The sequence below is a fragment of the Triticum urartu genome, chromosome 3A (assembly GCF_056163025.1).
Source record: "Triticum urartu cultivar PI428250 chromosome 3A, HENAU_Tu73, whole genome shotgun sequence".
Lineage (NCBI taxonomy): Eukaryota > Viridiplantae > Streptophyta > Magnoliopsida > Poales > Poaceae > Triticum > Triticum urartu.
Genome location: NC_141875.1, coordinates 237,891,546 through 237,963,634, shown reverse-complemented (window position 1 = coordinate 237,963,634; position 72,089 = coordinate 237,891,546). Strand labels below are relative to the sequence as shown.

The 72,089-nt window shown below is 46.6% G+C and overlaps 1 long non-coding RNA gene across 6 annotated transcripts; it reads right to left on the bottom strand.

Annotated features, from left to right (window-relative positions):
• Window positions 1–36,210: 36,210 nt before the first annotated feature.
• On the bottom strand, window positions 36,211–43,268 carry LOC125543697 (uncharacterized). 6 transcript variants are annotated; one of them, XR_015618639.1, is made up of 12 exons: window positions 42,605–43,260; window positions 42,474–42,528; window positions 41,979–42,100; window positions 41,053–41,217; window positions 39,891–39,947; window positions 39,681–39,782; window positions 39,357–39,558; window positions 38,883–38,931; window positions 38,115–38,343; window positions 37,872–37,984; window positions 37,002–37,082; window positions 36,211–36,669 (listed from the first exon to the last, which is right to left on the bottom strand). It is a non-coding gene; the product is annotated as an uncharacterized LOC125543697 (long non-coding RNA). The 6 variants fall into 6 exon arrangements; XR_015618642.1 differs by having other exon boundaries at window positions 37,002–37,119; window positions 39,891–41,217; window positions 42,605–43,268; XR_015618641.1 differs by having other exon boundaries at window positions 39,457–39,558; window positions 39,891–41,217; window positions 42,605–43,267.
• Between the last annotated feature and the right edge of the window lie 28,821 nt (window positions 43,269–72,089).

Sequence of the window (72,089 nt, the reverse complement as noted above, 5' to 3'; positions counted from 1 at the left end):
ATGATGTCTCTTACCGATTTACCACTATCGTTTTGGGCTTATACATTAGAGACAGCAGCATTCACGTTAAATAGGGCAACGTCTAAATCCGTTGAGACGGCACCGTATGAACTGTGGTTTGGCAAGAATCCAAAGTTGTCGTTTCTTAAAGTTTGGGATTGTGACACTTATGTCAAAAGGCTTCGGCCTGATAAGCTCAAACCCAAATCAGAGAAGTGCGTCTTCATAGGATACCCTAAGGAAACAATAGGGTACACCTTCTACCACATATCTGAAGGAAAGATTTTTGTTGCCAAGAATGGAACCTTTCTAGAGAAGGAGTTTCTCTCGGTAGAAGTGAGTGGGAGGAAAGTAGAACCTAATGAGGTAATTGTACATTCTCTCAAATTTTTAAGTAGCACATCAGAGAAATCCGTTCTCATGATGCCTATACAAACTAGAGAGGAAGTTAATGATGATGATCATGAAACTTCAGATCAAGTTACTACTGGACCTCGTAGGTCGAGCAAAGCATGTTCCGCACCAGAGTGGTATGGTAATCCTATTTTGGAAGTTATGTTACTAGACAATGGCAAACCTACGAACTATGAAGAAGCTATGATGAGCCTATATTCTGATAAATGGCTTGAGGCCATGAAATCTGAGATAGGATCCATGTATGAGAACAAAGTATGGACTTTGGTGGACTTTCCCGATGATCGGTGAGCCATAGAGAATGAATGGGTCTTCAAGAAGAAGACCGACGCTGATGGTAATGTTACTGTCTACAAAACTCAACTTATCGCGAAAGGTTTTTGACAAGTTCAAGGAGTTGACTGCGATGAGACTTTCTCACCCGTAGCGATGGTTAAGTCTGTCCGAATCATGTTAGCAATTGCCGGATTTTATGAAATCTGACAAATGGACGTCAAAAACTGTATCCCTTAATGAATTTTTTTAAAGAAGATTTGTATATGATGCAACCGGAAGTTTTTGTCGATCCTAAAGGTGCTAACAAAGTGTGCAAGCTCCAGCAATCCTTCTATGGACTGGTGCAAGCATCTCAGAGTTGGAATATATGCTTTGATAAGGTGATCAAAGCATATGGTTTTATACAGACTTACGGTGAAGGCTGTATTTACAAGAAAGTGAGTGGTAGCTCCGTAGAATTTCTGATAGTATATGTGGATGACATATTATTTATTAGAAATGATATAGAATTTCTGGATAGCATAAAAGGATACATGAATAAGAATTTTTCATTGAAAGACCTCAGTGAAGCTACTTACATATTGGGCATCAAGATCTATAGGGATAGATCGAGACGCTTAATAGGACTTTCACAAAGTATATACCTTAGCAAAATTTTGAAGAAGTTCAAAATAGATCAGTCAAAGAAAGGGTTCTTGTCTGTGTTGCAAGGTGTGAAGTTGAGTAAGACTCAAAACCCGACCACGAGAGAAGATAAAAAGAGAATGAAAGTCATTCCCTATGCCTCAGCCATAGGTTCTATAAATTATGCCATGTTGTGTGATACGTCTCCATCATATATATAATTTTTGATTATTTCATGCCAATATTATACAACTTTCACATACTTTTGGCAACATTTTATGATATTTATTGGACTAACCTATTGATCCAGTGCCCAGTGTCAGTTCATGTTTTTGCATGTTTTTTGTTTCGCAGAAAATCCATATCAAATAAAGTCCAAACACAATAAACATTTATGGAGAATTATTTTGGAATATATGTGATTTTTGGGAGGTGGGATCAACGCAAACGGAGGCCCATAGTGACCACAAGACACAAGGGCGCGCCCCAGGCCCCTTGCGCGTGGTGGTGGGTTGTGCCCTCCTCGAACGTCGGTTGGAGCTCTACTTCGGGTGCAAGGAAGCTTATATCTGGAAAAGAATCATGTTAAAATTTCAGCGCAATCGGTGTTATGGATCTCCGAGAATATAAGAAACGATTTTCGGCTAGATTTGGAAAACGCGAAACAGAAGGGAACAGAGAGACAGATCCAATCTTGGAGGGGCTCCCACCCCTCGGCCGCCATGGAGGCCATGGACCAGAGGGGGAACTATCCTCCATCTAGGGGGAGGCCAAGGAAGAAGAAGAAGGAGGGGGCTCTCTCCCCCTCTCTTCCGGTGGCGCCGGAGTGCCGTCGGGGCAAGGATCGAGATGATGATCTACATCAACAATCTTGCTACCGTCAACACCAACTCTCTCCCCCTCTATGCAGTGGTGTAACACCTCTTCTCCCCGTTGTAATCTCTACTTAAACATGGTGCTCAACTCCATGTATTATTTCCCAATGATCTATGGCTATCCTATGATGTTTGAGTAAATATGTTTTGTCCTGTGGGTTAATCGTGATCTTGGTTGGTATAATTGTATATTTTATTTATGGTGCTATCCTATGGTGACCTCTGTCTAGCGCAAAAGTGGGGGATTCTTACTGTAGGGTGTTGCAATATGTCCATGGTTCCCTTATGGTGTGTTGAGAGAGTTACAGAAGCTTAAACCCGAGTAAGTGGGGTATGGCGTATTGGAGTAAAGAGGACTTGATACTTAATGCTATGGCTGGGTTTCATGACCTTAATGATCTTTAGTAGTTGCGGATGCTTGCTAGAGTTCCAATCATAAGTGCATATGATCCAAGTAGAGAAAGTATGTTAGCTAATGCCTCTCCCTCATATAGAATTGCAAGAATGATTACCGGTACTTGTTATCGATTGCCTGGGGACAAATGACTTTCTTGTTGACAAAAGCTATCCACTTTTATTACCTTGAAATGTATTCCTAGTTTTATTCTCGCAAAGTACTCGTAGTTTTATTCTTGCAAAATAGTTTCATACTTGTTTTAGGTAAAGCAAACATCAAGTGTGCGTAGAGTTGTATCGGTGGTCGATACAACTTGAGGGAATATTTGTTCTACATTTAGCTCCTCGTTGGGTTCAACACTCTTATTTATCGAAGAAGGCTACAAACGATTCCCTATACTTGTGGGTTATCAAAACCTTTTTCTAGCGCCGTTGCCGAGGAGCAATAGCGTGGGGTGAATATTCTCGTGTGTGCTTTAGTTATGGATATGGAAAATGAAACACCAAAAAAATTAGTTGTACTTGCTACTCATTGAGATGGGGAACCTCCTAAAACCCTCGATGCTCGTTATGTGAAAAATATGAATCACTACTTTGATAATGCTGATAAAACCCCATTTAACTTGATAATGGGAGTAACGTTGGATCAACATGAATACTTTAGGGATTATCGCTTGACTCAAAAAGGGAAACTATTATGGGATCAAATTGATATGTTGCATTGGTATTCTTGGAATTTATGCCAAAGATATGATTATACTTGTTGCTCTAGGATGAAGGCTCCACACCTTCCCTTTTCATGAAAATTTAATGATAATGAAACATTGGCTTCTTATGCCAATGGTAGATATGATTATTATGATGTGGAACGAATAGAAGAAATTGTTTCTTTTAATGGTGCTTATGAAATTGAATCTTTGTTTTTAAAGTATGAAGCTTTTGATGATGATGTTTATAGACCTGAAAATTTTGCCATCCTTAAACATTGCTATGATAATTATAAATATAATTCCGATATTGATGAATTTATTGAGAAAATTCCCGCTGTCTGAGAAGATACTAATATTTTGCAGGAGTCTATGGAAGAAGAAATTGATGAAATTGTGAGCTCATTGGATGAAAAAGATGACGAGGAGAGCGAAGAAAAAAAGGAGGAAGAGTGGATTAGCTACCCGTGCCCACCTTATAATGAGAGTAACTCTCCAACTCATACATTGTTTAATTTTCCTTCATGCTTACCGAAGTATGAATGCTATGATAATTGCTATGATCCCATTGATTCATTTGAAATATTCCTTTTTGATGAACTTGATGCTTGCTATGCTTGTGGCCAAAATGCCAATATGAATTATACTTATGGAGATGAACTTGCTATAGTTCCTTATATTTAGAATGAAATTGTTGCTATTGCACCCACACATGATAGTCCTATTATCTTTTTGAATTCTCCAAGCTACACTATATCGGAGAAGTTTCCACTTATTAAGGATTACATTGATGGGTTGCCTTTTACCGTTGCACATGATAATTTTGATGAATGTAATATGCATGTGCTTGCTGCTCCTACTTGCAATTATTATGGGAGAGGAACTACATCTCCGCCTCTCTATGTTTCCAACTTGAAAGAATTGCAAGAAACTTCTTATGCTATGTATTGGCCTTTACTTGATGTGCATGAATTGATCTTGTATGACATGCCGATGCATAGGAGGAGAGTTAAACTTCGTCGTTGCATGATATATGTTGCTTTGTGCTCATTACTAAATGCCAAATCATTGTTAATTAAAATTGGCATTGATATACCTTGGGATCCGGGTGGATTCATTATGTGAGCACTTTATGCCTAGCTTAGTGGCTTTAAAGAAAGCGCTGCCAGGGAGACAACCCAGAAGTTTTAGAGAGTCATTTATTTCTGTTGAGTGCTTTTACAGTTTAAAAACAAAAAATATAGAGGGGAAACTAAAAACTTTTTCAAAAAGAGAAGCAATTGAAAGGTGATGTATTGGAGAAGTGAGGGTCGACCTTGAACACTTGTGTTCATGCTCGTGGTAACAATGTAGAACTTTACATGAAATTTCTCGCAAAAATAATTACCCCCTTGTACAAATCCTTTGTATTGTAAAATTATTGTGCCAACATTTGCCTTTAGGATGATTAGATTGCTTGTTGGTATGTGCGCTGCAGAAATAGAATCTTTGGCTATAGTGCGTGAATTTTCATTTTTTTACTGGAACGCCCAAAGTTTCTGAAACTTTTTGCACAGTATTTCTATACAAATTTTTTATTTTGTCCTAATTTTTCAGAATTTTTGGAGTACCAAAAGTATGGTATATGTTCAGATTGCTATAGACTGTCCTATTTAAGACAGATTCTGTTTTTGATGCATTCTTTGCTTGTTTTGATGAAACTATCGATTCTATCGGTGGTAGCTACAATGCAAAAATAAAATATGAATTGGTTTGCAACAATACTTAGAGTAGTTATTTGCTTTATTATACTAACGGATCTTATCGAGCTTTCTGTTGAGTTTTGTGTGGATGAAGTGATCAAAGATCGAGGAGGTCTTGATATGAGGAGAAGGAGGAGAGGCAAGAGCTCAAGCTTGGGGATTCTCGAGGCACCCCAAGTAAATATTCAAGGAGACTCAAGAATCTAAGCTTGGGGATGTCCCGGAAGGCATCCCATCTTTCTTCAACAAGTATAGGTATGTTTTCGTTCTCGTTTCGTTCATGTGATATGTGTGAATCTTGGAGCGTCTTTTGTGTTTATTTTTCATTTTTCTTTTATGCACCATGCTGGTATGAGATAGTCCATGGTTGATTTATAGAATGCTCATTGCATTTCACTTATATGTTTTGAGTGTGGCTTTATAGAATGCTTCATGTGCTTCACTTATATCATTTGAAGTTTGGATTGCCTGTTTCTCTTCACATGGAAAACCGTTATTTGTAGAATGCTCTTTTGCTTCACTTATATTTTTTAGAGCATGATCTTTTGTAGAAATAATTAAACTCTCATGCTTCACTTATATATATTTAGAGAGTTAATAGGAATTGGTCAATTGCACGGTTAGTCATAAAATCCTACATAAAACTTATGGATCACTGAATATGATATGTTTGATTCCTTGCAATAATTTTGCGATATAAAGATGGAATATGTGGGAGGTACTAGTAAACGGTTGTGGTTAGTAAGAATGTTGGTGTTAAGGTTTTTGATTCCCGAAGCATGCACGTATAGTCTCTCGTTATGCTATGAAGTTGGAGCATGATTTATTATTTATTGTCTTACTTATGAGTGGCGCTCGGGGACGAGCGATGGTCTTTTCCTACCAATCTATCCCCCTAGGGGCATGCATAGTAGTACTTTGCTTCGAGGGATAATAAACTTTTGCAATAAGTATATGAGTTATTTATGACTAATGTGAGTCCATGGATTATACACACTCTTACCTTTCCGCAATTTGCTAGCCTCTATGGTGCCCTGCATTGCCCTTTCTCACCTCGAGAGTCGGTGCAAACTTCGCTGGTGCATCCAAACCCCGTGATATGATACGCTATATCAGACATAAGCCTTATTATATCTTCCACAAAACATCCACTATACCTACCTATTATGGCCTTTCCATAGCCATTCCGATATATATTGCCATGCAACTTCCACCGCCTCTGTTTTGATGACTTGAGCATTCATTGTCATATTGCTTTGCATGATCGTAAGATAGCTAGCATAATATTTCCATGGCTTGTCCGTTTTTTGATATCGTTGTTATGCTAGATCATTGCACATCCTGGTACACTGTCAGAGGCATTCATATAGAGTCATATTTTGTTATAGGTATTGAGTTGTAATTTTTATTTCTTTTGAGTTATAAGTAAATAGAAGTGTGTTGATCATCAATTTTCATTATTAGAGCGTTGCCCTAGTGAGGAAAATATGATGGAGACTATGACCCCCCCACAGGTCAGGATGAGACTCTGGACAATAAGAAAAAGAAGAGATAGAAAAAAAGAAATAAAAAAGGAAAAGAACAAGAGAGAAGGGGCATGCTAGTTCCACACTTTGCTTCAAAGTAGCACCATGTTTTTCATATCGAGAGTCTCCTATATTGTCACTTTCATATACTAGTGGGAATTTTTCATTATAGGATTAGATACACACACACACACACTTAGTTTTCATATTGAGCTTTCATACACTTATAGCTCTTAGTGCATTCATTTCATGGCAATCCCTACTCCTTGCATTGATATCAATTGATGGGCATCTTCATAGCCCGTTGGTTAGCCGCATCGATGTGAGACTTTCTTACTTTTTTGTGTTTTCCATATTTACCCCTATCATCATACTCTATTCCACCTATACTGCTATATCCATGGCCTGCGCTCATGTATTGTGTGAGGGATGAAAATGCTGAAACACATTAAAAAGTATGAACCAATTGCTTGGCTTGTCATCGGGGTTGTGCATGATAAATACTTTGTGTTAAGAAGACAGAGCATGACAAGACTATATGATTTTGTAGGGATAGCTTTCTTTAGCGTTGATATTTTGAAAGACATGATTGTTTGTTGGGATGCCTAAGTATTGATGTGTTTATGTCAAATTATAGACTATTGCTTTGAATCACTTATTTCTTAATATTCATGGCATGATTAGATATATGATCAGGATTATGCTAGGTAGCATTCCACATCAAAAATTATTATTTTTTGTCATTTACCTACTCGAGGACGAGAAGGAATTAAGCTTGGGGACGCTGATACGTCTCCGTCGTATCTATAATTTTTGATTGTTTCATGCCAATATTATACAAATTTCACATACTTTTGGAAACATTTTATATGATTTATTGGACTAAACTATATATCCAGTGCCCAATGCCAGTTCCTGTTGTTTGTTTCGCAGAGAATCCATATCAAACGAAGTCCAAACGCGATAAAAATTTATGGAGAATTATTTTGGAATATATGTGATTTTGGGGAGGTGGGATTGAGGGAGTCCTGGATTTGGGGGTCTCCGGACAGTCAGACTATATCCTTTGGCCGGACTATTGGACTATGAAGATACAAGATTGAAGACTTCGTCCCGTGTCTAGATGGGACTCTCCTTGGCGTGGAAGGCAAGCTTGGCAATACGGATATGTAGATCTCCTTCCTTGTAACCGACTCTGTATAACCCTAGCCCCCTCCAGTGTCTATATAAACCGGAGGGTTTAGTCCGTAGAAAAACAACAAGCATACCATAGGCTAGCTTCTAGGATTTAGCCTCTACGATATCGTGGTAGATCAACTCTTGTAATACTCATATCATCAAGATCAATCAAGCAGGAATTAGGGTATTACCTCCATCGAGAGGGCCCAAACCTGGGTAAACATCGTGTCCCCCGCCTCCTGTTACCATCCGACTTGGACGCACAGTTCGGGACCCCCTACCCAAGATCCGCCGATTTTGACACCGGCATTGGTGCTTTCATTGAGAGTTCCACCGTGCCGTCATCATAAGGCTTGATGGCTCCTTCGATCATCGGTAACGATGCGGTCCAGGGTGAGGTTTTCCTCCCCGGATAGATCTTCGTATTCGGCGGCTTCGCACTGCGGGCCAACTCGCTTGGACATCTGGAGCAGATCGAGAGGTACGCCCCTGGCCATCAGGTCAGGTTCGGAAACTTAAACTACACTTCCGACATCCACGGAAAATTGATCTTCGACGGATTCAAGCCCATGTCAGGTGCGCCGCACAATCACGGCGAGCATGACGTAACTCTGCCGTCGGACAATGTTCGGGAGATCACACCTGCAACTACTCCGGCCCTCAATCCGGAGCAAATTGCGCCATCCGAGGACAGGGGAATAGACCCCGCCATGGAGGCCGCACTCTTAGTGGCGATGGAGCCGGATACTGACTTCACCCCTCATCAGAGCCATGTTGTCGAACCACTGGATTCGTCTCCGGCCACGGGCTCCGAGCCGCCTGTGTCCGTGCCTATCGAATCTGATTGGGCGCCGATCATGGAGTTCACCTCCGCGGATATCTTTCAGCACTCACCTTTCGGTGACGTGCTACATTCATTAAGGTCTCTCTCCTTGTCAGGAGATCCATGGCCGAACTATGTCCGGCTAGAATAGGATGCGGACGACGAAGAAATTCGCTGCCCACCCACCATCCACTTAGTAGCCTCTGTCGACGATCTAACCGACATGCTCGATTTCGACTCCCAAGACATCGACGGCATGGATGACGATGCAGGAGAGGAACGGGAACCAGTGCCCACATGGCGCTAGACAGCCACCTCACCACATGACATATACATGGTGGATACACCAAAAGAAAACAATGACGAAGAACGGCAGGATGCAACGAAGAATAGCTTCCTCGAGAAGCAAGCAAAGCGTAGGCATAGGCGCCGCTCAAAATCCCGCCTCGGCAAAAACAGCGATAATAGCGCAAGAGAAAACAACACTCCAGTCGACTCTAGAGGAAACGACCACCACATTGACCCAGCGGCAGAGCACGATGAAACTGCAAACGGTGAACATAGTACGGATCCGATGTCTGAATACGGCGACGCCGAGGATAAACTTCATCAACCCCCTCTGGGGAGGAAAACAGTCCGGACGAAGATGCACACATCCTCCCGGAAAGGCACTTGGAACAAGAGAACCTCCGCAGAAGGCTTATTGCCACAGCGAGGAGTCTGAAGAAGCAGAAGCAAAGGCTTAAGGCCGAACAAAATACGCTCAACAGCAGGTGGAACAAAGTGCTCGACAACGAAGAAAAGTATGGTGGAAGTTACCACACAAAGAGCTACCCAAAGCGCAAGCTATTACCTGAATTCGACGATGAGGCTGTAGAGTCCACACAACCGAAAAGTAAAACGGCCAACCGACTGGATCAACTACCTTGTGGCCGCGATAGAGTGGCTAACAAGGCCGCACATAAGTCAACACACGATCTACGTGAGGACTTGCACCAAAAATCCAGTATGACCAGATCCATCTATGGATCTAGGAAGCGTGCTCCGGCACAAAATAATAACCGAATACTAAAACCGTCCGAACACCATGATACATCCAAATACAGGTGTGTCGCACACCCCCTATATTTCACCAATGAGGTGCTGGACCACGAATTTCCAGAAGGATTCAAACCAGTGAACATAGAGGCATACGACGGGACCACAGACCATGGGGTCTGGATTGAGGACTTTATCCTCCATATCCATATGGCTCGCGGAGACGATTTCCATGCCATCAAGTACCTGCCCCTCAAGCTTGAAGGACCAGCTCGGCACTGGCTGAAAAGCCTCCCCGAAAACTCAATTGGAAGTTGGGAGGAGCTCAAGGATGGCTTTCGGGATAATTTTCAAGGGACCTATGTCCGACCTCCGGATGCAGTCAATTTAAGTCATATAATTCAGCAACCTGGAGAGTCAGCCCGAAAGCTTTGGAACAGGTTTCTCACTAAGAAGAACCAAATCGTCGATTGCCCGGACGCCGAAGCTTTAGCAGCTTTCAAGCACAGCGTCCGAGACGAATGGCTCGCCAGACACCTCGGCCAAGAAAAACCAACAACAATGGCAGCCCTGACAAGCCTCATGACCCGCTTTTGCATGGGCGAAGATAGCTGGTTAGCCCGCAGTAGCACCAGCGACCCAAGCACATCCGAAGTCATGGATGGCAATGGAAAACCACGACGCAGTAAAAGCAAGCGTCGAAATAAAGAAGATAGCCCAGATAATACGGTGGTAAACGCCGGATTCAGGGGCTCTCGACCAGGTCAGCGGAAAAAGCCTTTCAAAGGCAGCAGAGATGGACCGTCTAGCCTAAACAAGATTCTAGACAAACTATGTCAGATTCATGGCACCCATGTTAAACCTACAAATCACACCCACAGAGAATGTTGGGTCTTCAAGCAGGCCGGTAAGCTAAACGCCGAACACAAGGGGAGGGAGACACCAAGCGAAGACAAGGACGAACCTTGCCAGGAAAGCACTGGAGGACAAAAAAATTCCCACTAGAGATTAAAACAGTAAACATGATCCACGTGACGAAGAGGATAAGCAAACATGCACTCCGAGACATACACGCCGTAGAGCCCATCACCCATAAGTTCAATACCTGGTTGGCCTGCCCGATCACTTTTGATCGCAGGGATCACCCGACAAGCATCCGGCATGAAGGATTGGCTGCCTTGGTGTTAGACCCAATAATAAACGGATACCATCTCACACGAGTCCTTATGGACGGCGGCAGTGGTTTAAATCTGATATATCAGGACACAGTCCGCAAAATGGGGATAGACCCGACAAAAATCAGCCATCGTAATACTACCTTCAAGGGAGTAATACCAGGCCCAGAGGCCCGCTCCACGGGCTCTCTAATACTAGAGGTTGTATTCGGTTCATCCGACAACTACCGAAGTGATAAGTTAGACTTCGACATTGCTCCATTCCGAAGCGGCTATCAAGCACTACTCGGAAGAACAGCTTTCGCTCGTTTTAATGCGGTACCACATTACGCTTCTCTTAAGCTTAAGATGCCTGGTCCACATGGCACCATCACAGTCAATGGAAATATTGAGCGTTCTCTATGCGTGGAAGAACGTGCGGCGGCTTTAACAGCCGAGCACTAAATGGCCTCACCAACCAGAATAAATGACAGGTCGTCAAGACCGCGGACACGGTTAGACGAGTCCGGTGCATCACTAGATATACCTAAGATTGGTTTCATGGTTAAACCCTCATAGACGGCACCAGGGGCTTCCCGTGTGTAATCAGGGCTAGTTCAGCTCAACTTGACTTATCTTGAATTTTAATGGTTTATCGAGAATAACCAATTCCTTTGGCACGACAACTTTCACCTAAGTTCTTCTCTTTTACATATGACAATCGTGCTACACCCATCCAGGACATAGTACAACGGAGACACAGGCACAGACGTGCAGCAGGGACCCTCTCAAAGGTTTCCTTTCAGATTAAGACCCTGCGTAAACCTTTTTTACTGTCTCTTGTTGTTCACATCCTCCGGATACTCAATACAACCGAGAAGGATGCTGGCGTTATTGGCATTTCGCCACGTCAGAATATTGCACGTACCTGGACACTTGGGGTTCATTATTAAGGGCATTGTTCAGCCCAGAATATATTATAAAGACCGAACACCTTAGGGAGTGTTCGGCGTCGCAAGTTTGGCCTTATATGCATCAGCTCCGAATCATGTCTTTGGTCAAATGTTGGGTTTGCCTGGCTCCCATGTTTTGCTACCTTACGTTCCGCTCTATCGGCAAAGGCGGCACCAGGAGAACTACTGTGATTGTGCCCTGGTTCATCCGGATGAGCACCTCAGTAGAGAAAGCCGAAAACTGATTGTCATGATAAAGCACGAGACTGGTCAACCACTCGACGACTTAGCGGAATCTTCAGGATTCCTCCGCATTAACGAAGAGTCGTTTCCCGGTCGTGTACGTACCCGCACCGTATTTGGACGAGCGTGGAGGTACTAGGGGCTATATAGTAGTCCCACCGTCAAGCTCCTATGGCTAAGTGAAAGTGTTAAAGCAATATAGTCCGATTGCCTCGTTCGCTGCGCCACTACCTTCTTAATGGACCAAGACATTGGATCAAGTGTGAATACACGTTTTTTGCGAACACCCCCGCAATATATGCATGGGGGCTGAAGCCGACGACCGCAAACTTTCAGGTTATATACATATATACATAAACGGCCGCACAGGAGGCATCATAATACTTTCAGGCAAAAGTATAAACACAGCCTTTATAATTCAATAGAACATTGTTTTTACAATGGGAATACATGTCACTAGAACATAATATTCTTCGAGCACTGAGCCTCTATTGAACGAGTGCCTTCAAGGACTTCTTCAAAGTAGTGCTCGGCAGATACTCGGCCTACGGCCGAACTCTGGGTTGCAATAGCGGTGGCCTCCATCTCTGCCCAGAATGTCTTGACACGGGCAAGTGCCATACACGCACCCTCTATGCATGCCGACCTCTTCATAGCGTCGATGTGCTGCACAGCACCAAGGAACTGTTGCACTAAACTAAAATAACTATTCGGCCTTGGCCCTTCCGGCCACAGATGATCCACAACAGACCTCATGGCAAGCCCGGACAACCTATGGAGCTCAGCCCACTCGGCCATTCGCTCATTCAACATCAGCGGACGCACTGGAACATGGAACTGTGACCAGAATAGCCTTTCCACTTCACGGTCTTTTTGATCCTTGAAGTACTCGGCCGCATCAGCAGCACTGGCTGCCAAATCCACGTACGTGTCTGCAGAACTCCATAGTTGAGCAAGAGGGGCATACTTCGGATCTTCGAACTTCGTCCGCAACAAAAAGGGCTTCCCAGCCGCGATATCTCCATCTTGACGCAGCTCCTCCTTCGCCGCTCTGATTTTAGAGCGGGCTTCCTTGGCTGCTACCATGGCCATCTCCAGGTCCGCCGCCTTCGCCCAACTTTCTTTTTCAAGAAGCTGGTAACGTTCGGCGGCATCTTTCAACTCAATGGCCATCTTGGCTATTTTTCCTTGCTTTGGCAATGCGCAGCCTGTTCGGCCCTCAGCTCTTCGACCGCCTTTAGAGCGATCGCATCACTATTCCTGGCTTGTTTCTTGGCTCAGGCAAGTTCCACCCGAAGGGTCTCCACAGCGGTAGCTCCATCTGCAGTCACAACATATTAAAGATACTAGCATCATGCTCCTCTTACTACGTGTTGATCACCAGAGAAATCACATACCCTATGCCTCGTCAAGTTGCCGCTTCAGCTCGGCAAACTCACCAGTCCGACTAGCCACCGGACCTTCAGCCACCTGCACATGAAGGCAGCCTGATTATTACCTGGGACTATGATCCTCTGTTTTCCACCATTCTCGACGGAAACCAGAGTCTCAGGGGCTACTATCTGCTTAGGGCGCGTGTGCGGTACTATCAAAAACATACACTATTTCACGTACCTCAAAGCCTTTCAGTAGACTCATAAAAGCTTCATGCAACCCGCTTTCGGCGGATGAAATCCTCTCAATCACCGTACCCATTAGTGTACGATGCACTTCTAAGATGGCCGCTTGCTCCAGAAGATCCTTCAGTGCGTCCGATCACACACCGGACGGTTCCGGACTCTTTCTGTTGCTCTCTTTAGGAGCCGAATACTGAGGACTTCGGGTGGCCGAAGGATTACCCTCTGGCCTTGGTGGATCAGGAGAAACCCTCTGCGACGACACTTCAGGGTCGCCCGCCTCATGAGGTGGTGTGGCATGGGGAGGTGTTTCACCCTCCATCATCTCCGGAAGAAGATCCCCCGAAGACGAACTCTGCCGAGAAGGGCTACGATCCGAACTACAAGATATATGCTTCGGTTATTGTCTTCAGAAGTAATGTAGGATATTTTTACTATTAAGTACTTTTTGTTTACTTATAGCTTGGTAGAGGACTGATCCCCTTGCGGGCACTGTGTGGCAAGAGTACTCTTCGAGGTAGGACCCTCTGGCGAAGATTTCTCCCCCCGTTTGGAAACCTTTGTTTCCGGGTCTTTAGAGGTGGTCCTCTTCCTTCCTTGGGGAGAGGGAATTTTAGACTCTTCTCCCTGGTTATCCACCTTCGCGGAGGCGCTAATTCCCCCGGTTTGGATGAATAATGAGTGAGGCCTGCTTTCAGCCTCTTTATTCCCCCCTTTATCTTCCCTTGAGGGCGCCTGATAAGGCGCCAGCTCAAGCATTCTGACCAGTACTGGATCTGCTGTGCCTTCGGGAAGGGGGGCCGAACACCTGATCATCATCGCCTTTGTTACGCAGTCCTGGTCAAAGAGCAACCTTTCAGAATGATGTTGTGATAAATAAAAAACAACGCGTTCGTCCACGGGATTACTTACTTGGGTATGTGGACGTTTGCAGCTCAGACCCGCATCCTTGGTGGTGTCCAGACACCTTATTTGTGGTCTGAAGAACAATTTGTACATCTCTTCGACCATCATGTCGAGGAAGTACTGAATAGTTCACGGTCCTTCCGGGTTGAACTCCCACATGCGGAGGGGTCGACATTTGCAAGGCGGGACTTGACGAACTAGCATGACTTGCATTACCGTGGCCAGGCTGACATCTCTCTCTAAGAGATCTCGGATGCGACTCTGCAATATCGGCACATCATTTACTGGCCCCCAATCTAGCCCCTTGTTGATCCATGACGTCAGTTGTGGTGGGGGGCCGAGCGAAAGGCTGGGGCGGCTACCCACTTGGTACTCCGGGGAGCTGTGATATAAAACCAATTCCGTTGCCATAAACTGGACACCTCTGGGAAGGAACCCTCTGGCCATGGAACATCAGCGCTTTTGCTTATTGCGGCACATCCGCACTCCGCGTGACGCCCCTCGGTCATCTTCGGCTTCACATTGAAAGTCTTGAGCCACAGGCCGAAGTGTGGGGTAATGCGGAGGAAGGCCTCACACACGACGATGAACGACGAGACGTGAAGGAGGGAATCTGGGGCCAGGTCATGGAAATCCATCCCATAATAGAACATGAGACCCCTAACAAAGGGATCCAGAGCGAGGCCTAGCCCTCGGAGGAAGTGAGAGATGAATACAATGCTCTCGCCGGGTTTGGGAGTGGGAATGACTTGCCCTCGAGTAGGCAGCCTGTGCGAGATTTCACTGGTCAAATACATGGCCTCTCTTAGCTTCTTGATGTCTACCTCTGTGACAGAGGAAGGCATCCACCGTCCTTGAAGGTTGGATCCGGACATGGTTGAAGGTCTGGAGTGCCTGGCCTGAGCCTTGGGTGTTGGAACTCGAAGCAGGGGAAGGATTCAATTGAGTACGAGAGGGAAAAAAAAGGACAAGCCTTGGCCTCTTTATAAAGAGGGTGAATATCAAGCATCCTCCTCGTGGCCATTTGGGACTTGCCTAAAATCGAGGAGTCATACCAACGGGCACGATTGGGTTACCCACGTCTATATTGATGAGAATCCCATAAGGGGGACACAATCTCTACTTCGACAAGACATGTCAAGAAAACCGCCTCGGGATATGTGCGGTGCTCGTTGAGAAAAATGGTTCGAATAATGACCGGGCCATGGCATGATGTCATGTTGCTAAACGTGTCAGCAGATTAGATTTGTGGAGATATTATTCTCTCTGCGGTGGTATGTGGAACTTGTTTTGCAGAGCCGGACACTATCCTTGTGTTCAAAATCTTCTATGGAGTATTCGGAGGAAGAACCCGCCTTGCAATGCCGAAGACAAATCTGCGCGCCGGACTCATCGTCATTGAAGCCTGGTTCAGGGGCTACTGAGGGAGTCCTGGATTAGGGGGTCTCCGGACAGCCGGACTATATCCTTTGTCCGGACTGTTGCACTATGAAGATACAATATTGAAGACTTCGTCCCGTGTCCGGATGGGACTCTCCTTGGCGTGGGAGGCAAGCTTGCCAATACGGATATGTAGATCTCCTTCCTTGTAACCGACTCTGTGTAACCCTAGACCCCTCCGGTGTCTATATAAACCGGAGGGTTTAGTCCGTAGAAAAACAACAATCATACCATAGGCTAGCTTCTAGGGTTTAGCCTCTATGATCTCGTGGTAGATCAACTCTTGTAATACTCATATCATCAAGATCAATCAAGCAGGAAGTAGGGTATTACCTCCATCGAGAGGGCCCGAACCTGGGTAAACATCGTGTCCCCCGCCTCCTGTTACCATCCGCCTTAGACGCACAGTTCGGGACCCCCTACCCGAGATCCGCCGGTTTTGACACCGACAGGGATCAACGCAGACGGAGGTCCATAGTAACCACAAGACACCAGGGCGCGCCCTAGGCCCCTGGCACGTGGTGGTGGGTTGTGCCCTCCTCGAATGTCAGTTGGAGCTCTACTTCGGGCGAAGGGAAGCTTATATCCAGAAAAGATCATGTTAAAATTTCAGTGCAATCAGAGTTACAGATCTCCGAGAATATAAGAAATGGTTTTCGGCCAGATCTGGAAAACGCGAAACAGAAGGGAACATAGACACAGATCCAATCTCGGAGGGGCTCCCGCCCCTCCGCCACCATGCAGGCCATGGACCAGAGGGGTAACTCTCCTCCCATCTAGGGGGAGGCTAAGGAAGAAGAAGGATGGGGCTCTACCCCCCTCTCTCTCTGTGGCGCCGGAGTGCCACCTAGGCAAGGATCGGGACGACAATCTGCATCAACAATCTTGCTACCGTCAACACCAACTCTCTCCCCCTCTATGCAGTGGTGTAACACCTCTTCTCCCTGCTGTAATCTCTACTTAAACATGGTGCTCAACTCCATATATTATTCCCCAATGATCTATGGTTATCCTATGATCTTTGAGTAGATCTGTTTTGTTCTGTGGGTTAATTGTGATCTTGGTTGGTATGGTTGTATATTTTATATATGGTGCTGTCTTACGGTGCCCTCCGTCCCGCATAAACGTGGTGGATCCTCGCTGTAGGGTGTTGCAATATGTCCATGGTTCACTTATGGTGGGTTGCGAGTGTGACAGAAGCTTAAACCTGAGTAAGTGGGATATGGCATATGGGAGTAAAGAGGACTTCATACTTAATGATGTGGTTGGGTTTCACAACCTTAATGACCTTTAGTAGTTGCGGATGCTTGCTAGAGTTCCAATCATAAGTGCATATGATCCAAGTAGAGAAAGTATGTTAGCTCATGCCTCTCCTTCATATAGAATTTCAAGAACGATTACCAGTACTTGTTATCAATTGCCTAGGGACAAATGAATTTCTTGTTGACAAAAGCTATCCACTTTTATTACCTTGCAATTTATTCGTAGTTTTATTCTCGCAAAGTACTCATAGTTTTATTCTTGCAAAATAGTTTCATACTTATTTTAGGTAAAGCAAACGTCAAGTGTGTGTAGAGTTGTATCGGTGGTCGATAGAACTTGAGGGAATATATGTTCTACCTTTAGCTCCTCATTGGGTTCGACACTCTTATTTATCGAAGAAGGCTACAAACGATCCCAGAGCGATGTGAACTAGATTGTTGACTCTAGTAAACTCTTTCGTTATTGGTCACATGGCGATGTGAACTATGGGTGTTAATCACATGACGATGTGAACTAGATTATTGACTGTAGTGCAAGTGGGAGACTGTAACATCCCAAATTTTCAATTTGGAATGTTATACAATAGATCATCATTGCATATCATATTTTATTTTGCATTTTGGTTGATCCTAGAAATTCTATGCAACTCAAGGACCCTCTGAGAGAGTTGGGGATTTCGTTATTTTCATATTTGAGCTTTCTCAAATTTTGAAAATAGGATCATTTGATTTTATTTATTTTATATTCAGTTATTTCTATTATCAAAATATGAGAGAGGGAATAAAATGACTTTCCCAAAATAAAGAAATATTGAGGATTTAATAAAAAAATCAAATAAGATTTTATTTTGGATTTATTTGCTATTTTATTTGAATTTAGGAAAAATGTGCATTTTTCAAAATTGCATTTAGGCCCCAAATAAATGTTCATCCTGTGCGGCTTGATTTTAGAAGCCGGGTAAAATTGATTTCGAGATTTTTGGAGTCAGTTTAGTATTCCTTTTGTTTTTTTTTTGAGTGTAATTTTTAAAAAAATCCGAACCGACCTTGGGTCGTGTCCGGCCAGGACTCCGCCTGGCCTGGGGGCTTTATATAGCGCGACCACGGGTCGCCCCAGCCCAAGTCGCGCCGCGCCGCCTGCCCAAACCCTAGCCGCGCCGCGCCCCAGCCGCCGCCGCCGCCGCCAGAGCCGCCGCCCCGCCGCCGGTTTTTTTAGAAAACCGTTGGTTTTCACTGGTTTTTTCGGTTTTTTAGATTCGACTTTTTAGATAGATCGGTTTTTTTCCTCGATTTCGTTTAATTAGCGATCGTTCGCTCGTTCGTTCGTTTTAACGAACGTGTTCATAGTTTAGATCCAGATAACGAACGTTCGTTCGTTAATCTGTTCGTCGTTTTTCTTTTTCTTGGATTAAATCCACGATTTTTCTGATCGCGATTTCTGTTCCGATTTTCGTTCTAGTATAACTTTTCGCTCGTTTATCGGAATCAGGCGATTCAAGCGCCTGGAGTTTCGTCTCGAAACCCTCTTTACTTTTAACCAACTTGTCATGGAATTAACACGTCAGATGTCCTTAGTGTGAGGACTTAGTCGCGAGGCCAACGCATCTATGTCGTAGCTTGAGAGGGGTTGAGCAGAATCGAGAGACGCAACACAAGACAAGGGTTTAGACAGCTTCGGGCTCCGGGAAACATCATCTGGTAACAACCCTACATGTTGTTTGAGGCTAGATCTCATTATCATCACAAGGGAGTCGCCATAAACCGGCTCTCCTCTAGTTGTGTCTAGCCCTAGAGATTGTTTCTTGCTCGTCCCCCTTTGAGGAGCCCTGCCCCTCCTTATATATGTTGAAGGGGCGGGTTACATGTGGAGTCCAACTCAGACTTTAACTTAAACTATTTTGACTTCCCTTCCTGGGATTCTTAACGTCTGCCGGTTTAACATTCTACTGGTTTAACACCAGCCGGTTTACCGTCTGTCTTAGCCATTTGTCTTAACTCTCTGTCTTAACTCTCCACCGGTTTACCAAGTCCCAGCCGGTTTACAACTCCAGCCGGGTCATACCGCGGGGTATATCCCCGACATTAGCCCCCAGTTTAATTTGGATTTATCCATGTTAAACTAATCTTGATTATCCTTAAGTCCTTGTCACTTCCTTTTTCTATAAAATCCGAGTCAATAGACCAGCTTCATAATCAATTTGCCGACATCGGTTTGTCATAGTGAAATATTGTGAAGAATAACTCCTTTGACTTCAGCTCCCAATGCTTAACAAAAATATTGGCCTTTGAAATACTCATTTGATCTTCAGCCGGTTTAAGAATGTAGAACTTGCCGGTTTGAGAATGTAGAACTGTGTCGGTTTAAGACTTGAACTTGCTGGTTTATCATTGCCGGTTTACAAATATTGATGGCACCAGGTCATAATTGTAGTTAACATGAAGCTTGAAAATATACCTGTTATACGCCTATCACTTGTAGCCCCCAAGTCTTAAGAAGGTAGCATAGCAACAGCTTAAGACTTGCTTCAATATGAATATCATAATCTTGAAGAAATCCAGGTTGTTCATCAATCACTAGCCAGAATTGCATATTCTACATATGTAGCCCCCAAGTGTCGGGTTGTCATGCTTGCAGCAACCTGGGACTTGAAATTGCCTTATTCTCATAAAAACTTCAACCAGTGTAGCCCCCAAGGGCCGGGTCATTATGCAATAATGAGCAGGGACTTTGTAAATATAATCTTGTAAACTTTGATCATCAACGTGTAGGCCCCAAGGGTCGGCTCAGTAAGATAATATTGAGTTGGGACTTTGATATATTCTTCAATGAAAATAACATCATATGATGTAACCCCCATCATGGGGCTTGAATTCACGTCCACAAGGTTAAGAGCCTTGTGCTTTACCAACTGAGCAGTGGACCCTTCAATGTAATGGATAAAAAGCTTTGTACCTTAAATTGTTGACAGAGGCAATTGGTAGCCCCCAAGGGCCGGGTCATTACCATGTGATGAGTCGGGTCTTCAATAAGGTGAGCAAAAAATGACTTTGCATTAGCCCCCAAGTGTCATGGTGCATGCTTGCAGCGACATGAGACTTGTGTATGTCGTGGTTCTAACTCTGACAGTGATGTAGGGGGGTACGTATGGAGAGGCTAGATCTCAGCTATTGGGAAGTTGTAAACACACCAAGATGTACGAGTTCAGGCCCTTCGCGGAGGAAGTAACAGCCCTACGTCTTGGTGCCCGGAGGCGGTCGATTGGATTACTGGCGTGTGAATAACAGGGGTGCGAACCCTTCATATTGAGGAGGGGGGCGGCTTATATAGAGTTCGCCGGCCCCCTCCTGCCCTCAGTAATGCAGGGTTTAAGGTACATTTAAGGTTGGGCGTTACTGGTAACGCTCCTAATAAAGTGCTATAATGACCATAAAGACTACTTAACAGCTGACCGTTTGCCTGCGGAGTGACTTTAGGTCTCCTGGCAGTCGAGTGGTTGGCTTCATGGTCGAGTGATAGCTTCTTGGTCGAGTGTCTTGAATCCGTCGAGTGGGATACCTTCAAGTCGATTGAAAGGTGACTTTTTCTAGGGACGTCCTTGGGTAGGGCTCTTTGGACAGGCCCGTGCCCCTACCCTAGGTGCGTAGCTTCATCATTAGCCCCTGAATGGATCGAGGTTTTGAGTGGGGACAGAGTTGGAGAACTTTCCGATGGGCCCTTTGGGATACGTGAGTGCTTCGTTTTGGGTCAATCGTCACGGATGACGTTGCCAACCTTTTTCAGTCGCCTTGATCCATTCCAGGCCTTTCATCGAGTGAATTTCTTTGCTTGTGACGTACTGAGTGCCGGCATGATCGGGGTCTTCTGTTTTGACAAGTTGTTCTGTGGCCCGCGGATGTCGCAGGATTCGAATTTTGGGAAGCGCGCGGGGCGGGAGCGGCCGCAGTAATCGGAAGCGATAAAGCGGAAGCTCCTCGATCCCCGCGTCGCCTTTTTCGCCACATATTGCGCGCGCGTCTGTTGCGGGATTTGACTGGATAGCCTGGGCCTACCAGTCAGCCACTCGGAAGCGGTCCCTTATAAATCGCCGGCTCGGGGTTTCCAAGCAGTGCGCTCTCTTCTCCTCCTTTCTTCCGCCTCTCTCGCTTCGCAAGTCCTTCCGCCACCTCCGTTCCCGCCCCAGCGCAGCAGGCCCGTGCGAGACCTCACCGGCGACGATGACGAAGAGCAAGACCTCCGCTCTGGAGCGCGCGAAGAAGGCGGCGGCGGCGGGGAAAGGGAAGAGGTCAGCTCGGGGCGGATCCTCCTCTAGGACCGCTCTGCCCAAAGGTTGGATTCAGGGCGACTGGATGCCGTCGGTGCTCCGTCAAGAGGATCTCGACGACATGGTCGAGGGGGGAGTCATCCCCCACCAAGCCGCGCATCTTCCGGGGGGAGAGATCGAACCCCAACCCCGTGACGGTGAGTGCATGCTCCTGGCCACCCACATCGACCGAGGGTTTTCTCTGCCGCCCCATACCTTTTTCCGGAGTTTCCTGAATTTCTTCGGAGCGCAGCTCCATCACTTCACTCCCAACTCCATCGTATACCTTGCCGCTTTCATTTCCATGTGCGAGGCCTTCTTGGGTTGCCGCCCCCACTGGGGACTCTTCAAGCACATCTTTACCTGTCGCTCTCAGTCGGTCAAGAAGGCCAAGTCGAGTGATGAGAGGATGCAGGTGATCCAATTGTGCGGGGGCTTGGCGATCCAGACGAGGGGGAAGAGTTGTTTCCCTTCCATCACTTTCCCGGAGTCAGTCCGCGGTTGGCAGGCAACCTGGTTCTGCTGTCAAGACCAGGCGACCCCAGGGCAGTCGACTGGACTTCCTCCATTCTCTCTCGACCGAGCTGAAAAGCCTGCTTCTCTGAAAGTGTCACCGGAGGAAAGGGCCTAGGTCAAAGTGTTGGCGGGTCGAGTGGTTGAGCTCGTCCGTGAGGGTGTGACTGGTATGGACCTGCTGGAGGTCTTCCTCCAGAGGCGTATTCAACCGCTCCAGGCCCATGACCACCCGATGTGGCTGTACGCGAGCCTTGACGACACCACTTGGGTCCACCCAGAGGAGGTCACCGACGAGATGCTGGAGGGGTGGCTGTCGAGCATTACGGGGAACAAAGACAACCCCCGAGGAGCCAGGAGGGTGGTTCCACTCGACAATTCGTATGAGGTGGACCAGGTATGTCTTTATGCTCCCGACTGAAATCTTGTTTTCTGCATTGGTCTTCTTTGAATTGGTCGATTGACTTTCGTCTTTTCTGTTGTTTTCCAGGCGACCACCGAGATGTACTCGACGCCCAACGGGGCTCAGGGGCCAACTGAGGAAGGGGAGGCGAGCGGAGGTGAGAGCAGGGACGACCAAGGCGAATGGGAGTCCGACGGTGAAGGAGAGGGAGACGACAATGTCTACTCCAGCGAAGAGGAGGAGGAGGAGGAGGTCGAACCCCCTCGCCCAGAGGGGCGGTCCAAGCACACACACGACCCAGCGCGGGAACGTGGCAAGGCAACTGCTTCTGTTGGGCAGTCGTCGAAACGCCCTTGGACCTCTTCTCCTACGCCGACTGGGAAGGTCCCCAAGCTCCCACGCACGACGCTGCCCAAGCCGCCCAAGGCTCTACCCAAGATGAAGATAGCTGTCCCTACCATTTCTAGGTAATAATAAGACTTGTTTTCCTTCGTCGACCATGGACAGATCCTTGGTCGATTCATTGAGCCAACCGACTGACTTTTGAGTTTTGCAGTGCTGCTACTTCTGAAGTCTCCGCCAAGGGTGACGACCAAGAGATGGAGGATGCTGTTACCTCCAACCCTAGTACGGTTACTGACGTTCTGTCTTGAGTCGACTGATCATTTATTGCAGTGCTGGTCGATTGAATGTTTCCTTTGTAGCCCCTCCTCATGTTGTCGACCTCCCAGATGACGATGGTCCGTTGAGGGTGAGGAGGCATAAGAAGGCGCCGGCTGACCAGGCCCTCCACTCCGCTCCGGCGTCCGAGGCCGTAGCTCGGGATGGTGGTGACACCGCTCGGGCTTCTGTGACCTTCGTCGTTCCTCTGGCGAGTGCGCGGCCCTCATCGTCGACTGCGGATCCGTCTTCGCTTTTTGCCGCATACCCCGTCCCTGAGGACCAAGCGGCTGCTACCAAGGAGGCTATACGCCAGGCGGGGATCATGATGGAGCAAGTGAAGATGGCTCGGGAGGCCAGCCAAGCAGCCTATGACGCGAGTTCGGCTCTTCAGAGCAACGTCCAGGTCAGTCGACTTCAACACTTGTTCTGTTATGATATGTTGTTTGAAGAGTCTCTTTTCCGAAGATCTTTTGTATCTATATCTGTACACCCACCGGGTGTGTCTGCCTATCCTTGGACGAGTGGGGGCATGCTGAGTGCACCCACTGGGTGTAGTCCCCGAGACTACGGTGGACTGCTGGCAGTCGACTGTAGTCTTTACATTGTGTTGCTGTAGCTGTATTTCTTCACTCAGTTTGGTCGGGCCAGGTCGAGTGGAACTTTTTCTCTCTTTTTTTTGGTCGAACCAGTGGGGGCACGCTGAGTGCACCCACTGGGTGTAGTCCCCGAGACTACTGTCGAATGTTTTTTGATTCGGCTATGGTCTTAGAAACGTCATCATTGTCTCTTAGTTACTCGGAAGCAACTTATCTTGGACGTCTGTCGACTGATTTTTTCTTTTTGCAGAAATCTTGCAAACTTGTAGCTCGCTATACTGAGTTGGAGAATCAGCAGATCTAGCTCAACCTTAGCTTGAAGCTTGCTCAGGAGAACTTGAAGAAGGCGCAAGAAGAAGCAAAAGGTATGGCTGGTGAGGTTCTCCATTCTTAACGGGTGACTTTTCTTTCTTGTCCATCCTTGATGTTGGTTCCACTCGACGCACCGCAGATAAACTGGAGGAAGCTCTGAAGAAGAAGGACCAAGATCTTGCAGAGGCACAGAAGGAGGCCTCGAGCAAAACGAAGCTCGCAGAAGAGAAACTGGCTTCGGTCGGAGCTCTTGAACAGGAGAACTCCAGACTGAAGACTGCTCTCGAGGCAGCTAATCGAGACGCCAGTCGACTGAAGAAAGAGAAGATGGTGCTGCATGACAAGGCGGGTGAGCTGTCGGGGAAGGTCAAAGATGTGGAGGCTTATCTTGGTGGACTCGCCAAGAAGCTGTTTGTCTTGCTTGAAGGTAATTATTCCAACCCGGCTGTCTTGTAGTTGTCGAGCCTGCGTACGGCCACCGTCTTACCCTTGAATCGTGTTTGCAGAATTCTGCCAGAACTTTGAAGAGGAGACCAGTCGAGTGGAACCAGGCTTGGACCCTGTTAACTCTCTCGTGAAGGACGAGGCTGCAATGAACGTGCTCCGTCTGGAGTCTCGTACTGCCAGCGTCGTTGATTATCTGGCTCGGCTGAAAGTTGCGATGTCGCGGATCGACGCATCACTCTGGCCTGGGACGACGCTTCAAAACGACCTCGAGTCTCTGATGGCTCGACTTAACGAAGTCCCAGGTTGAGTGGCGGAATGGAAGAAATCTTCTGCTAGATGTGGTGCTGATGTCGCTCTGTCCCTGGTCCGCGTCCATTGCAAGGAGGCGCGAGAAGAGAAGCTGGCGTCCATCCAAGTTGCCAATACCAGGAAGCACAGCTTTCAAGACTTCATGGAGACCTTCATCGCTGCTGCCACCCGTTTTGTCGACGGGATCGACTTGGATGAGTTCGTCGCCCCTTCCAGTCCTCCTCCTGAGGAGTGAAAACTTTAAATTTACCTCGGAATGCCGAGTGGATTTGTAACCATTATACTTTGCCGAGCCGAGGGCTCGAGTACTTTGAGGTCTGGGACCTTTTAGGCTTTATCTAAAATTGATTTCTCATTGGACATCTTCATGGTTTGATGCGTTGAGTGGAACTTGATCTTCACTCGGAATGACCTTGTATTTGCGGCGCAATACCGAAGGGGGAGTTAGCAGTCGACCCGCGGATTGGGTTGAGTCTTGTACTTAGGCGAGCACTGGGCTGTAGCTGAGCCTCCGAGTGGGAGGTTTTCTCTCCACTCGGTAGGGTTTTTAAACACTTAGGCGAGCACTGGGCTGCAGCTAAGCCTCCGAGTGGGAGGTTTGCTCTCCACTCGGTAGGATTTTTTCAAAGTTAGGCGAGTACTTGACTGCAGCTAAGTCTCTAGGTGAGAGAACTTAGGCGAGTGCTGGACTGCAGCTAAGCCCCCGAGTGGGAGGATCGCTCTCCACTCGGTAGGATTTTTCAAACTTAGGCGAGTACTTGACTGCAGCTAAATCTCTAGGTGAGAGAACTTAGGCGAGTTCTGGACTGCAGCTAAGCCCCCGAGTGGGAGGATCGCTCTCCACTCGGTAGGATTTTTCAAACTTAGGCGAGTGCCGGACTGCAGCTAAGTCTCTAGGTGAGAGAACTTAGGCGAGTGCTGGACTGCAGCTAAGCCCCCGAGTGGGAGGATCGCTCTCCACTCGGTAGGATTTTTTCAAACTTAGGCGAGTGCCGGACTGCAGCTAAGTCTTTAGGTGGGAGAACTTAGGCGAGTGCTGGACTGCAGCTAAGCCCCCCGAGTGGGAGGATCGCTCTCCACTCGGTAGGATTTTTTCAAACTTAGGCGAGTGTCGGACTGCAGCTAAGTCTCTAGGTGAGAGAACTTAGGCGAGTGCTGGACTGCAGCTAAGCCCCGAGTGGGAGGATCGCTCTCCACTCGGTAGGATTTTTTCAAACTTAGGCGAGCGCCGGACTGCAGCTAAGTCTTTAGGTGGGAGAACTTAGGTGAGTGCTGGACTGCAGCTAAGCCCCCCGAGTGGGAGGATCGCTCTCCAGTCGGTAGGATTTTTTCAAACTTAGGCGAGTGCCGGCCTGCAGCTAAGTCTCTAGGTGAGAGAACTTAGGCGAGTGCTGGACTGCAGCTAAGCCCCCGAGTGGGAGGATCGCTCTCCACTCGGTAGGATTTTTTCAAACTTAGGCGAGTGCCGGACTGCAGCTAAGTCTCTAGGTGAGAGAACTTAGGCGAGTGCTGGACTGCAGCTAAGCCCCCGAGTGGGATCGCTCTCCACTCGGTAGGATTTCTTCAAACTTAGGCGAAACGGATTCACAGCTAAGTCACCCACTGGGGGATTTCGTAAGCAAACAGGAGTGACAGCAATTATTGAAACACTCTTGCCTTTGATAAAAATAAACTGCAGCAATTTTTCTTATTACATCTCGTCCAAGGGAGAGCTCAAGTGTAAAAGGGGCGGAGTAGTTCCGCTATCCAAGCTCGTGGCTCGTCGATCTGGCGATCAACATTGTAGAGGTGATACGCTCCATTGTGGAGGACTCTGGTGATGATGAAGGGGCCTTCCCAAGTAGGAGCAAGCTTGTGTGGTTTCTGTTGATCCACTCGGAGGACCAAATCTCCTTCTTGGTAGGCTCGACTCTTTACATTCCGGGCGTGGAATCGACGCAAGTCTTGCTGATAAATGGTCGATCTGATCATGGCCATCTCCCTCTCTTCTTCTAGGAGGTCGACTGCGTCTTGCCGGGCCTGTTCTGCTTCATCTTCGGTGTAAAGCTCGACTCGGGGCGCGTTGTGAAGAAGATCACTTGGCAGAACCGCTTCGGCTCCATAAACCAGAAAGAATGGAGTTCTTCCAGTCGACCGGTTAGGGGTGGTCCTCAATCCCCACAGAACAGACGGAAGCTCGTCGACCCAAGCACCTGCCGCGTGCTTGAGATCACGCATCAGTCGAGGCTTTAGTCCTTTGAGAATCAGACCATTTGCTCTTTCAGCTTGTCCGTTCGCCTGGGGATGGGCGACCGATGCGTAGTCGACTCGAGTGCCTTGAGAGGCGCAAAAAGCTCTGAACTTGTCCGAATCGAAGTTTGACCCATTGTCAGTGATGATGCTATGCGGGACTCCATATCTGAATGTTAGCCCTCTGACGAAACTGATAGCAGTGCAAGCATCAAGATTCTTGATAGGCTTAGCTTCAATCCATTTGGTAAACTTGTCGACTGCCACAAGCACATGAGTGAAACCACTTCTGCCTGTTCTCAGTGGACCAACCATGTCTAGTCCCCAAACAGCAAAGGGCCAGACGAGTGGAATGGTCTTCAGGGCTGATGCAGGCTTGTGTGACATGTTGGAGTAGAACTGGCACCCTCCACACTTGTCGACCATCTCTTTCGCCATCTCATTTGCTCTAGGCCAGTAAAATCCCGCTCGGTATGCTTTAGCCACAATGGTCCGAGAGGACGCATGGTGACCACAGGTCCCCGAGTGGATATCATCAAGGATTATCCGACCTTCTTCTGGTGTTATGCACTTCTGACCGATTCCAGTCGCGCTTTCTCTGTACAACTGCCCCTTTATGACTGTGAAGGCCTTGGATCGGCGGACGATATGTCGAGCCTCTTCCTCGTCCTCTAGGAGCTCTTTCCTTAGGATATACGTGATGTACGGTATCGTCCAGTCGGGAGTGATTGCCAAGACTTCCATGATTAGGTCGACCACAGCAGGAACTTCGACTTCAGTCGGATTTGTGGCACTTTTCGGTTGTGGGGCTTCTTCTGTGAAAGGATCCTCCTGGACTGACGGCGAGCGGATGTGCTCCAAAAATACATTGCTAGGAATGGCTTCTCTCTTGGAGCCTATCTTTGCCAGATCATCAGCTGCTTGATTTTTCAGTCGGGGGATGTGATGAAGCTCTAACCCCTCGAATTTCTTTTCCAGCTTTCTCACTGCGTTGCAATAACCAGTCATAGCTGGACTTCTGACGTCCCACTCCTTCATCACCTGATTAACCACCAAATCTGAGTCGCCATAGACCATGAGGCGACGAACGCCGAGTGAAATGGCCATGCGCAACCCATACAAAAGTGCTTCATACTCTGCTTCATTATTGGAGGAATCGAAGTGAATCTGGAGAACATATCTGAGCTTATCTCCTCGGGGGGAGACTAGAACTACCCCAGCACCGGAACCATTCAGCATCTTAGATCCATCGAAGAACATGGTCCAATGCTCCGAGTGAACTTGAGTCGGAAGTTGCTGTTCAATCCACTCGGTGACGAAATCTGCAATTGCTTGGGACTTGATAGCCTTCTTTGCTTCAAACTTGATATCTAAGGGAAGGAGTTCAATCGCCCACTTGGCCACTCGACCAGTTGCATCTCTGTTATGCAGAATCTCTAACAATGGGGTGTCGCTGACGACTGTAATGGAGTGGTCAAAGAAGTAATGTGCAACCTTCTTCGTGGTCATGTAAATCCCATATACAAGCTTCTGGTAGTGAGGGTATCTTTGTTTTGAAGGGGTCAAAACTTCAGACAGATAATAGACTGGGCGCTGAACTCTGAAGGCCTTTCCTTCTTCTTCCCGCTCGACCGTAAGTACTGTACTGACAACTTGTCCTGTGGCTGCAATGTAAAGCAGCAGAGGCTCTTTGCTGATTGGGGCAGCGAGCACCGGCTGGGTGGTGAGCAGAGCTTTGAGCTCTGCAAATGCTGCGTCAACTTCTGGAGTCCACTCGAACTTGTCAGACTTCTTCATCAGTCGGTAAAGAGGCAACGCCTTTTCACCGAGACGAGAAATGAATCGACTTAGAGCGGCCAAGCAGCCTGTAAGCCTTTGGACATCGTGCACGCATATAGGACGCTTCATCCGGAGTATGGTGCCAACCTTTTCAAGATTGGCATCGATCCCCCGTTCGGAAACGAGAAAACCGAGTAACTTTCCACCTGGAACTCCGAACGTGCACTTTGATGGGTTGAGCTTGATATCATACCTCCTAAGGTTGGCAAAGGTTTCAGCAAGGTCAGCCCGCAGGTCGGAACCTTTCCGTGACTTGAACACAATATCATCCATGTATGCCTCCACATTCCGACTGATTTGAGTGAGTAGACACTTCTGAATCATTCTCATGAACGTGGCTCCGGCGTTCTTGAGGCCGAACGGCATGGTGACGTAACAGAAGCATCCGAATGGAGTGATGAAAGCTGTTTTGATCTCGTCGGGTCCATACAGACGGATCTGATGGTACCCGGAATAGGCATCTAGAAAAGACAATCTCTCGCATCCCGCAGTCGAGTCGACTATTTGGTCGATGCGAGGGAGGGGAAAATGATCTTTCGGGCAGGCCCGATTGATATGTTTGAAATCAATGCACATGCGAAGTGACCTGTCCTTCTTGGGGACCATGACAACATTGGCGAGCCACTCGGAATGGTAAATCTCTCGGATGAACTCCGCTGCTAAGAGCCGAGCCACCTCCTCGCCAATAGCTTTCCTCTTCTAGACGGCGGACCGTCGAAGATGTTCTTTTACGGGCTTGAACTTCGGGTCCACTCATAGACGGTGCTCAGCCAGCCCCCTGGGAACTCCAGGCATGTTAGAAGGCTTCCATGCGAAGACGTCCCAGTTCTCACGGAGGAACTGGATAAGCGCTTCTTCCTATTTGGAGTCGAGCGTCGTCGAGATGTGAGTCGGAGCAGCGTCGGGGTCGGTCGGGTGAATGTGAACCGTCTTAGTTTCACCGGACGACTGAAAAGCAGATTCTGAAGCAGGCTTCTTGGCTCATAGCAATTCACTCGGATCAGCAGTCTTCTGGTACTCTTGCAGCTCAACAACTGCCATCTGAGCATCAGCGATCTTTGAGCCCTTCTGAAAACACTCTTCTGCTTTCTTTCGGTTGCCTGTAATAGTGATTACGCCTTTGGGGCCAGGCATCTTCAGTTTGAGGTACACGTAACATGGTCGAGCCATGAAGCGTGCGTAAGCTGGCCTGCCCAGAATGGCATGATAGGCACTTTGGAAGTCAACAACCTCGAATGTCAACTTTTCCTTGCGGTAATTCTTTGAATCACCGAAAACCACATCGAGAGCAATCTGTCCGAGTGACACGGCCTTCTTCCTAGGAATGACTCCGTGGAAGCTCATGTTACTGGTACTGAGTCTGGACATCGGAATGCCCATCCCTTTCAATGTTTCAGCATATAGTATGTTCAAGCCACTGCCACCATCCATCAGGACTTTGGTCAGTCGAGTGCCTTCGACAACTGGGTTGACCACCAAAGCTTGCCTCCCAGGGGTGGCAATGTGCGTAGGGTGATCGGACTGGTCGAATGTGATGGCAGTCTGCGACCATTTCAGATAATTGGGTGTCGCCGGAGCAACCATGTTCACCTCACGGTTAATGACTTTCAGTCGACTTTTGCTTTCGACATCAACAAAAATCATCAGGGTGGAATTGATTTGGGGGTATCCATCGTTGCTATCTTCCTTGTCTTCGACTCTGTCCGACTCTTTTTCCTTATCTTTGGGCTGTTTGCCCTGAAACTGCTGGATCAGGAGCCGGCACTGTCGAGTGGTATGCTTTGGGTAAATAAAATTACCCTCTTCATCTTTCTTGGTGTGGATGTGACATGGTAGATCCAAAACATCGTTTCCATCCTGATCCTTGACTTTCTTGGGCTTCCAGGTGCCCTTGGGTTTTCCCTTGAAGTTTCCCTGGGCTACGGCCAGGGCCTCCCCAGGAGCGGCTGGCTCGGCCTTCCGCTTCTGTTTCCGACTGGAGTTCCCCCCGGTTTCTTGGGCGACTGCCTTGTGCTTGCCACTCTGGAGTCGGTCCTCGTCTTCACCATTAGCGTACTTGGTGGCAATCTCCATCATCCGATTCAGAGACATCTCTCCGGTTCGACCGAACTTCAAATTCAACTCTCTGTATTTAACGCCTTCCTTGAAGGCACAAACTGCTTGATGGTCTGGCACATTCTCGACTGAGTGATGCAGTGTGATCCACCTCTGGATGTATTCCCTCAGAGTTTCATTCGGCTTCTGCACGCAAGACCGCAACTTCGTAAGGCCTGCAGGTCGCTTGCATGTTCCTTCGAAGGTTTTGATAAACACTCGGGAGAGGTCCTCCCGAGTGTAGATGCTGTTGGGTGCCAACTGATTCAGCCACGCTCTGGCTGAGCCCTCTAACATGAGAGGCAGATGCTTCATGGCCACCTCATCATTGCCACCGCCAATCTGTACAGCCACTCGGTAATCTTCGAGCCAAGTGTCAGGCTTAGATTCGCCGGTGAACTTGCTGACCCCAGTCGCCAGTCTGAAGTTGGGAAGAATCACTGCGGCTCTGATGGCTCGACTGAAACACTCTGGCCCTGAAGCACGTGCTCTGCTGCTGGCAGGCGCATCTCTGTTGTGGCCCTCTCGATGAGCTCTGTTCCTGTCAACCAAACCTTGAACGAGGATGGATCTCGCATCAAAGCCTGGGTCTCTGGGGTCGACTGGAATCCGCTGCCCAACACTATGAGGGCGTCTGTCATCTTGCCGTCGAGGCGCATATGACCCACTCCTCGGGGGAGGGGTTGGCACTCGACGTCGATCATCACGGTCGAATCGGTGATCATACTGCTCATTCCTCCTGTACTGATCATGCCGGTCGCCACGTCCCTCACGCCTCGGGGGCGATCTCGGGCTGTGAGCCGACTCGACTGTATCCGTTGCGACGGATCGACTGTGGATCCTGTTCCGCGACTGAGAGACAGCAGAATTCTGGTTTCCCACCGCCCGGAGCAGCGCTCTGATCTGCAACAAGCCTCTGCCCGCCTCCGACTGGGAGGGCTGAATTGATTCTGCTATACGGGCCGCAGCGGCCAAATTCTGAACCGGGGTTCGGTATACCTGCGGCGGCGGGAAGAGCTGACGCCGACTGGACTCGGGAGCTTGCTGACGTCGACTGGACTCGGGAGCCCGCTAACGCGCTTGCTCGTCGAGTATCCGCTGGAGATTCTCCAGTCGAGTGCGCTCGGCCAGGTTAGCCAAGCGCGCGTCCTCCAAGGCCCGGGCCTCGGGGGTTTCTTCGACAATAGGAGTGTGGAGCGCGTCCATGTTCCGACGGCGAAGCTCCTCTCGCTGCAATGACGTGAGAGGTTCGGGGAGATACTCATCGTGGGGATGTGACGGGTCGCCCCCACCCGCGCCTCCACCAGCGCGAGGGAAACCAGGAGGACTGTGCGTCCCATCGACCGCCAGAACCTCAGCCGCTGGGTCGCTGCTGTCGCACTCGGATGCGGTCTCCGCGGAGCCAGTTGACAGGTCGAACAGGCCGCAGAGGGATTCGTCGGGCTCGATCGCCGCGACTTGCGGGGTGGCCGACTGGCGAGCCACGGCATGGCTCACCCACCTCTGAAGTCTCGACCGACCGGAGCACTTACGCCGGTGGGAGACCGAGCGAGGGGACGATACGGGGGCCGACCGATACTGGGTCGACGGCTGTCGCAGAAGGACGCCACGAACGCATGCGCGGAAATGCGTCGCGCCGCGGACGGGGAGCGCGTCGATGTCGAGTGGTGCCTCCTGGAGCCAGGCGGAGTCGTCGGCGATGAACGTGAGTGCGCCAAGACGGATCTCGCGGCCCTCCACCAAAACTCCGCACGAAACCATGATCAAAGGGATCGAAAAAATCGCAACTTCTCCAATTAGGCGCTAAGATTCCTGCCCCACGGTGGGCGCCAACTGTCGTGGTTCTAACTCTGACAGTGATGTAGGGGGGTACGTATGGAGAGGCTAGATCTCAGCTATTGGGAGGTTGTAAACACACCAAGATGTACGAGTTCAGGCCCTTCGCGGAGGAAGTAACAGCCCTACGTCTCGGTGCCCGGAGGCGGTCGATTGGATTACTAGCGTGTGAATAACAGGGGTGCGAACCCTTCATACTGAGGAGGGGGCGGCTTATATAGAGTTCGTCGGCCCCCTCCTGTCCTCAGTAATGCAGGGTTTAAGGTACATTTAAGGTTGGGCGTTACTGGTAACGCTCCTAATAAAGTGCTATAATGACCATAAAGACTACTTAATAGCTGACCGTTTACCTGCGGAGTGACTTTAGGTCTCCTGGCAGTTGAGTGGTTGGCTTCATGGTCGAGTGATAGCTTCTTGGTCGAGTGTCTTGAATCCGTCGAGTGGGATACCTTCAAGTCGATTGAAAGGTGACTTTTTCTAGGGACGTCCTTGGGTAGGGCTCTTTGGACAGGCCCGTGCCCCTACCCTAGGTGCGTAGCTTCATCAGTGTATTTAATGTAATTTCAACTGAAATAATGTAGCCCCCAAGTGTCGGGTCGTAAGCCTGCAGCAACTCGGGACAAATTGTAGAATAAATCATATCTATTGATAATATGATAGCCATTTGTGCTAAAGCGACTTTGAAAACCTTAATCATAATACTGGTTATTAATAACAATAATAAAAATCCAGCCAATTTGGCTATTTGAATAATATACCCAATGATTTATAAGCGCATAATTCCAATGGCGCAATCCAAATATATACTGGCGACTTATAGTCCAAAGCCAGGACGGGTCAATAAACACCGGATTATAAGTGATTATGTACTGACAACTTGTAGTTGAAAGTCGAGCCGGGTTAACGAACACCGGGTTAATTTGATGACTGATAGTCATGCCGGGTCAATAGACACCGGTTCAACATAAAATTTATCAAAAGAGAAAAATCTTGACAAAGGCAAATAAAACCGTGTAGTCGAGGCTTTTCAAGGGCTGCCAGGCCCAAATTCGAGGCTTTTCATGGGTTGCCAGGCCGCTGAGTTAAACCATTTGACAAAGCCTTTTAAGATGGGCATCCAACTAACCAATCGTCGTTTTAAATTTGACAAGTTCAGGGTCTCAATGAGAGTAACTGTCAAACGTTCGGCGGGTCATGCCTGGATTACGTGGATAGGAGTGGCGTACTTGATGAAGGCAGGTTAACCTGGGGTTTTAAGTGAATACACCAGGCTTCCAAGCCGTGGGTCGATACCCAATTACAAGGGTCCTTTCAAGCTCTTTGTTACTTTACACAAAAAGCCCCCAAGTAACTTTGTGAGCTGTGCTCAATGGGTGCCTATGTTTGAGCTGTGCATAGCAACAATACTCTCTTTGGCCCCTTGGGTGTGAAGCTCCCGAGCTTTGTTGTGGTGTGATAGCCGGATTAATGGACAAAACTTCCGCTTTGTCAGCTGAAGCCCCCATGTAATCAATAATATGATAAGCCAATAAGGCGGGATACCCATGTTTGAACCGTACATCATGGCAACAGGTCCTCTTCGGCAACTTTTAACTTTTTGCAAGAGATAAATTCTTCTTGAACCGGGATTTTAAACCGGATATTGAGAGCTTCAAAGCTTTATGGGAGACATCTTTCCCTTGAACCGGATTTTAAACCGAAGTCCTCATTTTCAGCCGGAAATTTTCTGACGGCCTTTAAACTCGAACTTGCGAGAAGTTAATTCCTTTTTGAACCGGAAATTCTTAAACCGGATTTAAGAGCTTCAAAGCTTGGGAGATAAATTTCCCTTGACCCGGATTTCAAACCGGAATCCTTCTTTTTAAGCCGGCCTTTAAATTTGCACCCATATAACCGTAGCCTCCGGGATCGGGTTTCCCTTCAACATTCTGGGGCACTTGAATTTGCTGAAACTGGCAAAACTTGCTACGTCATATCATCGTAGCCCCCGAGTCTTAAGATGACTCAAGGAGTTGTCTTGAGATTCTATGTACTTTGACCATAGTAGAAGGTATATATCATTGGTATTGATAACATGATGTAAATCCATAGAAGGCTGAGGTGACTGCGGCGGATTATAAATGATCCCGTATGAATCATGTCAGCAACTCGGCCAATGGTTCCTTCCATCTGGCAGTGATTTGTGTGCATGTCCATTGAACCATCAGTGCAGACGGCGGCTGATGATAACTTGCCTCCAATTTGCTGAAAGAAAAACCGGGCTACCCAAGTTGTGACTTCCTCATATGCAATAAATAGCTCATGCAGACAGGTGCGGCCCGGTGTGTTGATGTAGACCAGGCCGCGAGAGACGGACGGTAAAAATGACCGCATCATCAGAGGCAACATAGACGAGTCGACCACGGCATTGTATGCCGGTGCAGACAAGCAAATTGTCCTCCTCGTTGTAAAGCGGACGCGTGAACCGGCCATGAGAGCGGACGCGTGAGTCGTCCGTGGCGTTGTAAACTGGCGCAGACGCACGAGTCAACCACAGGCGCAATCCCAGCTAGTTGATGTAGACCGGGCCGTATGGGCGACAGCTTGTGCGCGTCCATTCATCGGGTAATATGTTACGGACTATCGCCAGGCGGAATATTGTCAGCCTGTGCTCCATACCCATGGTATAAATCATATTTGTAGTGAATGATAGTCCTGTATATAAAATACACAGATCAAAGTAATTGTTCTTTGATAAAAACAATATGCACTGAAAATAAATAGACAAGATAGCACCTGGTACTCTCATTGGATGGATATAAAACGTGTGATGTAGCCCTTGCACCGCTGCTCCTTTGACTTTAGTCCAACTTTATATGGACAGCCGGTCCCCTGTTCTTTCCTTCTCTCCTTAGCAGTAGACGAAGTTGGAGGCGTGACAGAGGCAGAGCTGGCTATTTGAACGGCTCGGAAAGCCTGGTAATGGCAAATCAGCGGGTTGTGAAACAGCTGGCCGCATCATTGTGGTAAAGTGACTCGTCGATTTTGACTTTTCAGACCGCACCCGCGGAAGTGAGTAGCACATGCAAAGCCGTACATAGCTTTAACCCGTGACTCCTTTAAGAGAACTAGATGACCCGTTGCGCCGATGACGCAAGGGACGAGAGTAAGGCAAGTATGGAAAGAGTGAACCTAAATATATTTAGGGGCAGATTGGTACACATGAATCATTCATGATAGAATATGATATTAGGAGCTTATGATAGAATGTTTACAATGCTATTGGGAAGTAAGGTAGAAAGGGGGCGATTCATCTCATAGGCTTTATGCTTGTTGGACCATCGGCGCTGCGATTGTTCATAGTGGCTAGGGTTGAATGTTCTCATTGTTCATAACAGAAATCCCTTCAACATCATCATCCAGGCTCCATTAGTACTTGTGCAGATTGTTCAGCGTTGTTGTCAAATAACTGATGATTGAAGCAGAGGAAAGCAGCAACGATAGAAAATCATACGTAAGATCAATAGATGGATGTGCTGCCGGGTAATAATAACTGGGGTTACATAGGTTATAGTATCACCGGCAGTTGTACAAAAGCAACGTATGGCATCGTCGGCAACCACAGGTAAGGTTCATCTTATCATAGAGGCAAATTAGATCTTCTTAAGACGACAGGCTATGCATGCAAAAGGCATGGGTTGCTGTAGATGGTCCGTCTAGAGGACATGGACGATGAGAGTCAGGCGGTGCTCTGCGGTAACCTTGAAACAAAAGGCGCAGATACATCCTTCATGGATGTTTGCACGGTGGCGGAACTCCGACCAGTTTCTGGTTATTGTGGCTCTCTTGTCTGTTCCCAGCATGATACGACAACTGGTGTGCAGACTGCTGTTTGCGAGCTTGACCTTGAGTGTGTCATCATCTGGTTCGATGTACTCTTTCAGCTTTTCTTTGGTGTAGTGGACCTGAAAATACTGGCATGCGAGAGGAATTAATTGAGTAGATTGCAGAGTGTCATTTGGCTTTGAGTAAAAAGCTTCAAATGTACAGTTTAAATATAGTTGTTTCTGAATGTATGGCACTCTAGTGAAGGAGAACAAATATAGAGGACCTCTGTAGAGACCAATGTGTACTCATTACAGAATTAGTTCACGAAAAGTAAGTTGACACCAATGGAATACAATTGTATCACTTCACATACAGCAAGAAGAGCAGAAATGAGTAAGCAAATAAACATCCGCTCAAGGAGACCAGATCCAATTAGCTAAACAGCTGTAGCATAGATAGACCGTAGTATTTTCTTTACCTCGCCTATTTCTGGCATCAAAGTCCTCTGCCCTCACCCCCTCTCCAAGCAGCAAGGACACAACCAACATCAGCAAAGGACCTGTGAAAGGCAAGGAAAAAGAGCGATACACCCTGGCCTGAACCAATCCAACATAAGAAATGCAGACAGCTAACCAAGGAAGAACACCTAATTTTGAGTGTGTTTTATTGCTAATCTAGATCAAACATCGGTAAAGCAAAAATCTTAAACATTAAATCAAAGCAATTAATAGAAAGTAAATGCTAAACAGGGGAACCATAGCTTGATGCGGAAATTAGAGATATTAGATTTTAACACTCCACAAGCTGTGGGCATGATCTGAAAATTAGGACTAACATATAATTATGAACACACATATATCACACTTGCAAAGGGAGATAAAGTGCAATTATAATTATGAACACGCACATATAACTACGTGACACATGGCAACCGCAGCAGCAAAGAAAAAACATGGCTGATTGGTTTACAAAATATAGCTTCAACGAAGTCTGCATTTATACATGGATATAACACTACTCAAATGTACAAATCTGGCATCAACAATAGAGCTTCACAAGTAGCCTCAAAGATTTCTTTAGTTTCCATTGCCAGCAATGTAAGCGGTAATATAGTTATGAAGAAACAAATGCTGCATTGTAAAAACAGAGCATCTCAAAAAGAAAAAGAATGAATAGGTGACATCAAACCTACAACAAATATATACCAACTATTGCCGGTTGATTTACTCACTAATCAGCAAAATGTACTTATATTTGAGGTTCTAGATTAAAAAAAAGCTTGAGAAAAAGCTAATAATACACATGAGAAGTTGAACAAAAAGGATAGAAGGAAGCGATAGAAGTATACCTTAAATCGAATAGCTTAATTGAGTATCTTGGCCAACCCTTTGTACCTCTCATATGTAGTTCTGAGGCAAAGAACGGAGAATAATCATTTGAATTGAGTGCACAACTGTAGACCTGAATGGAAGAGGAATGGTCAAGCATGACATAGTAGAGTAGGATAGTGAAAGCTAGAAATATGTCCTTACAACGATGGAGACGTGCTACCAAAACGTAAGTTGGAGGAGATGAGGAGAATACTACATACCGTCAGCCTTCCCGGTGTCAGTCTTGATCACGGACACTGGCCTGATGTAGCCGCCTCCGGCCACCCGCCAACACCCACGATGGACGACGCGTACCTGATTCCACAAGGAAGACGATCGAGGGCTGTCGCTCACAGCGCCGCTCTTGTCTTGACAGCCGCCGCCACATGTCTAGGGAAACTTTTCTTTCCCTGAACTTGGTGAACCTTTAGCTTGTGTGCCTGAGACACTCTGCAAATGCCACATGGTATGAGAACAATCACGATTATTTAATGTAAAAGGGAGGTCATTGTATTTACTGGTCTGAAAGTGTTGTATATGATAAAATCAAAATAGCTAGAAGCCTAAAAGTGACCCAACAATACTTTCAACAGGTTGCTATTTCTGCAAGCAGTAGTATGCTTTAACCTCATAAATCAAAAAATAACATGTTCAGGGCCAAAAATGTTGACCAAAATAAAGCGGTACCAAGCCTATTTAAATTCATGACCGGTGCAGCCTCCTAGCTTAATAAATATATTGTTGTCAACAAAAGGTAGAGCAGTCCCTTTGGAAAGCGCAAAAAGGAATAAAAGCACGGTTAAAATATAGACCATTCATGCCCTCTCTCAACAATTTCTGCATCTCATCATAACTAAAACCTGATTCGCATCTAATCAGAACTAAAAACCAGTTAACACCTCGATCAATGCCAGCATTTAAAATCTAAACACCCTACAATCCTGTAATGCAACAACAAAGAAATCTGAATAGTGGCAAGTACTACTTACGTTTGTTCTCCTTCATTCCGCGGCATGTCCTCTCTTCTGCCTCCCTATCCTACAATACAACAACCAAGAAATAGAGCAACTAATCATAAGCGCGTAGCAATACGACCAGAAAGATTGGGCTCAATTGAACTAATAGTAAGCAGGAGGCACGACGAAGATCAAGAATTTACAGGCATCTTGTGCAAACATGCAACATAGCACCATTGCAGCACTGTCACAAGTATCGACCACTCATTACAATATCATGACAGAATGCTCGTGTGGCCATTCTTATTCCAAGATATGCCACATCCTTCTATGTGGCATATTCTAATGCAAGTATGGACCAAGATATGTTCTAATTACTTGCCGGCACTCCAAGATAATTAGAGAACATGCAAGTATGGACCAGAGAATCGATTATATGTGCAAGCACAAAAGATAAAGTGGATACCCAGCCAATTAGCTAAAACTGTAAAAAAAACAATTAAACACCTGACTATACTTCCACTGAAACTATTGCAGCATAAGTAGTTCTTATCTCTTGGTCTGCACCAATGGACCCAAGGTATCATGCTCTTGTGTTAGAGAATACCATGTTTTCTTTTTTTATTCTTTGTTTATCTTGGCATGTGAAATGCAATTCACCACTTTGTACTCTGACCTGTTTTGCCCATACACCAAAAGCACCAGAAGGCTAAGATAAACAAAAAACAGGAGGCAACAATTAATTAAAAAAAACAGAGGATATGCTAATGAATTAGAAGTAAACATTTGGAAATATCCCTAATGGTAAATCTATCACGAGAAGTTTCTTACGATTCTTTGTAGCATTTTTTGGAGAGCATCAAACATGTAATCAAATAATGGGGCAGCAGATCAACACCCCCTGCAGTAAACAAACAGCCACCCCTGCCAGTACTGCAAAAGAAATCAAGTAACTGAGGTAAGCACTGAAATAACCATAGAATATTTGAACAATTAGCATGGCGACCATGCTCATTTCGGCAAGTACATCCTACAATCTACCTGTGCACCACAATGGGCAATCGCAAGCCCCAACTCATGCAATCCTACAATCCAGGTCTGCACAAAAAAAACAATCATCATGAACAAAAGGAAATGAAAACATGAAAGCGGCAAGGTCAATAAGCTAAACCAATACAACTATACATTAGCCCACTCGGGCGTATACATCGCTAACAACCATAGCAATATATTTGCAAAGAAGAAACATAATAATAGATCAATAATTCTTTCTTCGTCCTTCATGGCTTTTATGTGTGTGTCCTTCACGGGATTATCTTACAGAAGAGAGGTAAAAATGGCTCTCTTTGCTAGTTCATTTGTTACCATGAGTTTGAGTTCTTCAAAATACCTGTTGCCAAACAATCAGTTAGGAAACTACTCTGCAAGATATGAGTACAAAGAAAACAGACTATCAGATTCAGTTGGCCACTCGGTTCCTGCCAATGCGCTCCATTAGCTACTGAGAAGATCGGTTCAATTGAAGGAAGCTTTCTAGCAGCAACATGGCTAAAACCATACGTGATTGCAAGCACACAGGTTTGCTTAGTACAGATCAATTGAACCGTTCTTCAAATCCCCTGATTAATTTAACCCACACTAAAGAACGACTCTCTTAGGCTTGCCCGTAATGAAACTAAGCTAAACAAAATCCTTTGATTAATCCGAAACAGCCATCAAGCCAGCGCAATCCAAAGTTCCAACAATCAGCAACAAAAGGAGACACGGAGAGAAAGAGGTAGGTGGATTTGAGTCATCACCAAGTCACCATGAACTGGACGAGCTCGCAGTAAGACCGCATGGCATCTGGTCTTGCAACTTGCTCTCACTATGGAAGCTAAAGCATTAAAATGTATACTCCCTCCTTCCATCTATATAGGGCCTAATGTGTTTTTCGAGGCTAACTTTGACCAAATATTAGAGCAACAATATATGACATGCAACTTACACAAAGCACGTCGTTAAATTCGTGTGTGAAAGGAGCTTTCAATGATATAATTTTCACATTGTGCATGTCATGTACTATTAATCTTGTCAATAGTCAAACGCGGTCTTAAAAAATGCATTAGGCCCTATATAGATGGAAGGAGGGAGTATATAATATGTTTGTATCTCTAGCATTACTCAATCTGGAATACTCTGCTTAGCTGGACAGAATGCATACCTATCGCAGACAAATACTACAGGATGACAGGTTCCAAGGATTCCTTGTTATTTACCAATGATCTGACATCACCTTCAGGAATCTTTCCCAGCACAAGTTAGTCCTCTTCAATAAAGCAGAAATATATTGCATCGGATATGGAGCATTGCAGCTTAGAAGCATCCCCTACAAAATACAAATCACTGAGAACTAGAAAATGATAAATCTCAAATTTGCAGTCATAATCAAATTAAAGACAACTAAAGTTAATGTCGCCCTATAATCTCTCTTCTTCTCCATGCCAGTGAAAAATCAACATGAAAAGAATAAGAGTGAGAAGAAAATGAAAGACAATGTGCAATACATCATGATTGGCTAAAACATCGGCTAATCTAGCCAGCCAGAGGCTATATTTGATGACCACAGTTGAACAACTAAACTCAGGTCAACAACAATTAGGTAATTAATTAATTCAGTCCTGATTAAGAAAAAGAGATACAAAGATTTATTACGCAAGGGACTATACAATCAGTAAAGCACCCCTGTATCTGTCCATTAATCCAATCTATTCAAGATTGAGATAATGGAAAATACAAAAAATATCAACATCGAGACCATTTCTCCAAGGAAAGAGAAGCTAACAAATAAGTGGAACTGAACCACCACCTCCTGCTCCTTGCCATCAAACCACTGAATCGTTTGTGGCGCAAATAAGCGGAATTAAATCACCACCTCTTTCTTTCATTGCCATCAAACCACATAATTCTTTGTGGTGCAACGCACGATGACTGAAAAAGGAGACCATCACTGCCATGTCGGGAAGCACCCAGATGGGATGGAGTTGATAAGCTACACCGCGACCACATTTCTTGGGTCTGGATCAAGCCTTGGTCTGGATACAACCAATAAGGCAAAAAAGGGGAAGAGCATGAGAGGGGGGAAGATACCTAAGCGACGGGCAGTTGCCGCTGGACCTCAAGGTCAGCAACCGAGAGCACGATGGACTGCGGCTGGAAGCACCTAGTCCATCAATCTCCATAATACTTGCTGCTTCAGGCCACGACAACCACTGAAAAAAAACTGCTTGTCAAATCCAGCAATAAACAACAAAAGAGGCAATTCAAAGGTATATAATGCCTTCGTCCCTGAACAAAGGTCAACTTCAGATTGATGTTAAAAACTTTTGAAACTTTTACCATTAAACACTAATATAAATTTGCTAAACAAAATGATTCTATTTGATTTGTCCTTTTATGGTTATTTCACTTGGTTTGGTCTACATGACAAACGAACAATTAATACCAATGGCACTTCAGACAAATCATTGGTTGAGAAAAATCATGAGTACAGGAAAACGTTAACACACACAATGGAGCGCCTGTATTGCTGTAGTGTATGGTTGGAATATAAAGGTCATGGTAAGAAGGAACTGGGATATATACCTGGTTGCTTTAGCAAGACGCACCTGCTACCACCCTCCGATGTGCCTCCCTCTCCCTGTACAAAATTCTTCAGATTTGCACCTCACCTTTTGCATCAGTATGAAAGAAGAGGAGAGAAGGAGTTAGCGTACCTTCAGAAGGGCCCATGACGCTGCAGCGCCACAACAAGGAAGTGGGGGACCTTGCGCCATAGTCAAATCTCCCCTAAAGCTGAAGCGGCCCACGTCCGATGCATAGGCCAGCATCTTGCTGTTTTCCTCGTCCAGCCGACGACAATGCAGAGGCGTCCCCGGTGGCCTGTGGCGGCGTCTGTCCCCCGCTCCAATCGAGAATCTGGGAGGATATGAGGAGAGATGGTAGCATCCGCGTTGCTCACCGGCGCTCGCTGCCGGCCGCATCAATCACTTCTTCGCCACAACACCGTCCACCTCACCCCCCTGCTCCTCGCACCCGAGCTGAAGACCTCACCGCCGCTGCTCTCCAATGGCGGCAGCCTGCGCCCAATCCAGAACCACAGCACGTGGCGGCGTAGATCGAGAACGCGGGACGATATGAAGAGGATTGAGGAGACGAGAGGGTGGCGGCCGCCGCTGGAGAAGCTCGCCTCCGCGCTCGCACGCCTCGGATCCGACACGGGGTAGAGGAGAGGGGTGGCGACGAGGAGGGACCACCGCTCGGGAGCACAGGCCTGCGCCAAGGTCCGCGGTCTCTGGTGGCGTGGTCATCGGCCACGGCGAGCTGGACGGGCGGGGTGAGCGGCTGGGAAGGGGGCGAGCGGGACGGCAGATGGGGAGGCGGCTAGGGTTCTACCTTCTACGTTGCACGGGAGCTGCTGGGATTTATACCCAAAGGTGAAATGACTAAAATGCCCTCGGAGGGGCACCTAATTAACAGGCGGTGGCACGAGCGATTTAAAAGCGACGTGGCCACCTTGGTCCTGCCTAGCGGTTCTCCAGGGTTTATAAGTTAAATTGCACGGGAGCTGCTGGGATTTATACCCAAAGGTGAAATGACTAAAATGCCCTCGGAGGGGCACCTAATTAACAGGCGGTGGCACGAGCGATTTAAAGGCCACGTGGCCACCTTGGTCCTGCCTAGCGGTTCTCCAGGGTTTATAGGTTAAATATATCGACTTGTTTCTAGGAGCTGGTAGTAGTACGTGAAGAACTTGATGAACTCGGGTAGCTTGTAGCTAGGCCAAGCGGAAGCGAGGTTGGTGAGGTGGCAATGGTGACGAAACGTCTGGACAGGTCGAAGGATCGGAGCAGGCTGGGTTGATGCAGCACCGGCGGCTCATGTAATGGTAGTTTAAATCTACGGCTCACTGACGGCCCTGTAGGCAGCGATGGCGAAACTCGCAGTGAACCGGCGATGATGGTGTGGCAAACCGGCGGCGACTCAACAGCAAAGGCGGCCGGGCCATCCTCAAGGTGGAAGCGAAGCCAAGGCCGGCTTAGAACAGCGCGCGGGAGACCAAGCATTAGAACGTCCGGCTCGCGCAATGCCGCGGATGCGATGGCGGAGGCAACCCGGCGACGGGCGGTGATTTGAGGCGGCCAGGGGTCGCGGCGGTTTGGAGACGGCGACTCGGGAAGGCGCAATGGCGATTTAGCATGGCGAACAAGGCCAGGGGTACCGGCGGCTCAGGCCGCAACCACGGATAGCAGAGGAGTGGTAGGATCAGCGGGTCGCGGTGCAGAGGAACGGCGAGGCCCACGGCCAGCGTAGCGGCTCTCTAATGCGTTTTAGCGGTGCCGGCGTGTCATGGCGACGGTGGCGAGCGGTCGAGGCACTCGGCGGTTCAACAGAGGATGAGCCCGCAGCAGGCGTGAGGCGGCAGGCATTGTGGATGCGTAGACGCGGCAGACACGGTAGACGAGGCGCAGAAGCGCTTGATCCGGAGGCGTGACGCGACGGGCATTGAAGTAAACCCGGCGGAACGGTTTAGAGCTGGACCAGCGGAGGAACAGTGTGACGGGTCAGAGCTGCGGTGGCAACTTGGTAACATCCAGCGGTTCAACACGAGGCCGAGGGGGCGCGGCTATGGAGGCCCCAAGGCCGGTTCAGTAGAAGCAGACTGCAGCGGCGGCAGCGAAACCTGAGCGGAGGCACGCAGGCGTAACCTCGTGCAGCGGTGAACCGGACCGGGTCGGATGCAGGGGGAGACGAAACTGGCATGGGCGCTCGTGGCAGCGCCTGCGGCGAGGTGGAGGAGGTGAGGCGGGACACAGCCGCGGCGGCGCGGGGCGTAGGTGAGTTGGCGGTTCAATGGCGGCAGCGGTCGGTGACGGTAACTCATCGAACAGCCCGGAGCAGAGGTCTCTCCATGGTGCGGGAAAAATCCGGCAACTCCCACTTGGAGTTGTGCAGGCGCAGCGGCGGTTTAAGCCAGTACCGGTTTATGACCGTAGATCCTGCCGCGGCCAGAGGTGGCTCTCAACGCGGCAGCTCGGACGCAGGTACGGGCGCGATTTTCGGAGACGCGGTGACCCGGCGGAGCTGGCACTGAGGTGCTGCCATCAACCGGTGCAGGCAGAGGTGATCCGGCGATAGGCGGCCGCGGTGACTCGCAGCAGAGACGAGGAAAAAACCGGTGGCTGCCAATGATTGAATCGGTCCCGATAGCGGGAGCGGCAACTCGCAGGTGAGGCGGAGCCCTTGGCGACTCGCGGCAGTAGTTGGGAAGGCCGGGTCAGCAGCAGCAGAAGCCGGTTCACGGCGGAGGTGGACGGCGTCTGTGGCAGCCCGGGGGCGGCGTGCTCGCGATGCGACGCACGGGTCATGGAAGGAGCAAGCGGGCGGCGACGGTGGTTCGGAGCTGTACAAAGGCGCGGCGGTTTACGGGCAATGCAGAGGCAGCTCGACGCCCGACGGCGGAGCGACGCGCTAGCAGCCTGATGGCGGAGGCGAACCAGCAGCCGCGGAGGCGAGCCAGCGATGGCGGCTCGGAACGGCTCAGAGCGCGGTGGCAACTTGCAAAGACAGAGACCACCGGAGACAGCCCGGTAGTCGAGGCGTAGTTGGCGATGCTCCGGTTCATGCGAGGTGACTTGATATGAAGTCGAAGCAGAGTTATGCGAGGTGACTTGATACAAAGTCGAAGCAGAGTCCGGGTCGTGATTGGCTTGACATCGTTTACTTGCCAAACTAGAAGTACCAGTCCGTGGCATTACCTTGTCTGACCCTAGTACGTGGGTGATTCTGTTTATGAACAAGAGCATTAACCGGCTGGTGGCTGCATCCAAGGCCACTTGTGTTGACTGTTCCTGAGTTCAGCCATGTCTGCATGCGTCATGTGCGTCCTCTAACTCATGGGCTGTGATGAGTGATTTGTGGTTCGAGTCCTTCACGTGTACAAGTAGCACCGGTGAGCCAAAAACTGTAGTCAAAATCAGTATCACTTTGTTTATTCGGCCGTCATATCTGAAAAGTAGTATCAGCGGCCATGACAACTTTGGCAGACGGGAAGGCGAGTCCAGTCCGTCACCTTGTCCTCTTCCCGTTGTTGACCCCTTTTGTGACCCGGATCTGGCGGCGGGTTATGGTGATGACGGCAAATCCGGGTCGTGGCAGCGGTTGCCGTTACCAATCGACACCCGTGACTCCCTCCGGGTTGCTAATAGTGCATGATCACTAGGCTAGGGTCAAGCCCTTGGTTCCTTATACTTCAAATCAGTTTCCCCGTAGATCGATCAAACCGACGACTTTTATTTTCCTTCCATAGATACGCGCAGGTTGAATCCCATGCGATTTAACAGCCAACACAGATTAGGTCAACAACTGTAGAGATCGTCCATGGAGACTCAATAATATTTCCTTGATCTCAACCGATGAGATTAGGGTTGATGCAAATCCTTCCGTATTCTGATCCGACAGATTGTAGGCTTCTGAATCCCTAGGAGAAATCCCTCCAAAAACTCAAAACCATCGTGCGTTTGTTCCCACGGTGGGCGCCAACTGTCGTGGAATTAACACGTTAGATGTCCTTAGTGTGAGGACTTAGTCGCGAGGCCAACGCATCTATGTGGTAGCTTGAGAGGGGTTGAACGGAATCGAGAGACGCAACACAAGACAAGGGTTTAGACAGCTTCGGGCCCCGGGAAATATCATCCGGTAACAACCCTACATGCTGTTTGAGGCTAGATCTCATTATTATCACGAGGGAGTCGCCGTAAACCGGCTCTCCTCTAGTTGTGTCTAGCCCTAGAGATTGTTTCTTTCTCGTCCCCCTTTGAGGAGCCCTGCCCCTCCTTATATATGTTGAAGGGGCGGGTTACATGTGGAGTCCAACTCGGACTTTAACTTAAACTATTTTGACTTCCCTTCCTGGGCTTCTTAACGTCTACCGGTTTAACATTGTCTGCCGGTTTAACACCAGCCGGTTTATCGTCTGTCTTAGCCATCTGTCTTAACTCTCCGCCGGTTTACCAAGTCCCAGCTGGTTTACAACTTCAGCCGGGTCATACCATGGGGTATATCCCCGACACAACTCAAACAAGTTTTTGCCTCTGTAAAATTTGACCTAGATCCAGAATAGTAAACGAAGTTTGTTTCTTTTGTCGTTTGTCTTCCGTGGTTTCGTTCGATTTGATTCTTTTTGCCAACCGGAGTTCTTAAGTTGAACTTTCTGGTTAGATCTCTTATTTGAGTTTTACCTGTGCATTAGTCGAGTACTTATTGTATGCTTGTTTGTTTGCGATAGAATACCTGGAGTGCGCCGCTTGCTACTTCGAATCGCTAGGTTTTGCGGATCATCAGCAAGGCAAGTAACACTTTGATCATACCTCCTACTACCCAGTTTTATTGCATTAGATCAATCCTTACACATTGCATGACTAGGATCTAATTAAATTGTGGGTTTGGGAAGTGGATGAGGTAGTACCTATCACCTGTTTTATTATCAAACCTTTGGGAGTTACTTCTATGTTTGCTTATTATGCCATGATATGCTAGTAGATGTGGATTGGGTGAGTGAAATCCATGACAGATGTGAGTTTGTTAAATTAATGGGTTATCTAAGGTGGCAACTTAAATACACATCTGGATGGATTGAGGCACCTAGGTATTCCAGCGATTGCATGTTTTTCTTTTGGACTGCCACCCAGGCTCAAAGGGATCATGAGATTATTCATACTAGAAACTTCCGTGTGCAGCCACAAATTACTATGAGCTCTAGCATAGTTGACTAAGTTGTGCGAACTCTTACAGTGGTAGACTAGCAGATGTAGGGGAAAGTATGTGTAACGGTCTACCCGTTCGTAAGGTGCTAGCGCTTCTGAAAGACTATGTCTCGGTCATCCGTTTCTCAAACACCATGTAGTGCGAGAATCCTAACGGAGGAGATCGAGTCTTGTGGGGAAAAGTGCGCAAACCTCTGCAGAGTGTATAAACTAATCATGGTTAGCAGTGTCCCCAGTTATGAACATCTTGAGTATCTAGTACTTGGATTATCATGTGAATCTCATCATGTTACTCTAATTAATTTGTTGGGTTTTTAATGATGATGTTTAATTGGGATTGAGAGGGTGTCTACACTCTCAATGTTTAACAACCACCATAATAGTTAAATAAAATTTATTCCTTTGCAGTAGGGAAAATTGGCTTTACGCAAAACTGTAACCATAGAGCTTTCCACGAGCCAAATATGCATCTAGTATAGTCTTATTCCTTCATTGCTCTCTATGTGTTACATTGCCAGCATATTCCATGTGCTGACCCATTTCGGGCTGCAACTTCCATGTTGCAGACTCTTCAGACGACGAGTACGGTGCATTTAGGTCGTGGTTCTATACTCAGTGATGCCGTTGGAGTTGATGGACTCACTTATCTTCCAAGCCTTCCGCTGTTATCGTTATTAGATGGCCTTAAGCCATATTTATTGTAATAAGTTCTCTTTTGAGACACTCGATGTAATAAGTGTGTGATTGCTACTCTGTTATAAATCCTTCAAGTACTGTGTGGTGTCAGCGTTACTGATCTAGGGATGTCACCGGAGCACAGAGATTGGACCGTTTGAAGTTTGGTCGCTACATGATGGTATTAGAGCACACGCTGACTGTAGGACACGACCACTAAGCTAAAGCCCTAGATCACTACTCACTCTTCTCATTCTGACTCCTCACCTTTTCTACTCTTTTAGGATGGCGGATGCAAGGAACAAGTTCACACAACCGGATGAAGATACACCCTTTGGACGTCACTTGAAGGAAGTCACTAGATATCTGAACATAGTAGTACCAAGCTTCACCGGAACCTACAACGCCACTTTACCTGAAGAAGAGCGCTGGATGATTCCAGTTCAAGTTCCAGGAAGGACGTTCATGCCAGTCACTGAGCCCATAGAGTTTTCCTTTGATGCACCAACCTGGAGTCTAGGAAAGAGCATGGCAGCTCACATCGCCATGGGACGGATTGGAGAAGTTTACCGCAATGATCTCAAGGATACTATCTACCAGATTTGTGGGCGCTGAGATGAGCACTGGGAGATGATCAGCGCCAGGAAGGATAGATCAATTGCATCTTTTATCCAGGAGTTAAACCAGCACAGTCGACGTTAGGAGAACTACATGTGCGCCGACATGATAGATCTGAAGAAGGCGAGGACAAGAATCAAGGAACTGGAGGAAGAACTCAAGGCCACACGTGAAGATTATGAAGAGGAAATCAAAGTATTAGTGGAGAAGAATGATGATCTGATCAAGAAGATCGGAATATTTATGGGAGGCCCTACACCAGTAGAAGAAGACGAAGAACCCAAGGAGATTCGCCCGGAAGACTACATCGTTATCAACGACACCGACTCGGATCCAGATGATAGCGATGATGACTATGTTGATGAAGCAGGAGCAGATATCATGAAGTCTGCAACCAAAGAATATTTCTAGTAGACCACCCCAACAGTAGTAGTAGTCCACCATGTAAATATAGTAGTCTGAGCACTTTTGCGATAGTTAGATCGATTGTATGCCCTTGTTTGATTGAATGAAGTGGATTGTTTGCTTTTGCCTCATGTGCATATGGGTAGTGTTTTCTCTCTAGACCCCTCTCTATTCTTAAATCTCATCTTTTCTAAACCCTCAGATGCCTCCGAGACGTGACCCCGGATTTACCTTCCCACCGGAGCTCACCCAGTTGATCCAGCAGCAGAACACGTTGATGAAGTTGCTAGTCCAGAATCAGAATCAGGGGAACAACAACAACAACCCACCACCACCACCTATTGATCACTTAGCCCGTTTTCTTATACTGAATCCGCCGGTGTTTTCCAGTAGCATCGAGCCGATAGTAGCAGATGATTGGCTCCGCAAGACAGCAAGGGAGTTGACCACAACAGGATGCACAGATGCGGAAAAGGTGAAGTTTGCCGCACATCACCTTGAAGGACCCGCAACATCATGGTGGGAGAATTTCACCGCCACTTTCCCTATCGACACTGTCACATGGGACCAGTTCCAGCAGGCTTTCCGTACTGCCCATGTTTCAGCGGGAGCTATGGCCATGAAGAAGCGAGAGTTTCGTAACTTGCGCCAAGGAGGACGGACAGTTGGCCAGTATGTGGAGGACTTTAGTAAGCTAGCACGTTATGCTCCAAATGACGTTGCTACGGATGCAGCTAAGTAGGAGAAGTGTCTGGAAGGACTGAATGATGAGTTGAGCATGCAGTTGATGCTTGCAACTTTCAAAAACTACCAGGAGTTTGTAGATCGTGCTCTCATGATTGAAGGGAAGCAGCAGCAGATTGAGAATCGCAAGAGGAAGTATGGCCAAGGAAAGTACAATTCAGGAGCTCAGCAGAAGCCACGTTTTACCCCTAGACCGGGAGGACATTTTTAGCATGCCCATGGAGGAGGTAGCTCGCACAATCATAATGGCACCAAGAATGGTAATGGAAATGGAGGAAGCAACGGCCAGAACCGTACCAACCCATCAACCCCACCCAAAAGAGACCTGAGCCAAGTCACTTGCTTTAAGTGCCAAAAGACCGGACATTATGCCAATGAATGTCCTGAATCCTAGAATGGAAATGGCAATGGAAGCTCTGGGAAGAAGCCGAACCCTTTCAATAGGGGACAGGTGAACCACGTTAACGTGGAGGAGGTTGAAGAGCAGCTGGATGCAATAATCGGTAAGTTTTTAGTTAAGTCATTTATTACACTCGTTCTTTTCAATACTGGTGCATCACATTCATACATATCAAGGGGATTTGTGGATAAGTATGACCTTCCCACCAAAGTTCTTAGAACACCCATGTTAGTAAGCTCACCAAGAGCGGAGTATATGGCTAGTAAAGGATGTTTTCAAGTGCCATTGAGTATATGTAGGCATCTGTTTCCCTCGGATTTAATCATTTTGGAATCACAAGGTTTGGATGTAATTCTAGGTATGGATTGGCTGTCGATGTATGGAGGAAACATCGATTGCGCCAGTAAGTCAATTTTGCTTACCACCCCAAAAGGGAGAAGGATCAAGTATGTATCCCGGCATGTGCCTAAAAGGACTCAAGTGAATTTGTTAACAGGAGTTGTGCAGGAGGAAGTACCAGTAGTGAAGGATTTCCCTGATGTATTTCCAGAAGAGTTGCCAGGCATGCCACCGGATAGAGATATTGAGTTTTTGATTGAGTTTTTGCCAGGCACAGAGCCAATATCTAAGAGACCATATAGGATGTCCGCAAAGGATTTGGAAGAGATTAAGGAGTTACTGGATAAAGAATATATTCGCCCAAGTTCTTCGCCTTGGGGATCACCAGTACTTCTAGTGGAGAAGAAGGATGGATCATTAAGGATGGTTGTTGATTATCGAGGATTGAATGAAGTAACCATCAAGAACAAGTACCCACTACCGATGATCAATGATCTGTTTGATCGATTGCAAGGAGCTAAGGTATTTTCCAAGATCGATCTGCGATCAGGATACCATCAGTTGAAGATTCGAGAACAGGATATACCTAAGACGGCTTGCTGTACGAGTACACGGTTATGTCATTTGGTCTGACTAACACACCTACATATTTTATGAACATGATGAACAAAGTGTTTATGGAGTTTTTGGATAAGTTCGTCGTAGTGTTCATTGATGATATCCTGCTTTACTTGAAAAATGAAGAGGAGCATAAGGAGCATTTCCGTTTGGTACTTGGTAAGCTCAGAGAACATCAGTTATATGCCAAGTTTAGCAAATGTAAGTTTTGGTTGAAGGAAGTTAGATTTCTCGGACACGTTATATCCGGAGAAGGTATAGTAGTAGATCCCACCAAGGTTGACACTGTAACCAATTGGGAAGCACCAACAACAGTTGGAGAGATCCGGAGTTTTCTTGGACTTGCAGGATACTACCGGAGATTCATTAAAAATTTCTCGAAGATTGCAAAGCCTATGACCGAGTTGTTGAAGAAGGATACCAAGTTCATATGGACCGAGAAATGTGAGGCCAGTTTCCAAGAGTTGAAGAAACGTTTGGTTACATCACCAGTGTTGATTTTGCCAAATCAGACCAAGGATTATGGGATGTATTGTGACGCTTCACGTCGAGGACCTGGAGCAGTGCTTATGCAGGAAGGAAGAGTTGTTTCCTATGCCTCACGATAGCTTAAGCCTCATGAGTCAAATTATGCCACTCATGATTTGGAGTTAGCAGCCGTAGTGCATGCATTGAAGACTTGGAGACATTTTCTTATTGGAAACCATTATGAGGTGTACACGGATCACAAGAGTTTGAAGTATATTTTCACACAGAAGGAGTTGAATCTCAGGCAAAGGAGATGGTTGGAGCTCATCAAGGATTATGATATGAGATTGCATTATCACCCCGGAAAGGCTAACGTAGTAGCTGATGCGATGAGTCGTAAGAGCCATGTCAACACCCTAATGATGGGAGATTTACCAAGGGAGTTAGCCAAAAATCTTCGTCAGCTATGTTTGGAGATAGTCCCGAAAGGCTATGTAGCAGCATTGGAGATTCAGTCTACTTTGATGGATAAGATCAGAGAAGCTCAAAGGACCGACAAGGAGATCATTTCTATTAAGGAGAAAATGAGCAAAGGAAAAGCTAAAGGATTTCGTGAGGATGAGCACGATACCTTATGGTTTGAAGACCGTGTTTATGTGCCTAATGACCTGGAGATCAGGAAGTTGATTCTGCAAGAGGCCCATGATTCACCATATTTGATTCACCCAGGAAATACCAAGATGTATTTGGATTTGAAGGATACTTTCTGGTGGACCGTAATGAAGAAGAATATTGCGGAGTATGTAGCAGTTTGTGATGTATGCCAGAGAGTAAAGGAAGAGCATCAGAAGCCAGCAGGATTGTTACAGCCATTGCCGATACCCAAATGGAAGTGGGATAAGTTAGGCATGGATTTTATTACATGATTGCCCAGAACACGTTCAGGCTATGACTCGATTTGGGTTGTAGTCGATCGTTTGACAAAGTTAGCTCATTTCATTCCAATGAAGACTACCTATACTAGTGCCAAGTTGGCAAAGATATACATGACCAGGATCGTATGTCCGCACGGAGTTCCAAGGAGCATTGTATCAGATAGAGGAACCCAGTTTACCTCAAAGTTCTGCAATCAGTTGCATGAAACTCTGGGTACCAGGCTAGAGTTCAGTACAGCTTTCCACCCGCAGACAGATGGACAGACCGAGAGAGTCAATCAGATTTTGGAGGATATGCTGAGAGCTTGTGCGCTAGATTATGGATCTAGTTGGGACGAGAATTTGCCATACGCAGAGTTCTCTTACAACAACAGTTATCAATCCAGTTTGAAGATGGCCCCTTTCAAAGCCTTGTAAGGAAGGAGGTGCAGGACCCCATTGTCGTGGGATGAAGTTGGAGACTGTCAGTTGTTTGGACCGGATCTGATTAAGGAGTCTGAACAAAAAGTAAAATTGATTTGTGATAGGCTCAAGGTAGCCCAATCCAGGCAGAAGAGCTACGCAGATTCTAAATGCAAGGAGTCAGTTTATGAAGTCGGAGACCGAGTTTATCTTCGAGTATCTCCACTTCGAGGAGTTAAGCGCTTTGGAGTTAAGGGAAAGTTAGCGCCACGTTTTGTAGGACCATACAAGGTTTTGGAGCGTATGGGAGAAGTAGCCTACAAGTTGGAATTACCCGAATGATTGTTGGGAGTTCACGACGTGTTTCATGTTTCCCAGTTGAAGAAGTGCCACGCAGAGATGGCTGATATACCGCTAAGAGACACAGTGCCGCTGGAAGCGATTCAGTTGGACAGTGATCTGACCTATGAGGAGAAACCAGTCAAGATTCTTGAGTATGCCAGCCGAGTCACCCGCAGCAAGGTTATCAAGTTTTGCAAAGTTCAGTGGAGCCACCACACGGAGGATGAAGCCACCTGGGAACGAGAGGAAGAATTGCTGAAGGACCACCCTCACCTATTTTCTAGCCAACCCGAATCTCGAGGGTGAGATTCATCTTAAGGGGGGTAGGTTTGTAACATCCCAAATTATCAATTTGGAATGTTATACAATAGATCATCATTCCATATCATATTTTATTTGCATTTTGGTTGATCCTAGAAATTCTACGCAACTCAAGGACCCTCGGAGAGAGTTGGGGATTTCGTTATTTTCATATTTGAGCTTTCTCAAATTTTGAAAATAGGATCATTTGATTTTATTTATTTTATCTTTAATTATTTCTATTATCAAAATATGAGAGAGGGAATAAAATGACTTTCCCAAAATAAAGAAATATTGAGGATTTAATAAAAAAATCAAATAAGATTTTATTTTGGATTTATTTGCTATTTTATTTGAATTTAGGAAAAATGCGCGTTTTTCAAAATTGCATTTAGGCCCCAAATAAATGTTCATCCTGTGCGGCTTGATTTTAGAAGTCGGGGAAATTTTATTTCGGGATTTTTGGAGTCCGTTTAGTATTCCTTTTGTTTTTTTCTGAGCGTAATTATTTTTAAAAAAAATCCGAACCGACCTTGGGCCGTGTCCGGCCAGGACTCCGCCTGGCCGGGGGGGCTTTATATAGCGCGACCCCGGGCCGCCCCAGCCCAAGCCGCGCCGCGCCGCCCGCCCAAACCCTAGCCACGCTGCGCCCCAACCGCCGCCGCCACCGCCGGAGCCGCCGCCGGAGCTCGCCGCCGACGAGGTTGTCCCGCTGCCGGTTTTTTTTAGAAAACCGTTGGGTTTCACCGGGTTTTTTCGGTTTTTAAGATTCGATTTTTTAGATAGATCGTTTTTTTTCTCGGTTTAGTTTAATTAGCGATCGTTCGCTCGTTCGTTCGTTTTAATGAACGCGTTCATCGTTTAGATCCAGATAACGAACGTTCGTTCGTTAATCTGTTCGTCATTTTTCTTTTTCTCGGATTAAATCCGCGATTTTTCTCATTGCGATTTCCGATCAGATTTTCGTTCTAGTATAACTTTTCGCTCGTTTATCGGAATCAGGCGATTCAAGCACCTGGAATTTCGTCTCGAAACCCTCTTTCCGTTTAACCAACTCAAACAAGTTTTTGCATCTGTAAATTTGACCTAGATCCAGAATAGTAAACGAAGCTTGTTTCTTTAGCCGTTTGTCTTCCGTTGTTTCATGCGATTTGATTCTTTTTGCCAACCGGAGTTCTTAAGTTGAACTTTCTGGTTAGTTCTCTTATTTGAGTTTTACCTGTGCATTAGTCGAGTACTTATTGTATGCTTGTTTGTTTGCGATAGAGTACCCGGAGTGTGCCGCTTGCTACTTCGAATCACTAGGTTTTGCGGATCATCATCAAGGCAAGTAACACTTTGATCATACCTCCTACAACACAGTTTTATTGCATGAGATCAATCCTCACACATTGCATGATTAGGATCTAATTAAATTGTGGGTTTGGGAAGTAGATGAGGTAGTACCTATCACCTGTTTTATTATCAAATCTTTGGGAGTTACTTCTACGTTTGCTTATTATGCCATGCTATGCTAGTAGACGTGGATTGGGTGAGTGAAATCCATGACAGATGTGAGTTTGTTAAATTAATGGTTTATCTAAGGTGGCAACTTAAACACACATCTGGGTGGATTGAGGCACCTGGGTATTCCAACGATTGCCTGTTTTTCTTTTGGACCGCCACCTAGGCTCAAAGGGATCATGAGATTATTCATACTAGAAACTTCCGTGTGCAGCCACAAGCTATTATAGGCTCTAGCATAGTTGACTAAGTTGTGCGAACTCTTACAGTGGTAGACTAGCAGATGTAGGGGAAAGTAGGTGTAACGGTCTACCCGTTCGTAAGGTGCTAGCGCTTCTGAAAGACTATGTCTCGGTCATCCGTTTCTCAAACACCATGTAGTGCGAGAATCCCAACGGAGGAGAACGAGTCTTGTGGGGAAAAGTGCGCAAACCTCTGCAGAGTGTATAAACTAATCATGGTTAGCCGTGTCCCCGGTTATGGACATCTTGAGTATCTAGTACTTGGATTATCATGTGAATCTCATCATGTTACTCTAATTAATTTGTTGGGTTTTTAATGATGATGTTTAATTGGGATTGAGAGGGTGTCTACACTCTCAATGTTTAACAACCACCATGATAGTTAAATAAAATTTATTCCTTTGTAGTAGGGAAAAATTGGCTTTACGCAAAACTGTAACCATAGAGCTTTCCACCAGCCAAATATGCATGTAGTATAGTCTTATTCCTTCATTGCTCTCTATGTGTTACATTGCCAGCATATTCCATGTGCTGACCCATTTCGGGCTGCAACGTTCATGTTGCAGACTTTTCAAACGACGAGTAAGGTGCTTTTAGGTCGTGGTTCTATACTCAGTGACGCCGTTGGAGTTGATGGACTCACTTATCTTCCAAGCCTTCCGCTGTTATCGTTATTAGATGGCCTTAAGCCATATTTATTGTAATAAGTTCTCTTTTGAGACACTCGATGTAATAAGTGTGTGATTGCTACTCTATTATAAATCCTTCAAGTACTGTGGGGTGTCAGCATTACTGATCCAGGGATGACACCGGAGCACGGAGATTGGACCGTTTGAGGTCTGGTCACTACAGAGACTGAAGGAAATATGCCCTAGAGGCAATAATAAAGTTTTTTTATATTTCCTTATATCATGATAAATGTTTATTATTCATGCTAGAATTGTATTAACCAAAAACTTGATACATGTCTGGAACATAGACAAAACACCGTGTCCCTAGTAAACCTCTACTAGACTAGCTCGTTAATCAAAGATGGTTAAGTTTCCTAACCATAAACATGTGTTGTCATTTGATAAACGGGATCACATCATTAGGAGAATGATGTGATGGACAAGACCCATCCGTTAGCTTAGCATATTGATCGTTTAGTTTTATTGCTATTACTTTGTTCATGTCAAATACAGATTCCCTCGACTATGAGATTATGCAACTCCTGGATACCGGAGGAATACCTTGGGTGCTATCAAACGTTACAACGTAACTGGGTGATTATAAAGATGATCTACAGGTATCTCTGAAGGCGTTTGTTTGGTTGGCATAGATCGAGATTAGGATTTGTCACTCCGAGTATTAGAGAGGTATCTCTAGGCCATCTCGGTAATACACATCATAAGAAGCCTTGCAAGCAAAGTGACAAATGAATTAGTTGCAGGATGATGTATTACGGAACGAGTAAAGAGAATTTCCAGTAATGAGATTGAACTAGGAATGTAGATACCAACGATCGAATCTCGGGCAAGTAACATACCTATGGACAAAGGGAATAACGTATGTTGTCATAACGGTTCGACCGATAAAGAGCTTCGTCGAATATGTAGGAGCCGATATGAGCATCCAGGTTCCGCTATTGGTTATTGACCGGAGAGGTGTCTCGGTCATGTCTACATAGTTCTCGAACCCGTAGGTCCGCACGCTTAACGTTTGATGACGATTTAGTATTATATGAGTTATGATTTGGTGACTTAATGTTGTTCAGAGTCCCGGATGAGATCACGTACATGAAGAGGAGTCTTGAAATGGTCGAGAGGTAAAGATTGGTATATAGGACGATAGTATTAGGACACCGGAAGTGTTCTGTAGGGTACCGGGTACATATCGAAACACCGGAAGGGGATTCGGGCACCCCCAACAAAAGATATGGGCCTTATGGGCCAAGAGGGGAAACGCAACAGCCACAAGGGGCTGGTGTGCGCCACATATGGGCCGACCAAGGATGGAGAAGGAAAGGGGAAGGGAGAAAGGCAAGTGTGGATTAGGATTCCCCCTTGGGCGCCTCGTGGCCTCTCCGTGCCCCTCCCACCTATATATATGTGGGTAAGGGGGTGCCTAGAACACACAACATCAATTGTTAGTCGTGTGTGGCGCCCCCTCCACAGTTTACACCCCGGTCATAGTTTTGCGGTGCTTTGGCGAAGCCCTGCAAGAATCACTTCACAATCACCGTCACCACGCCATCGTGCTGACAGAACTCATCTACTACCTCAACACCTTGCTGGATCAATAAGGCGAGGTCCGTCACCGAGCTGAAGGTGTGCAGAACTCGGAGGTGTCATACATTCGGTGCTTGATTGGTCGGAGCTAGCAGAAGTTCGACTACATCAACCACATTGTCAAACGCTTCCGCTTTTGGTCTACGAGGGTACGTAGACACACTCTCCCCCTCGGTGCTATGCATCTCCTAGATAGATCTTGTGTGAGCGTAGGAATTTTTTTGAAATTGCATGCTACGTTTCCCAACACAATCTTGCTGATTTCCCCCTTGAAACCATGAAAACTCCTTAGTGATGGTTCGATTTATGAATGGCTTGGACGACGACATAAGCCAAACCTTCTCAAATTTGTACTAGGGCATGGTGAGTCCATACCATGGCACCATGCCTGCCATCATGTTTTTCAAGCATGTATTTCATTTTTCTATAGTTGAAAAACCAATAAACGACGTGTTTGTGGTTGACTATTGCCACACATTTATGTGAAATATCTGCCCATTCCTTGTAAAAGGCATGAGAATTTACTATATAGCACAATCATGGTTTTCCAGACCGTTCTCGTGCACCTTTTCATGCACCGATTGTTTGAATTTGAATTATGTGCATTAATGCCTAGAAAATGCACATAATCCCTTAATTATTCTAAATGAACCTAGGAAAGTGCCAAATTTGAACACGATGATTTGCAGGGTTTATGTTCATCGTAGAAAAAAACTCATGGACAAAGGATAAAGGAAATTTGGATTCCCCTTCAATCTCGGTGATTTACTATCACACACAATTAATCTTCGTCGCTTCTGCGAAACATGTGCATTAACACACACATGCAAAAGGAAAATGAAAACCCTCGCCCACTTCCTCCCCACCCACTCGCCGTGGACTCCTCCGCAACTCTGCACCTCATCAACTTCTATCGCGGCGGCAGTTGCTGGCGGGCGGAGGTCACGCTCCAAACGGCACGGTATTTCGCCCCTACCGCTTTCCGCCACCTATCTGCACCGACATTCTAGACTCTGGTCGATTGGGGTTTTCTGCGGGATTGGGCTGGGTATTTTTCTCATGGAGAAGGTGATCAACTTAGCGAAATATTCACTCATCTCTTTTCGCAGTCTGTCCGTCGCTGTTAATCAACCGTTAGAAATTGTCATGGGTTCATTTTTCTTCTAGCTGATTCGTGGGTGTTCATTCATGTGTCCACAGTGCGAGTACAAATTGGGCAAGTGTGGTCGCGGCCAGTCGGAAACGAAGTTCTATCTCAACATTTCGGATGACTTCAGGGAGCGCTCGGTATGTTCAATCTCAACCTACCACGGCCAGCATGGCCTAAATTTGTGAACGTATATCGTCTGTTGCTACATTTGGATAAAAGGTACGGTGCCACGTGCAGCCTAGATGTCGAAGCCGATTCCCCCCTATATTAGGCAAATATATGATGTATTGTTCATTCAGTTACTCTCATATTTGCATCAAATCTTTGGTACATCATCTATTTTTAATTATATATTTTTGTACTTTGCTTTCATCTATATATTGATGTCACAGCCCTAGAATTCTGCTTTGTAATTAGTTGCATCAGTGAGTGGCATCCATGCATAATGTTTAAATTCCTTTTAAATGTGAATTGGGGAAAGTGGAAAACCTCAGAGATCATTTCTAAAAATGATCAACATTAAAAATTGCTTCAAACAAACCCAAGAAAATGTTTCTATTAAGCTATAAAAATATTGGCAAGAAGTAAAACTCAAACCAATATTTTTGGATTCTCAGGGATATTTATTTTGGGCCTTTGAAATTAAATCAATAAGTATTTGACTTTTGGATTATATTCATTTTATATAGAATATATTTCAAAAGGCCCTGAAATTATTTATGTGCCTTTGGAAAAGTCCATAATGGCAACATACAGATATTCAGAAGGTTTTGCCTTGTTTTGATTTACTTTTGAATTTGAATTAGTGGAAAAATAATTAAAACAAAACAGAAAAATAGAAAATAGAAAAGACAGAGCAGATCTTACCTATAGCTTACCTGGCAGCCCAGCTAGCCCAGCTCGCTGGCCCCGCCCACCAGGCCCGGTGCCAGTCATCTCCTAGCTCCTGCCAGGAGGACGATGCCGTGTCGCCCACACACGCACCTGAGGATTCCACCTCCTCCTTCATGCTGGCGTCCTCCCCTTCGAGCCTATCCGCTCCTGGAGATGCCTGCGACCCCCTGGACCCTCCCGCTCGCTCTCTCGAGCTCCTCTCCCCTCTCTCCCGAAACCCCCCGCCCCTCCTCTGCTCTCTTCCCGCAACGCCACCGTCGCCGCCGCTCGCTGTTGCCACGACCGGAGCCACCTCCTCGCCCTCCACCCGAGTCCAGAAGCTCCGTCTCTTCTACCTCGTCCTCTCCGTCGACTCACGTGACGCCGGACGCCTCGAAGTGCCGCCCCCGACGCCTTCTTCTTCCTCGGTCCGCCGAGATCGCCGGCGACCGTGTGCCCTCCTCGACGCGTCCTCGAGCCCGCAGACCCTCTTCGCCGCCTCCTTATGAGCTAGTACGCCTCCTCCCGTGCTCGCCCCCTCTATTTCTGTCCGCTAACCGCAGCCCCGCCATGGCCGAATCTCACTTCCGCTCGAGCTCGTCGCCGACGTTACTCCGGCGACCTGTTGGTCACACAACTGTGTCCAATGGATTCGTGAGCACCCGTAGAGCCCGTAGCTGCAAACCGCTGGCCATTCCGCGCACTGTGGCGTCGAGTCCGTCGACGTCCGAGCTCCAGCCGTCGCTAACCTCGCCGCCGCCGTTGCAACAGGCCATCTCTGATGGCCCCGCGGCCTCCCCTAGACGCGCACGAGCCTGGGCTTCCTCCTGGTGCCCTCGCCCGCCATCCCCGTGACCTACCGTGCGGGCTCCGCCGCAACTTGAGGTCGCCGGCAGTACTGACATGGCAAGTCATTAGCCACTAATGACGCCCTAATTAACCCCCTAGAGCCACAGCCATGTGGGCCCCAGTACCTGTTTAGGTTAGTTTTACTTTATGATTAGTTTAGTTCATAAACAGTGGGACCCACCCGTCAGCATTGACTCTGCTGACGTGGCTGTTGACCAGGCCCACCAGTCAGCGACACTAACCAGCCCTGTGTCACTGACGTGTAGACCCCACATGTCAGTTTTGACCCGGGGCAGCCCTGTTGACCTGCTAACGCCAGCATGACGCAATGCTGACGTAGTTAATCATTTTCTGGATTTAAAATAATTCAGAAATTCCAGAAAATGCCCAAAACTTCTAAAATTCATAGAAATTAAACCGTAACTCCAAATGAAATAAATTATATATGAAAAATGATCAGAAAAATCCAAAGAATCTGATTATGGCATTATCATGCATGTTTGAACAACTTATGCCTGCTGATCAGGTCAGATCAAATAAGTGGCATTTAAATAATCACATATGGAGTTGAATTTGAGTCTTTGGTTCAAACCAACTTCATTTAATCTGGTTTTAGTTGCATTAGCTCAAATCACAACATATTGACATGTCATGATCATGCATCATAATGTGCATTGCATTGATTGTATTCTTTCTGTTTTTGCCGGTGATTGTTCCCCCCTCGGTAGACGTATGTTTCAACGATGTGATCAATGACACCGATGAAGAGTTATACTATCTTCAGAAGTGCCAGGCAAGCAAAATTCCCTTGTTCCTTCCGATACAATCCCACTCTCTCGCTCCTGCTCTCTTTTACTGCATTAGGACAACAACGATTCATCTGTTACTTGTTGCGGTAGTTGAACCCCTTATCCTCTGCATGACCTGTCATTGCCACAGTAAATAGATGAAACCCACTAGCATGAGTAGGAGTTGTTTGAGCCCCAATGTGCCTACTCATTCATGCTTGTTTGTCATGCTTGCTATTGCTTAGAGTTGTGTCAGGTCTGATTCATCGGGGATGAATTGGAAAGTTGTGAACATGTCCTACTGGGTGTGAGCTAAGTGTGTGAAGACGATTTGGTAAAGGTAGCGGTGAGAGGCCATGTAGGAGTACATGGTGGGTTGTCTCATTGAAACCGTTCTTAGGAACTGAGTTCTGTATCTGTGATCCATGAACAGCTACTACCACTCATTGGGATCCTTAATTGACCCTCTCGGCTTCTTAATCACCCTAGTACTCTGTCCAGGAGTTGCAACTAGTTTCTATTGTTTGTAGGTTATGTGTTGGCGGCCGTGCGTAGCACTGACCCTAGGGGTGGGCTATGATATGGTAGATACACCGTGGCACGGTGTACCGGGCGCCCGTTTGGTGTCTCGGGAACCCTGTTCACATCATTCGGGGCCGTATGTGGAAACCTCGGCCGGACTCCCTGCGGATGGAACCTGGATAGGCGATAAACCTGGACTAGAGACTTGAGTGTTTAGGTAGGCCGTGGCCGACACCCTCGTTGGGCTTCCGCTTGAAGGTTGTCGAGTACATGTCGTGTAAACGACGATAAGTGGTGGGAGCGTGTGTGAAGAGGTACACCCCTACAGGGTTATCATTATCTATTCGAATAGCCGGATTCCTCTGATATGGGAACTTGGACCCCTTGCATAGTTCATAGACAATGAAAGTGGATACTCTAAAACTCGCAAGATAAGTGTGAGTGCTATGGATGGCCTTCTCGTAGGGAGACGGGAGCGGATCCATAGTGGTGTATTGATATGGTGAATATGTGGACTCGTGTGTGCCACCTCAAAAGAGTTACTTGCAGACATAGTTTAGGTTAGCCACTCGGTCAAAGCTGGCTTGCTGCAGTTAAACTCCACCACCCCCTTTGTTGATACTGATGCATATGTAGCTAGTTCTGATGTAAGTCTTGCTGGATACATTTTTACTCATGTTTGCCTATTTTATGTTTTTGTAGAGAGACGTTAGTCTCGCTAGTAGTTCCGTGTGGACTTCGACGTTTAGCTTGATACCTCATCTACGATCTTGTGCCATCGGCAGGATCTGGTAGATAGTCAGGCTTCTCAGCCTTTTTCATTTGTAGACGTTTGTACTCAGACATGTTAAGCTTCTGTGTGTGCTTTGACTTGTATGCTCTGAATGTTGGGTCATGAGACCCATGTTTGTAATATCTTGGCTCCTCGGAGCCTAATGAATAAATACTTTGAGTCGTAGAGTTATGTTGTGATGCCATGTTGTATTTACACATATCAAGCATATTGTGTGTAAGATTGAAATGCTTGGTATGTGTGGGATCCGACAATCTAGTTGTTTATCCTTGGCAGCCTCTCTTATAGGGAAATGTAGTCTAGTGCTTCCATGAGCCATAGTAGTCCGCTACAGCCCGGTTCACCAGAGTCCTGCTAGCCCAGCACTACTGCTCAAGACACTTGACTGGCCGGCATGTGTTTCACTTCGTTCGTGTGTCTGTCCCTTCGGGGAAATGTCACGCGGTGACATCCGGAGTCCTGCCTAGCCTGCTACACCCCGGGTTATCGGAGTCCTATTAGCCTAGTGCTACAGCCCGGATTCGCATGCTGCTGACCGACATGCTCGAAGTTGATTCATGTATGCCTGTCCCCATGGGTTAGTGCCGCTTTGGGTTCACGACTAGCCATGTCGGCCCGGGTTCTCTGTCATATGGATGCTAGCGACACTATCATATACGTGAGCCAAAAGGCGCAAACGGTCTCGGGCCTTGGTAAGGCGACACCCATGGGAATACCGTGCGTGAGGCCGCAAAGTGATATGAGGTGTTACCGGCTAGATCGATGTGACTTGGAATCGGGGTCCTGACAATTGATCTACTCTATCAGTTACTCACATATTTGCATCTTGCTCTGTTATTTCAATATATCTAATTTACAATATTAATTTTCATTTCAAGCAGTACATCCCTTGCTTTGCAAGAACTAGAGTAGGAGGAAATCTTGGGCTTTACTTTGTTGATGACTCCATGGATGTCATATTGACAACGCAACATGGATTTACAATGATGTTTAGTGTAAAACTTGATAAAGATGGTCACTCCTATTTCAATGCGTACATTTGGAAAAAAATGTCTAAGTGTTAAGAACTGAAAGCTGGCAAAAATTCTAGTGCGTGCACCACAACCTGGTCTAATTAACATGGATGTTTACTTCCCCAACGTCATCAGCCGATCAAAGTCTGATCGAGCTTAGTGTCCTTTCAACTTTATCCTTGCTAGCATATTAGTTAGCAAAATCAGGGTATTTGTTCTGACTAATTGATCACCATTTAAGCAACCAATTGTGACTTCATTTTCTGACTCCGTCCCTAGGCAGTAACAAATTATATTTACCAATTTATATGCACTATATATTCTTATACCATGTTCTGAATAAATAATACATTTCCACCTTTTTAGCAGGATATGTTGGATGCATAGTGAACGATCGGTATGTTACTAAGCGTACCAAATTTCACTGGAAGGACTTGAAGCATGTCATAAACTTTGTTGATAATCTGACAGAGATTGCGCAGCGTATGAACACTGGATTTTGGATGGGATTAATTATACCTATGGTGCACACATTGAACAAGACCAATTATGTGCACAAAACTCTGGTACAAAGTCTTATTTTTATGTTGATGCTCATAAACTATATATATATCTTCAATGGTATGTTACAATTGGTTTTTATTCTACATTTCACCATAAATTGCCAATTGTAGTAGTTCCTGGATCGATTTCTCGGTGTGGTCGAATTACACTTGTGCCTGCTAATAACGCCAAAATGATTGCAAGGTACTGCATTTCCTGTAGAAATGGAACCATTCCAATTAATAAGTTCTCGCTTGCTGTGGCTATGTATCCATGTTGGAAAATTGGAGACACTGTTCTACTCATGCTCTACCAAGGCATAGGAGGGCTCTTCCTTTTCATTGACAAGATATCGAGTCGCCGTGATCAAGCTGCTTCTAGCGGATAGTTGTGGTTGTTGGCCCTTAGCCTCTTAAAATGTGCTACTGTTACTATGTTAAGTACATAGATATGGACCATATGGTTGTTTGCCCTCAGCCTCTTAAAATATGATAGTTCTTATTATGTTAAGTATGTAGATATGGACCATATGGTTGTCATAACCATGTTACGAAGATCCTCCTTTTGTCGAATAGTGTATCCACTATATATATATGTTACTCAAATGTTGTTGGCCAAGTTCTTAAATTTTCATGGAAAGTATTAGTATCGTACACAATTCATTATGTTTAAGCGTGTACCTGATGTCCAGAAGGCATTTGCATATTAACTGTCCATATTGAAAATTCACACACGTGTTAACATAAGGAAACATATGTGTAACTTACTAATCATTGCACACGAGAACTCGTGGACGCATCGTGTGCGATACTCCTAGCCACGGCAAGCAACTAGTTTGCAATTTTCAAAGATTTTTGTTCACATAGAATCGCACATGAATTAACTGTAGTAACCGTCTGTGTTGTAATTTCTCATCGCAAATAGTTCATCCGAGTCACCTGTTTGCCGCGTATCACACACATCTTATTTACACGACTCGCTTATATTCTTTTGGCTCATCGCAAACAGTTCATCTATGTGAACTATATGCCGCATATCACACACATCTTGTTAAGTTCAACCATTTCTATTGTGTTTCCAAATCGAAAACCATTCGTCCGAGTGAACCATACGCCGTATATCACACACACTTTGATCTGGCTTACCGTTTCTGTTGCACTCCCTAATAGCAAATAGTTCATCTGAGTGAACTATTTGCCGTATATCACACACACCCTCATCTGGTTTCCCGTTTCTATTGTTCTGCCTCGTTGCAAACAGTTCTGCTGGATTAACCATTTTCCACGCATCGCACACGCAACTAAATCGGAACCGTGTTTGATGGCTCCGCCATCGCAAATGTTTTGCATTTTTTGATGGTATTTTACATCACTGTTTGCGATTAATGCATCGCACACAGTTTCATCAAAGGGTCTCTGATCATAGTGTCGCGTTAGCAGCATCCTACAGTAGTGGGGCGAAGGTGGCGATGTGGAGAGAGGAGGAAAACCACGAGATGGACATTGGTGGTGAGGGCACAGATACATTGGATCGTGGTATGTTACATACATAGTCATGGTAGAACTCAAGTTGCTGGAGTTTATCGAATTGATGGGATGTCAGCCAGGCGGCTACCGTGTAGGGTATGTCTAGCAGGTACCATGTCAGGATGCAGATGTGTTGAAAGGAGCCCTGGTGGGAGGAGATGGTGGCTTCGGGAGTTCAGAATCATCATCGATGGATAGTTGATGGCAGTCGAGATTTAGAGGCATGACACACCACTGAGTGCACCACCGAGATGTGAGGACTTGTGTGCGGCAACCATGCTTGGTGGGGAGAAGGGAGATGGTCTCCCCAAGGATGGCGTCCGGGAGATCGCTGATGCGGTCCACCGGAGATTCTACTAGTTCCTCAGGTCTAGGGGCGTGGCTGCTTCTGGCCGTGCTGCATGGTCCAAGATCTACATCCGGCGGTGGCGCTGGCCGGAGCCTCATTTGTGTACATACCAATCTGAGAGAAAAAAATGGCAGAAACATACATGTATGACATTCAAAATCAATTCTCAAGATGTGGAAGAAAAAAAGGAACAAACATATATGTAGGACATTCAAAATCAATTCTCAAGATTTGGCCATGAATTATTAGCACACAGGCTAAGCCTAGTCGGATTATTAGCAAAAATCATTTGTAGAGAACAAACAATTAATCACTAACCCTATACGGATACCATTCAAACAATCAATACAATACATGCATCTAATGGATCTTAATTATTCTGATTTCATGGACTGAGAGAACATAACCATACGATTTGTATTCCAAAAAAGAGGGAGGGGGAGTAACCTGAGAAAACACATGATATGTTTGTCGCAAAAATGAGTATGTAGATGACTAATTGGTTTTCCGTCAAAGTCGCACTCGTTGCCGGAGTTGCTGTTGACCTCCGGCTCCGGCTGGGGGGGGGGCATAATAGCTGCAACAATGTCAAGGTCATGATGCTACCCGCACGAGACCTCGTCGGCGGTGAAGACAACCTCTGTGCCCAGCTTCACGCGTTGCACTGGTGCTTCCCCAGCCCCGGCGTCGCCACTCCCTCCGATGGTGCGCTTCGGCGGCATCCTCATACACTCCAGAGTCTAGACGTTGGCGACCACTATGGACCGGGCATGCAGCCTCCTATTATGCCCGGCGGCTCAGGCGCGCCATTAATACGGACCAATGGGAGCGAGGCGGGCGGCGGTCAAAGGCTGTCTCGCCTCCCGGTGAGCCTGCGCGACGGACTTCTAGCATTCTTATACCATGATTTCACACAGCTACTCGCACGCCTCCCGGTGACACTGGGCAGCAAAAACGCCTCTTGTGAATTCACACACATGCACACACACCTCCCAGGCTGCCTGCGTGGTGGACTGCTCACATGCGTCCCATCACTACAAAAAAAGACACATCCGTGACATTTTGGGCCGAACGAAATATTTTCCTGTCATGCTTATGACACTTCTATGACGATAATTGTGACAAAACCCGGTATCATCATAGATGTGGTGGGCTCCTACTTCTATGACAAAAAATCATGACAGAAAATGGGCTTTTCGTCCTGGGCGGGCCGGAGACGCAGCTGCATGACATTCGTTGGGCCGTCCATGATGGAAAAAACCGTGGTAGAAGCGAAGCTGAGGAAAGTATCGGGGGAGTTCCCAGTTATTGTGGGTGGTCGGGCGCCGAGCGATGAGCCTTTCTCTCATTCGTACATGCGTGTGTGCGACGCGTTGCGCTCTAACTGAACCCGAGCGAGCATTGGACTCTAACTGAACCCGAGCGATTGCACTAGCTACGTTGTTGAACCCGAGCGATCGATTCCTTGCTATTAACCGAACCCGAGTGATTCCTTCGCTACTGATGCTAACTGAAGCTGATCGAACCCTGATGGATGAACAGGACCCCGATCGAGCTTGTTGGGGGTGGATGAACAGGACCCCGTGGATGGCTGGATGAACAGGACCCCATGGAGGGCTGGTTGAACAGTAATCGTGGAGGGCTGGATGAACAGTAGTCATGGAGGGTGGTTGAACAGGACCCTATGGAGAGGGCTGGTTGAACAATAGCCGGTGGAGGAGCGGTGGAGGCTAGATGAACATGAGCCCATGGATGAACAGTCGCAGGTGGAGGCTGGAGGAGGTCGATGGTGGATGAATAGTAGCCTGTGGAGGCTGGAGGAGTTCGATGGTGGAGATGAACAGTATCCCGTGGAGTCCAATTTTGTGGTAAGCCACACCCCTCCTGATGAACAGGACCCCCGTTTCGACCGTAGCGCTCCAACATAAGTTTGTTTCCTCCGTTTTGCGGTATGCCACACCCCTCCAGATTAACATGACCCCGTTTCGACCGTAGGATGTCCAAGAGAAGTCCGTTTCCTCCGTTTTGTGGTACGCCAGACCCCTCCCGATGAACAGGATCCAGTTTCGACCGTGGCAGGTCAAACACAAGGCCGTTTCCTCTGTTCTGTGGTACGCTAGGCCTCGTTTCGATTGGATGTTCCATCCAAGCTGGTTGGCTCCCGATGAACATGACGTATTCCTTTGCCTCCTGATGAACACAACGCATTCCATTGCCTCCCATGAACACGACGACGACGATGCAGTTTCTCCATTCCGACCCAGCCATGTACACAAGCCTTGGCCGTACGTATGCGCGAGTAGGCGTTCAAGACCCCCGCTCGTATGTCATACGTGGCCGCATTTACTTTTTTGCAGCTTGGCCGCTGTACGTACGTGTACATGCTACATGCATGCCTCTCCTACGACACATGCGCACCTCTACTACGACACTTGCCCTTCCTTAACGGCCACGGTTCATCACTGCAGCCTGCAAACATACCGATCGACCAGTATGCATGTACACGTTTGCGACCAGAATGACAACGCTACGTATGCTTCGACCAGGTGGGTCCCGACTGTCATGCACTTCCTTGCGTGCAAAGATGTAGCTGGTGGGTCCCAGCAGTCAGGGGGCGAATCATTTTTTTGCCCGTAATATGGACGCACTTCCTTGCGTGTGAAGATGTAGTTGGTGGGTCCTAGCAGTCACGGGGGAAACGTTTTTTTCGCGAGTGGTGGCTCGTCCGGTGGGTCCCTGCTGTCAGGTGGAGGAATCATTATTTTCCATGAAATAAGGAGGCACTTCCTTGCTGCGACCGTGGACCCAGCTATCAGCATCTCCACATACAGTACTCTTCCGATGGAAGTCGTTCCTTGACCATGTTGACCACACCGCACCGAGAGCAGCAGGGCGGTTGACGACGGCGAGGCCTAGGAAGGGGACGACGCGGAGCCGGGGAAGATGCAACAGTGGAAGCCCACGTGGAGAGGAGTACAAGGGTTCACTGGTTCGGCTGTGGTGTGAGCCTGCCGTCGCCGCAGGGCCTGGCCAGCGGTGGGAGTAGTAGGGGGCGGTGATACCTCAACGGCAGCACAGCTGGCCACTGGAGGCAGGAGCAGGTGGTTTCACCGGCGCTGGTTTGGGCGACTAGTGCAAGAAGTGCAGCGATTGAAGAAGCAACAGGACCGTTCGATTCTAATCCAATGGTCATTACTGCTAGAATCATTTGTTGACTAAGTTGACAAAGCCCTGCGTACGCGTCAACTTAGTAGGACCACAGGTCAGCCTCCGAACGAGTGCTCCCCAAATGTTAGTGGGAGGACTCATTTTTTTCGCGTAATAAGGAGGCAGTTGATTGCATGGGGCCAGGCCAGCGAAGGGAGTAGGGTGGGCCAGTGAAGCCTACGCGGCATCACAGCGGGCCACAAGAGGAGGGAGCAGGTAGTCCTGCCGGCGCTGGTTTAGGCGGCTGGAGCAGGAAGATGAGAGATTGAAGAAGCGTGTGGGCCGTTGGATGGACATCCAACAGTCACTGCTGCTAGAATCATGTGTTGACTGACAAAGCCTTGCGTAAACAAGTCAGCCTCAAAATCTGTGGCGTGTACAGCCCATTTGCTATTATTTTTATAATTTTTACTCATTTTCTAACTCATATGGAATTTATTGCAGCCCATTTTCCATTTTTAGAATTGCTGCCCATTTTCTGGTCAGTACCAGGGTTAAAAATTGAACTAAAAATGTGCGAAATTTTGAAAATACGCAAATTTTTGCCCGGGAACAAAATATTCTTAATCCAAAAATTAGTAGCCATACTAAAAAAATTAAAAATAAATTAGTACTATGTCATGTTAAAATCCAATGAAATATAAAATATCAGTGAAGAACAAAAACAAAAAAAGAAACTAATTTCCGATTTGCTATAACTTTTTTGGGATTTTCAACCCCTTTGATATTACTTTTAACAGATACTGATCGTACTCTTTGGCCAGGCCGGAATACATCCCTCCTCATCTTGAAAGATTTGCAGCCCAGTTGTAGCGATCCGACCTCAGATGGTCAAATCTCTGTGTATAGGTGACATCCCTGGATCGGTAATGATGACACACACAGTACTCGAGGATTTATAGCAGAGTGCAATCACACACTTATTACATTGAATGACTCAAAGAGAGTACTTATTACAATAATTTGGCTGAAGGCCATCTAAATAAGATAACTACGGAAGCTCCGAAGGTAAATGAGTCCATAAACTCCAACGGCATAGCTGAGTGCACGACAACGACCTAGCGCACCTTACTCTTCGTCTGAAAACTCTGCAACATAATAAGTTGCAGCCTGTGTAGGTCAGCACATGGAATATGCTAGCAAAATAACACTACAGAGAAATGAACACGTAACAGCTATAACTATATGCATATTTGGCTGGTGGAGGCTCTATGGTTATCTTTGCAGAAAGCTACTTTTTCCCTACAACAAAGGAATAGATTTTTTAACTACAAAGATTGTTGAAAACATTGAGAAGGTTCCTCCAACTCAATCCTAAATTAATAATCATCAACCCAACAAATTAATTAATTAGAGTGATGAGATCAAATCAATAATTCAAGTACCAGGTACTCAAGATGTCCATAACCGGGGACACGGCTAACCATGATTAGTTTATACATTCTGCAAAGGTTTGCGCACTTTCCCCCACAAGACTCGATCTCCTCCATTGGATTTCTCGCACTACATGGTTTTTGAGAAATGGTTGACCAAGACACGGTCTTTCAGAAGCATTTAGTCCTTACTCTAGGTTGACAGTACCACCTACATCCCCTACATCTTCTAGCCTACCACTAAAAGAGGTCACACAACATACTCAACTATGCCAGAGCCCATAATGGCTTGTGGCTGCACACGGAAGTTTCCAACATGAATAATCTTATGATCCCTTTGAGCCTGGGTGGCATTCCATAGGATGATCACACAGGTACTCCGGGATATCCCAGGACAACACTGGATTGCTCCAGGTGCCCAGACAACCACTAGGTGCTCCCGGGTACCTCAACCAATTCACCCAGATGCGTATTTAAGTAGCCACCTTAAGTTTAACCATTAATTAAAACTCTCACATCTGTCATGGATCACTCAAACCAAACCACGTCTACTAGCATAGCATAGAAATATAAGCATAACGTAGAAGTAACTCCCAGGGTTTGAAATAAAGACAATAGGTTCTACCTCAACAACTACTTCCCGATACCCACATGTTAGACGGATCCTAGAAATGCAATGTTTGAGGATTGAAACTAATTCATAAAAACTGGGTAACAAAGGGGTATGATCAAAGTTTTACTTGCCTTGCTGTCGATCTGAAAACCCTAGTGACTCGTAGTAGCACGCTTCGCACTCCGGAAACTCTATCATGAACAAACAATAGCATACATAAGTACTCAAGCATAAGATGCAAGGGTAAAACTCAAATTAAAAGATCCAAATTGAAATTTCAACTGAAGAGCTTCGATTTGCAAAAAGAATCAACCAAATAGGAGCAACGAAACTCAAACTATGATCAAAAGAAGTTCGAAATCAAATCTGCTTGAAACAAAATTTTAATTTATCAATATCATGTTCAAGTTGATTATATGGAAAGAGGGGAACAAGACGAAGATTTTGGCGTTGGTTTCACTGTATTTGGACAAGCGAACAAAAAGTAACGAGGGTTTGAAGATCAAGGACTAATCTCTAAGAAAAGTATTCGTGGATAGGTCCCAGTCGAAAAGAAAATTAAAAGAAAAACCTAAT